The 66,338-nt window shown below is 31.2% G+C and overlaps 5 protein-coding genes across 7 annotated transcripts; all 5 read left to right on the top strand.

Moving 5' to 3' along the window:
- The first annotated feature begins 18,578 nt into the window (after window positions 1–18,578).
- Window positions 18,579–24,715, top strand: LOC114193401 (glycine dehydrogenase (decarboxylating), mitochondrial). Its single transcript, XM_028083178.1, has 15 exons — window positions 18,579–20,054; window positions 20,372–20,617; window positions 20,699–20,776; window positions 20,859–20,959; window positions 21,038–21,233; window positions 21,362–21,487; window positions 21,764–21,949; window positions 22,024–22,137; window positions 22,379–22,531; window positions 22,757–22,945; window positions 23,019–23,096; window positions 23,182–23,307; window positions 23,388–23,486; window positions 23,710–23,827; window positions 24,280–24,715. Exons 1-15 carry the CDS (start codon window positions 18,768–18,770, stop codon window positions 24,372–24,374), a joined length of 3,192 nt encoding a protein of 1,063 aa, XP_027938979.1. The 5' UTR covers window positions 18,579–18,767; the 3' UTR covers window positions 24,375–24,715.
- Window positions 24,716–26,779: 2,064 nt separating this feature from the next.
- LOC114193093 (general transcriptional corepressor trfA-like) lies at window positions 26,780–28,742 on the top strand. 2 transcript variants are annotated; one of them, XM_028082791.1, is made up of 2 exons: window positions 26,780–26,918; window positions 27,394–28,742. In XM_028082791.1, exon 2 carries the CDS (start codon window positions 27,424–27,426, stop codon window positions 28,387–28,389), a length of 966 nt encoding a protein of 321 aa, XP_027938592.1. In that variant the 5' UTR covers window positions 26,780–26,918; window positions 27,394–27,423; the 3' UTR covers window positions 28,390–28,742. The 2 variants fall into 2 exon arrangements, with proteins under 2 accessions (XP_027938592.1, XP_027938593.1); XM_028082792.1 differs by lacking the exon at window positions 26,780–26,918 and adding an exon at window positions 26,948–27,073.
- Window positions 28,743–36,654: 7,912 nt separating this feature from the next.
- On the top strand, window positions 36,655–41,687 carry LOC114193816 (protein CHUP1, chloroplastic-like). Its single transcript, XM_028083759.1, has 7 exons — window positions 36,655–37,610; window positions 39,361–40,284; window positions 40,365–40,496; window positions 40,608–40,789; window positions 40,878–40,989; window positions 41,126–41,269; window positions 41,402–41,687. The coding sequence occupies exons 1-7, from the start codon at window positions 36,858–36,860 to the stop codon at window positions 41,480–41,482; spliced, it is 2,328 nt and encodes a 775-aa protein (XP_027939560.1). The 5' UTR covers window positions 36,655–36,857; the 3' UTR covers window positions 41,483–41,687.
- Window positions 41,688–43,051: 1,364 nt separating this feature from the next.
- Window positions 43,052–58,817, top strand: LOC114192980 (probable serine/threonine-protein kinase SIS8). Its single transcript, XM_028082665.1, has 13 exons — window positions 43,052–43,622; window positions 43,926–44,366; window positions 44,824–44,927; window positions 45,522–46,615; window positions 47,127–47,167; window positions 47,946–48,014; window positions 48,095–48,195; window positions 48,483–48,561; window positions 48,902–49,000; window positions 57,236–57,304; window positions 57,425–57,474; window positions 57,557–57,733; window positions 58,294–58,817. The coding sequence occupies exons 1-13, from the start codon at window positions 43,242–43,244 to the stop codon at window positions 58,385–58,387; spliced, it is 2,799 nt and encodes a 932-aa protein (XP_027938466.1). The 5' UTR covers window positions 43,052–43,241; the 3' UTR covers window positions 58,388–58,817.
- A 990-nt stretch (window positions 58,818–59,807) lies between these two features.
- LOC114193676 (uncharacterized protein ycf36) lies at window positions 59,808–63,647 on the top strand. Of its 2 annotated transcripts, none has more exons than XM_028083563.1 (4): window positions 59,808–60,345; window positions 61,808–61,836; window positions 62,699–62,755; window positions 63,021–63,647. In XM_028083563.1, exons 1-4 carry the CDS (start codon window positions 59,865–59,867, stop codon window positions 63,222–63,224), a joined length of 771 nt encoding a protein of 256 aa, XP_027939364.1. In that variant the 5' UTR covers window positions 59,808–59,864; the 3' UTR covers window positions 63,225–63,647. The 2 variants fall into 2 exon arrangements, with proteins under 2 accessions (XP_027939364.1, XP_027939363.1); XM_028083562.1 differs by having other exon boundaries at window positions 63,015–63,647.
- Window positions 63,648–66,338: the final 2,691 nt, after the last annotated feature.

Genomic DNA, 66,338 nt, shown 5'->3' with positions numbered 1-66,338 from the left:
ATTTTTAGTAAAATTATGTGATTCTTGTTTATGTAAATTATATATATACAATGGGTCATATATATGAACAAGTTTTTTATAACATTTAAAAAAATTAAAATAATCTATAAGATAATATTAGTTTATGCACAGAATAAAAATAACTATTTAAGGAATTGTATGAAACAAAGATTACAAACTGGTTTATGTATAATTTAATTATTCTTCTAAAATTACCAATGGAAAAGTGATGGCTAAATTGGTGTATTATTTTCTGGGTTAGCTATAATTTGATGGTTTAAGCAACAGTGAGGAAAAGGAAGATATTTGCGACTTATGCTTCATTTCGTTTGAGTAAATATGGTGGGAGTAGTATACGGACTATAATATATCGTTGAGAAATGATAGAATGACATATTTTTGTTACCACTTCTCTTACCACCTGAGTGGCGTTAAATATTTAGTTTTAAATTTTTTTTCTAAATCTAACTGAAAAATGAAATGACAATGCAGAAGGTTTGGTTATGCACTTGCGCGTTTTGGACACTTGTCATTCATCATAGAACCCTCCTCTCTTTTCATTTTGATTTTTCAAAAACGGTCTCTCCTCTACTCCAACTCTTCTGCAAACCTCCCCAGAAAATCCTCCCCGCACACACCTCTCTGCCACCGTGAAAACCCTCCCCGTCCTTTGAATGTTGAAACCCATGCTCTTCGAAAAACCCTATCCCATTTTAATCTTCAAACTCTTCCCCCTATCCCAAATCCCTCTGAAGCAACTGTTCCCCATACCTCTGAACCAACCGTTCCCGAAACCTCCCCAGAAAACCCTTCCCGGAGCCACCGAAGAAAAATACTAACCTGCAACATTTTTAAATTTATCTTGCAACCCAAGCGCAATTATGATGTAACCCATCAAGGAGATTTTGCATAAAACAAATTGACAGATATTGGAAGTGCATAACAACACACAAATCTCTCCCCTACTAAAAGAGTGGACTTCAACTGTGCACACAAATACCAGACCCCAACCCACTTATTATAAACCAAGTGTAAGTTCCTTTGGGAAAAAATAGTCTGCAACATTCTTAAATTTATCTACAACCCTTAAGCAATTAAGGTGTAACCCACGAAGGAGTTTTTGCACAGGAAAAAATTGACAGATTTTGGAAGTGCATGACAACACACAATTTTCTCCCTTCCTAAAAGGGTGGACACCAGCTGTGCACACCAATACAAGACTCCATCCTACTTTCTCTAAACCATGTGTAAGTTCATTTAGGGAATAACTAGCCTGCAACATATTTAAACTTATGTTGCAACCCAACAATAATTAAGGTGTAACCGACGAAGAAGTTTTTGCACAAAATAAAATTGACAGATTTTGAAAGTGCATTACAACACACAATTTGTTTCTCTTAGTAAAAGGGTGGACCCCAAGTGTGCATACCAATACTAGAGCCCATTCCACTTCTTCTAAACCAAGTGTAAGTTCATTTAAGGAAAAAGTAGTCTGCAGCATTTTTGAACTTATCTTGCAACCCAAGACCAATTAAGGTATAACCCACAAAGGAGTTTTTGCACAAAGTAAAATTGACAAATTTTGGAAGTGCATAAGAACACACAATTTTCTCCCTTACTAAATCTGTCAATTTTACTTTGTGCAAAAACTCCTTTGTGGGTTACACCTTAATTGCTTTAGGGTTGTAGATAAATTTAAGAATGTTGCAGACTATTTTTTTTCCCAAAGGAACTTACACTTGGTTTATAATAAGTGGGTTGGGGTCTGGTATTTGTGTGCACAGTTGAAGTCCACTCTTTTAGTAGGGGAGAGATTTGTGTGTTGTTATGCACTTCCAATATCTGTCAACTTGTTTTATACAAAATCTCCTTAATGGGTTACATCATAATTGTGCTTGGGTTGCAAGATAAATTTAAAAATGTTGCAAGTTAGTATTTTTCTTCGGTGGCTCCGGAAAGGGTTTTCTGGGGAGGTTTCGGGAACGGTTGGTTCAGAGGTATGGGGAACAGTTGCTTCAGAGGGATTTGGGATAGGGAGAAGAGTTTGAAGATTAAAATGGGATAGGGTTTTTCGAAGAGCATGGGTTTCAACATTCAAAGGACGGGGAGGGTTTTCATGGTGGCGGAGAGGTGTGTGCGGGGAGGGTTTTTTGGGGAGGTTTGGGGAAGAGTTGGAGTAGAGGACGGGGAGGGTTTTCTAGGGAGGTTTGCAGAAGAGTTGGAGCATAGGAGAGACCGTTTTTGAAAGATCAAAATGAAAAGAAATGAGGGTTCTGTGATGAATGGCAAGTGCCCAACACGAGTGCATAATCAAACATTCTGCATTGTCATTTCATTTTTCAGTTAAATTAAAAAAAAATTAAAATTAAATATATGACTCCACATCAGGTGGTAAGAGAATTGGTAAGAAAAATATATCATTGTATCATTTCTCTATATCGTTTAAGTTTGTATAAAAATTTCAAAATTTTATAGATTTTAATTTGCAAAAATATGAATTTTTATCGCAAGAAATCAATATTCTATATCAGTTTTTTTTAATATCAGATTAATTTGAACCAACCAATAAACACCTAAATAAAAGGAAGAACTTAAATTCAATCAATTTAAAGGAAAATATTTTATAGTTTATACAATTTAAAAGTGACGTACAATTTTTTTTATTATAACCTAATTTTTTAAAATTTGTATAAATTACAAGATTGGAGTGAGATAAGATGAAGCATTGTGATCTCATAAAATAGTTATAAGAATTAATATATTTTCACTCCCATATTATTGTTCAGAAGATGGATAGTTTGTATAAATTTGTTTTGGAAGATGGATTTGGAGGAATGCATTTAAAGAGAAAATTGAGTTATTTGGATTAAAAAAAATTATAATTAATAAAAAATGTTGTATATTATTATTAGTATAATATATATATATATATATATATATATATATATATATATATATATATGTATATATGTATATATGTATATATGTATGTATGTGTGTGTGAAGTAAATTGATATAAATATATATAATTTGTAAGTATTCTTACCAAATTTTTTGTGAAAATTATTTTACATAAAATATTTTGCAAAAAAATTGATAATAATTTTTTGTAAATTTTTTTTACAACAAAATTTGTAAGTATTTTTTATGAAAATAAAATAAAATAAAATAGATAAAAAAATATAAGTTTTTAGTAGTATATTAAAATTCAATTAATATATAATTTTGTGTATAAAATAATAATTACTATTAACTTTTTGCACAAATATTCTTATATATAAAGAGAAAATTTGAGATAGAAAAAACTTTTTTTTAATTGGTATTAAGTAGGTTGTTTTTCAAACTTTCCTCGTATATTTTCTATGTTTGACTCGTCCGCTGATCCAAACAAAGCAATAACTTTTATCTATAATTTAAAATATATATATATAATTTTTTAAAATTTAAAAAACTCTTGTATTTTGATTGCACTTTCAAGTATAAAATAACTATAATTCTTCAATTTTAGAGTTCTTTAATTTGATGATTTAGTATATTTAATATTCTCTAATATTTTTATCAATCACTTTTAATTTGAACAAAATGGGCCTTTAACGTCACCATTTTAACGTCAGTCCACTAAACAACCAACGTAAAAAATATCGATGGCATTTTCGTAAATAAAATGTCAAAAATGACATCGACCCCACTGAACCCAAACGTTAATTGTCAAAATGACATCGGCTCAATAATCTCGACGTTATTTGACGTCGGCCCACCTAGAACCCCGACGCCAATTAACGTCTGTGATGTTACCTCCGACGTTATTTAATGTCTGATAAGTTAAGCCCCGACTTCAAAATGTGGTTAACCTAATAGCACGAGACCCATTTCAATACATTGTTATTTCGCACTCCTCTTCCCCACCACTGTAGTGACGGCGACAAACCTTGTACGGTGAGTTTAGAATCGTTCAAACTCAAATGTTTCTTGATTTCTTGTTTTCCCACCATCGTTTTTGCATTTTGAATCGATTATTTTAAAGATTTTCATATTGTTTTAGCCTCCAACGCTCCCTTTGTAGCAGTGGCGACGACGAACCTTGCGAGCTTCGACGATGAACTTTGAGAGCACCGGCGACGACGACGAGAAACTAAGGTTAATTGGGTTTTATTGAACTCAAATGCATGGCTTGTGGACATTTTTGAAGGAAAATTTTGTGTTTTAAAGGCTAATTTCGAGCAACGCGAGACATCTCCCGTGGGCACCTCTTCAGCGGTAGTGACAAGGTTTTCAAGTCACCTCCAACTTCGTTCAAAAAATTGAGATATTTGGATATAAGATTAGTTTTTGTTTCCATACACTTTAATTGCACAATTGTGTCTTCATTGTATTATTTAGTTGCTAATTTTTTTATTATATTACACAAATCTTTTAGTAATTTGAGGAACTTTTTTTGAAAAAAGTTTCTTATAGATTAATCAAATTATTATTATCAAAATTAGTTTATGAAATTTTTTGGAAATTAGAACTGTTATGTAAATTTTCCATTTTTTAGGTGTAGGAAAATTATAAAATAACAAAATTTAAAAGAAAAATAGCAGCTTTTAACGTCTGTTGTTGCACTGTCAGACGTTAAAAGACGTCGAACTGGACAACAACAGACGTTAAAAGACGTCAGGTTTGCACTCCAACATCAATTTTGACATCACTTGATATGACGTCGGAGTTTGCATAGATGTTAAAAGCTGAAAATAACAGACGTCAAAAGCCTTTTTTGTGTTAGGAATTAGGAATGTACCACAATTGGACATAAAAAAAACTCACCATCACATAAATTTCTTAAAACACAATATGGATTTTGAAAATATCTTACAAGGAATTATTATAAGAAGGTTAGACAAATATAACTTAAAAGTAATTGAAATCCAAACATTAAAAATTAAGCAAATTTTATTTGAAAAATGGTATTTCTATTCAATGTATTTTTTTTCATAAAGAAAATGGTAATAGTCTTACAATTCATGTTAACATCATAATTAATATATTTTATCCACTCTTTAATTTTTTGAAATTCTATAATGTTACGAAAGAAATAACATTCATGGTGCCTCGGACTTGGCATCCATGATTGATTTAAAGATTTAAATTGTTTTATAAAAGCTTTGGAGGAGATTTTGAGTCATGCTTAATTAATTGGAATATTAACTCCTCAAAGATTAATAATTAACTATTTGAGAATACAAACATTTCGATTATTGTTTACATTACTATAAATTCTCATTTCGATCATTGTTTGCATTACTATAAATTCTCATATTACATTAAATTTCCTTGTAAATTTGTTAAAAGAATTTGCAAGAAAAAAATATTTCTACCATTTTTTCTAAAAATCTTAATTTGCAGGTAATTCTTTTTTGGGTAATTATCTCTTACAAAATTATAAAATTTGTAAGTATTTCCTATAAAATTTGTTGTGAAAAATGTTTTATATAAAATATTTTGTAAAAAAAATGGTAGCAATTTCTTGTAAAAAGTTTTTTACAATAAAATTTATAAGAATTTTTTATGAAAAAAATTCAAAACAAAATTGACAAGAAATATGAGTTATTTTAGTAGTGAATGTTGTCTCTTTATTCAACCATTAACAAAAAAAGTAAATGAAAGACAACAAGAATAGATTTTTCCAAAGAAATACAAACATTATTTTTAGTTATTACAAGTTTTGACAATCTTTCAAATAAAAATAAGATTAATGGTAGGCTAAAAAAATTGAAAAGTTCAATCAAAGTAAACATTAACCCCAACAATGGAAAAGCCCTTTTCTTTTCAAGACTCTAATAATAGGGTTTGAATCTTCAAAAAAATTTCTTTACAAATTTAATATGTAACATAACCATGTATTACAATTTTCAAACAAAGTCATAATTTTTATACATGTGAAATCCTATTTCAAAATAAAAAATAAATAATTATATTTAGCACAATACAAAGTGAGAGATAGAAGAAAAAAAAAACTTAGTTAGGTATAGAAAGTAAACATGAAGATTAATTATCCTAAAAAAGTGGTGCTTTGCATAGTATTTGATAGAATTTCAACACTTCATCATAAAACAAGACATATTTTTCATTATCACTTTATCAAATTTTCAAGGATGACGTACTAACATTAAAAAAGATTTAAGAAAAGAACATAAGAATTTAGTAGGAATGATGACAAAGATACTAAGAAAGATCTAACAAAACAATTAAAGTTATGTTAAACTTCAATTGGCCTACAAAATATCAAATGAAAGAAAATTGTTAAATTGATAAAGGTATACAGAGAAATTAAAATAAATCTTCTAATGATAGATTTTAAAGTGATCAACATCCTTACATTATTTTAGTAAAAAAAATAGACATAAACAATAGAAAGAAAACAATTAGCAAAAAAACAAGTATACAAAAAACAAATTTAACATTTTCATATAAATATTACTAATTTTACCAAGTAAATGAATCAATTTCAAAATATATATATATATATATATATATATATATATATATATATATATATATATATATATATATATATATTGTTTATATTTTATGAACGTTATTGGATTTTCAATAACGTTCGTTTTCAATAATAGATATGACAGTATAAAAATGTAATTTCTAATCAATTTTGTCCATAAATAATTCGTTTATTTAAAAGAATAATTAAATCACAATCCAATTTAGGTATCAAAATAATTAATTATTATATTAACCAAAGTTAAATATTATTTTATAAACTAAAAAACTATTAGTATCTAAATTTTTATTACAAAATTATAATTAATTTATAAATTAGGATATAAATTAATTTCTGATATTAGTCACCAAAATTTGAAATACTTATATTATTATTAATTTTAAATTAGTCTTTAATTTTAAATAAAAGCTTAATTTATACACTAATTTTTTGATAATTAAATTAGTCAATATAATAATATAGTTACCAATCATTTTAATTTATAAAATAGTATTTAAATTAAACAATATAATAATTAATAATTTTTTATTTTTTGAAATTAGTTTCTGTTTAATAATTTTCTTCTAGTAATTTTTCATAAATTTGATTATATTTACGTACTTTACTAACACATTATTCTTCTAAACACGTCACTCCCTCTACTTTTCCTTTTCTATATATATATATATAAATTCACATTTTGAATATAGATTATGTATACTAGCGTATATACAGACGATTTTGTGCCTATGTGATGCATTTTTTTACATATACATGATGTTATATTAGTAGGTGATGATGCAATAATAATGTAATGTTATTAAATTAATATATAAAATAAAATTATATTTATTAAAAATAAAATGAAATATATCAAAAAATATGAGGGAATAACTTTTGATGAATAGAGTAAGAGAGAACAGCAGAGATAAATAATTTTATAAAAAAAAATTGTAGAAGTAACAGTCAATTTTAAAAAGTTTAATAAATAATTATATTTTAAAGGGTAAAATTGGTATTTTAAAATGTGGACACAAAGGAGAAAATTTGTTTATATATTGTTATTGATTGTTATGTTCAATTACTAGACGTTAAAATACTCCGTTGGTCCTCGTTTTTATAGCAAAATCTCAATTTGGTCCTCGTAGTTAGAGATGGCAAATAAACCCGTCCCCGTGGGTATTGCCCGAACCCGTCCCCGTTTTGACGGGAAATCCCCGCATTGACTGGGTATGGGTATGGGTATGGAGAATCCCCGACTTTTTCAGTTGTATGGGGATGGGTATGGGGATGTACATATACCCGCCATAATACCCGTCCCCGCCATATCTCCATTCTTGTTTAAATTATTAAAATATTCACAATTAATCAAGTAACTCATATATATATATATATATATATATATATATATATATATATATATATTTTTTTTTTCTTTTAATTATTTCATTTGTCATGAAACTCATTCTCATCTCCAATATATTTTTTATCTTATCATAACCTTTATGTAATTATGTTAAAATGATGTATGTTAATAAAAAAAAATATTATGCCTCACATTTGAATATTTATATTATTTTTAATATTTTTATTTATTATAAATTTTCCTTTCACATGAGAATGTTTATACTCTCAATTTAAGGTAATATAAAAAAAATTCTTTACTTATTATTATTATTATTAATTTTTGTTTAATTTGAAGAACTCTTTTGTTTCATTAAAATAATTTTCGTTATTTTTCAACCATTAAGTATATATGTTGATATTTGAAAATTTTTCTTAGTTTTCTAAGATATTTTTCGTCTTATCATACCTTAGTTATACATTTGATTTCCTTTGTGTGATTTTTTTCGATGGTCTCTCAAATTATTTCTAAAACACACATTTTTTAGTTTTTTAATATTTTTATTTATTGTTTTTATTTTTATCATGTAGAATAATATTTCGATATATTCTATCTAATTATTTTTTATTTTATAACTCATTATTAATCATAATGTAATTTTTTCACTTTAAATTCTGTTTGAAGTGGTTAAAATTATATATATATATATATATATATATATATATATATATAATGATATTTAGGAATAATATATGATAATTCACTACAAGAAAAACATGAAATGGTGACTGATTTAGTCAGTAACCCATATCAGTCACTATTTTCTGTCATTGGTGGTAGTAGTTGATTTATTGTCTGAATCAATGACTAAATTAGTGACTAATTCAATGATCGAATCGATACTTGATTTAATGACCAATTTAATTACTAATTTATTTGTAATTTAATGACAAATTTTTTTGTCACTAATGATATTTCTATTTAATTTTAACCACTTCAAACGTAATTTAATAATTAGTTCTCTAAGGTATTTTTCATTTTATCATACCTTAATTATACATTTGATTTCCTTTGTGCGATTTCTTTCGATAGTCTCTCAAATTATTTCTAAAACACACATTTGTTAGTTTTTTAATATTTTTATTTATTGTTTATTTTCATCATGTAGAATAATATTTCGATATATTCTATCTAATTATTTGTTATTTTATAACTCACTATTAATCATATTGTAATTTTTTTCACTTTAATTGTACAAATAACTTTTATTTACTACAATATAAAAATTTAATGTAATTGCTATGAATATTTTGTTGTCACTATCCAACATATATTGAAGTTCAAAAGATACAAAATCTATGTCAAAATTTTATTATTATGTTTATTATTTGTTCTTTGTGTCATTTTGATCAAGTGATGTATTATAACTTTTATTAGTGTATAAAAAAGAGATTTATTATAATTTAAAAAATTGAAGTAAACAAACATTTAAAATATATTTTAATTTGAATATTTGTTTTCCTTTTATTATTATGTTTATTATTTGTTCTTTGTGTCATTTTGATCAAGTGATATATTATAACTTTTATTAGTGTATAAAAAAGAGATTCATTAGAATTTAAAAAATTGAAGTAAACAAACATTTAAAATATATTTTAATTTGAATATTTGTTTTCCTTTTATATTTTTTTGAAATATTTTTTAATTTTATCAACTAAGTTCATCAATGTTGTAGTTTGCAAATTTAATAAATGTTTTGGTTCACATGAAATTTTATTTGGTATTCTAATATAAAATGTAAACAATTATAATTTATTTTAAGGTATTTGGTATCGAAGAAAATCCTCCTAATATTGTATATTTTATAATATTATGTTTTCTTTACCATAATTTTTTTTCTTTTAATAAAATTAATATTGAAGTAGTTAGAACACGGGTACGGGTATGGGTACGAGATTATATCCGTTACCCGGTGGGGATGGAGATGGGAAAAAAGTTTGATACTCGTTGGGTTTGGGTATGGGGATGGGGATGAATTTTTTATGCGGAGATGGGTATGGGATAGCGAAACCCGTCCCCGCCCCGCCCCGTTGCCATCCCTACTCGTAGTTTTATTAGTCTTAATTAGGTCTTCAATTTTGTAAATTAGTATCAATTAGGTCATTTCCGTTAATGTAGAACTAACACAGTTAAATATGTGTCACGTGTCAGCTCCTCATTTTTTTGAATTTTTTTATTTTATTTTTAATTTTTTTTAAAAATATTTATGCCACATGTCACGTTTGTAGTGTGTCACGTGTCAATCTAATATGGTGACACGTGTCAAATTGTTGTATAAATCTCAATTTGGTTCTCATATTTGTTAATTTGATTTGATTTCAGTCTCAAAATTTTTAAAAAATTTTTAATTTCATGTGCTCCAAATTTAGAAAAAATTTAATTTTTATATAAATGTAATGATAATACTTTTATTACAAGTGATATTTCTATTACATATTTTTAACAATATTTAATTTATTTAAATTTATATTTTACATTAAACTTTATTTAAATTTTATTTTAAAATTATAAATATATAGATTAATAAATTTATATTCAAAATATTTGTATAACATTCTATATCAACAATATTTTAGAGTTGGCTTAAAAATAAAAATTTTATAAATTCAAATGTAAAAATTTAAAACAATTTTATAACAAATTAAAATGAATATATTTCAAATTTTAATATTAAATACAATTAATATTATTAAAATATTTAATAAAAATATCAATTTTAATAAAAATAATCATAACATTATATAAAATTAAAATTTGGATTAAATTTGGAACACTTAAAATTGAAAATTTAAAAAAAAAAATTGGGAGTGAAATCAAATCAAATTAACAAATATGATGACCAAATTGAGATTCTTTGACACGTGGCACCATATAAGATTGACACGTGGCACACTACAAATGTAACACGTGACATAAATATTTTTAAAAAAAATTAAAAAAAATTAAAAATTAAAAAAAAATCAAAAAAAGAGGAGCTGACACGTGGTACACTTAACGGTGTTAGTTCTACACTAACAGATTACCTAATTGATACTAATTTACAAAATTGAGAACCTAATTGAAACTAATAAAAATGCGAGGACCAAATTGAGATTTTGGTACAAAAATGAAGACCAACAGAGTATTTTAACCTTACTAGAAAAATCAGTTTTGTTTGAATAAATTTGTTAAGAATGATTTAGGATAACTAATTTTTTGTGGAAAGGAATAATCGACTTTTATATAAATTATACATATATAATTACAAATTGTTTTACTCAAAATGTACTTACTTTTCTCTCTTTTTTAAATGAAAGAACATTACAACTATTATCTCAAAGCTAGCATAAAAGTACAAACAGTTTTCTTTAGTCCAAAACAACTTAAATTGTAAAATTCTATCTTAAATAAATACTTGGTTCTAAGATGAAAAGGGCCTGCAGAGTTTTTGCTTTTTTCTAAAGACCCTTACCAACAGCTTAACATGCTTCTGTTTTATTCTCATGAATGAGATGGATCAATATTATTATTGAGCATAAAACTTGTTACAAAATCCTTTTCTTAACAAAATCCTTTCTAGAAAATCATAAAAAATGTTTCGAAATCAAAATTTATTTTTAAAAAGTAAAGTGTTTTTTAAATCCATACAAACATTATACAAGGCTGCTCCTAATTTTTCTACCTTTTGTTATTTTTATTTAATTATTTTGTTTCTGCCACATACCAAATAATCTTGTCTCATGATATTTAAAAGTCGAAGTCTGAGATAGGTTAAATATTTCTTATTTCTTTGATGTCTTTTAAAGACAAAACTGTAACAAAACACATGTTCTAAAATAGACAATGTTAGGTTTTATAGAGGGGGTTTATTGGGGAGATACAACACCAATAAGACTCCTTTTTTGTCCTTTTTTATACCGTTGTTCTTTTCTTTTACGAGACACGCTTACCTGACCCACACTGTCAAGAAGACTTTCGATACTAGGACCATACTGGTATTGCACTCGTCTGAGCCGGTATTAACCATCGGCTCTGATACCACTTGTTAGGTTTATAAGGAGGGGGTATCACTGGGGAGAACAACATCAATGAGATCTGATCCTAACCACATAAGACACTGACACCACTCTCAACCCAAAACCTTAAGGCGATGGGTTTATGGGTCTTTATTCTTATATAGTGCTCTACTTTCTCATTTCTGGTCAATGTGTGACTTAGACTCACACTTGGATTCCTAACAAACAATACTTCAAATGTATAGTGATTAACTATGATTTTATCATCGAATTTGAGATCAGAACCATTGGAGCTCGTCGTGGAATCAATAAGAGAACTATCGATCTCGTGGGACTAATAACGGAACCATTAGTCCCTTAAGTTTCTATTAGGGATGATCTGCTCATTCCTCTTACACTTCGACCGGGGACTTATATTCCTACCACAAACTTAACAGTCTCACATCGCTTAGAAGTTGAATCCTAAGGTGGTTTAAATACTATTTTCTCGTTCTACCATCTGAGATGCATTTTAATGACAAAACCGTGATGGAGCACATGCTTCAAAGCAAAAACTTGAGATTGAAACATATTTAATTATTTAATTTGAAAGTCAAATAATATAGTATACTTTGTTTCCTTAAATTTGTATATTTAACTTTTGTTCAATTTCTTAATTTGTCTCCTTTTAATGTCTTATTCAAAAAAATAATTTAAAAGTATATTTTTGTTCAAATTTACTCATTTTTTCTCTTTATATATTTTATTCTACTTTCTATTCCTTATCAATTGTTAGGACTTCACTGCGTATTTATTCTTTTCTTCCGATAATTGTATTAATTAAGAATCATTTTTTTTCCTTAATAAGGGCAGCAACGGTACAAGGAAAAAATATTTTAATCAGTATTTACTTTTTTTTTTAATTATAGTAACCCTTAAATATTTGGTTATTCCGTTCTTATTTCAAAATTGTATTCTTTGTTCCTTTTCACTTTCCAAGCTATTTCTACAATCTTAATTTCACATATTATGTAAAATTATCAAGTGTTTTATCTATTATTATTATGTATAGATTATTTTCAAAAAAATAAATTTGTTATAATGTTGATACTTACTTTACCTTAATAATTTTTATATCAAAAATATTTATACAGATATATAAATGTGTTTTTAGTTTTATATTTTCTTTGTACTTTTATAATCTGGATTCAATTTATAGTATTTAGTTAAAAATATTATACCTTTTAATTTAATTTTACCACTCGGTAAAAAGTAGCATTAGCAATCTCAATAACAGAGTATGTGTTTATTAGTGTGTCTGAGATCGTTTCAAGAATTTGAACTAAACTCTTGCATTTATCGTTCTCACTTGGAGATTAGTTATGATGTTGATAAAGTTTTTTATTAAAATAGTAAAACACAAGATTAGACAATTTTAATAGCCACTTTTCTCCTAAAAAGTCTCATTTTGGAAAAAACTTTTGCTTAGTGAGATGTCTTTTTTATTGTTAGAATAATGAAAGTGTCCTTCTATATTGACCAAGAATTATATTCTATTGTATAAATAATAATAAAAAATATAATTGAAGTCAAAATTAAAGAGTCACTTTATTATTTTGTTATGAACCTTGTTAGAATCAAATTACGAAACTTTCACCAATATTCCATGAATAAAAAATTCTCCGTACTTTTTTTTGCTTTAAATATTACATTTCTTTTTCTCTATATATAGATTTTATTTAAAGTAGATCTTAGTTTTTCAAACTTTTTCCTAGTTGTAAGTAGTTGGAAGTACATGTTTGATGAGATTATTGAGTGATTAATAATGTTTACTTAGTTAGGATTTTGTTTGAGTTCTAAATCATCTTTGGTTTTCATTATAATACTGATTATATGCGTTTCAAATGATGTAATTATGAATAAATATAAAGAGCTAGTACAAATATTATATTTTATATATGGTTCTGTATTTTGTGTTTTCCTTATTTGGTATAATTTGTAGTTATGGTAAACAATTTTTTCATTGTTGTTTATTAAATGTATGCAAAACAAAATGTTTAAGCCTTTGTATTATACACAGTCATTAGGATATGTGTTTGCAAGTATGATAATTGTTTGGGTTAGGAATAGATACATGTTTTGTCTTAAAAAAATTGTCCGTTTATTTGTTGGATATAAAAAAAAAAGTGATATATCCATAAATATTTTATTATATATATATATATATATTAAATTTTAAATAAATTTATCTAAAAATAAATCTTTAAAATGTAAATTTAGATATAAAAATAATTTATAAGTAAAATTTAAATAAAATTACTCGATAAAACATTAATAGAAATATGTTTGGTCTTTTCAAGAAATAAATTTAAATAAATTATGTCAAAATATAAATTTTAAAAAATAAATGTTTTATAAAATAACTACAATATCACAAATTAAAAAAAAAATATACGAAGTCGGATTTTAAATAATTATTTCATGACATTGATATTTCTTTCATAAATAATTTTATTTTGTTCACTTGAATTTTAAAAAAATAGTTAAAAGAATTATTAATAATTATTAGAGTATCATTAATGGTATTTATTTAGTATTTGTTGCATATTTTATTTGTTGATATTTTGGGGAATCGAATTTTTTGGTCATTCTTATGTATATATCTTTTTGTACTCCAAACTCATTAAATATATCTTCTTTGTCTCATATTGGTGATTAGGTAATGGGTTATGTTATGGATACATCTTCTTGGACAACTCCCACCATACTTTGAGATTTTTATTTGTCCATCTATTTCTTGCATTTAAAATAATAATCATGTAAATTTGTGACATTCTAATAATACAATTATTACTCCAAATTTAGACTTTAAGGAATCATACAAATAAGTTATTTCAACAGTTTTTCACTAACATCGTGTATCATAAGGGTGGTAATGTGAGTTTGGTCCGACGGGCCGACCTACAAGCCTACCAAAAAAACGCGGGGCATGCTAAGATATTAAGCCTACTGGCTTGTAAAAGTCTATCACACATAACACGCAGTCCGCGTGAGTTGGCCCGCAGCCTGCATGAAAAAAAAACTTATACTTATGTATATTGGTTAATTTCCTTCTGAACTTTTACATGAACATTCCAAATTCTTGTATGAGTAGAAAAGACAAGTGTTATGTATTTTGAATGTGCTAAAATTTGAATAATACATCGTGTATGTCAAAGTACGAATATGAATATGATGAAAATGTTGAATTATCAATTTATCTTCAAACTTTTTTGCCTGCAATTTCAACTAAAGGCAGGCCACCTCGACCAGCATTGCTACCCCTAATATATCATGGTCTAAATGATTGACCATCACTTTTTTAAAAAAGTTTATTGTTGACATAGTATGAATGTCTAATATTTTTTCATATTAAATCCATATTTTATAAGTCTTCATTATATCAAAGATGAACAAGTAATCACATATTTTTGCCAAATCTTATGTTTCTAATTCGAACAATAAACGCAAGGACATTAATATGTCCTATTAATGGTTTTTTTTTCGCAAGCAAATTGTAATAACTCATCAACCTCTTTTCATATTTTTCACTATATGTCACACGCATTCATCAAACGTCGATCCATAACAACATAGGTTACAAACTCGATCATCATGAACTATATATGCAATATGTGATTCTTTCTTTTGTAAGCATCTATGCATTCTCAATGTATTTGCATAGCACCATAGTCAAGTATACATATGATGATGAATAATATAATTTTTTTCAACTTAAATTTCGCCAAATTTAAGTGTAGACTCACAATTTCTATGCATTAACAAATTGTAAAAAATAATTATTTCAAAATGTCCAACTAGACAATTCAATATTTATTACAAATGGTTAATTTTTAACTATTCACACTAAATTGCAAACGAGAATTAAGGTTCACTCAACATAGGGATGAGCAACGGTCGGGTTGAATCGGGTTCGGGTCTAACCTGTCCAATCCAACATAATCCATATTTTATTTTTTTAAATTCATTATGACTTGTTAGTAGTCCGGTTAACTACGCATACAGGTTAATTCTTAATTCTTAATACATTTTAATTCTTAATTTTGTTCATGTTGTAAATTAATGAGGCCGACATGATCTCGCTTATCATAGGAAGACATGTACATGTGCATTACTGGTTGAGATGGTCCAGGATACGCACAAGTTGACATGGTTTAGCTATGATAATATGTTGAGGCAAAGATGATCACAAAATGCTTGGACAAGATGATCTCGGATGTACATAGTAAAATAGCCTCTCTGGTTTGACATGATTCAAATGAAAACCTAAAAATGTCAACATGTTGCTTGAAAATGCAAAGAAAATTTCGTGTTTTTTGGTCACTTTTGTCTTATAAGTATAGTTCCTATAAGATCATAATACATAGAGAATAATTCTAACGTAACTAAATTTACAAAAATTTGATTAAGATGATTAAATACATGCATTTCTTTGGAGGATTAAATTAGTCTAAAGTTTCGAAAATGAACTATTTTCAATTTTCACTGAAAATGAAGAGAGCAAAAACATATTTAACCATAACTATTTGTAGCTTTTTTATAAGATCATAAAACACTGAGAACAATCCTAATGTAAAGATATTTTTAGTGTTTTCTCAAAATAATTCATATATAATTATATATTTTTAATTTCAGAATATTTTAATGCAAATATAGTTTTAGAGTTTTGTCTCTTTATAACTAAATAAAAATATTAACTTACTATATCTTTAATAAAGTTTATTTGACTAACTAATTAAGTTAATAAGTTATAAACTTGTCGTTCTAAATTAAAATCTAAATACAAATAATAATATTCAACTCGTTATGTTTTGAATTTTAAGTCCACCAAACCCGTCCCTCCATGGGTAGATGATTATAATTTAAAAATGCAGTAAAAGTTATTCGGAGTATAATTAAAGGAAATTTAATGTTGAGATCTCAAGAATTGATACAAAATTTATAATTTTTTAAATCTTATTATTATGATAAGTTTTGAAAATAAAATAGATTCCCCCTTCGTCAAGTCCTTAAACAATAGATTTTCTCACTCTATTATTCCATTCATATGATCCCCACGCTGATTTCTAATCACACTGACTATTATTTATTAATTTTAAAACAACTACGAATTTTCCTTTTAAAATATAAATGCAATAACTAAAATATATTTTATCAATTATATTCTCCTCAAATTAAATTAGTTAAATGTTTAATACATAATATTTAGACATTGACAGTAAAAACAAAAAAAAAAAAAGACGTGCTTTGAAATAAAAGTTGTTTTTATGTTGAACTTGAACTTGGTTATTCAATCTTTTAGAATTTATTCTACATCGATCTTTTTGTTTGCATTAGAAAAATTAGGATAGAAAAAAAAAACTTACTAATTAAACCCTGAACCAATTAAACCCTTAACTATTGCCATATGGTTGGTGGGTCTGGTACAATACACCGATAAATACTACAAACCAAACCATTGATTATGCTTTAATAATGTGCTTACTCATAAAGCATGCATCTTTTTTCCCTCACCAACCACCCTTTTGCTGAATATTCCCAATAATTTCTTTGTGCCCAATTGGCATTTTTTCCTTTTCTTTTAAATTCAATATTTGAATTTTGTGAATAAAAAAATAGTTATATCAACATTTTTTTTTTTATAAAAATTAGTTCTTCATAAAACTACAATGTAAACTTATTGTGTAGTATTTGTTGTACCAACATTCTGCACAACAATGCATGCTTTTACTGTCAAGATTTTCTGAATTTTCAGAAAAACTGCAAAGATTGTTTCATTCATTGCAACAACCTTAGATTAATTGGACTAATGAATCCTGAAAAATTGTTCCTTAAATTGCCTCAACAACCCCATTTATCAAATTCTTTGAGTGTCAAACCTAAATTAAAGGAAGTGAGTACCTGAATCAAAAATCTCACTTCAGATTGTGATTGTTCCTTTAAGCATCAAAAGGTGTCATCTTTTCACACCATTCACAACATCTATCTCAAGCTCCAAAATTTCAAAACCCCAAATTACCCTTTTCATTCTTTTGCTTTGTCAGGGACAAAGGATAAGCCTGCTGGTTCTGTGAAGGATCTGCCACAAACTACTCATCAGAATCTTACAATTTTCAAACCTCACAAAAATAAAAAAAGGAAAACAAAAACATGTTTTTTCCTTCTCCAAGTAAAACAACCTTTAATGTCTTCCATTGAAACTCAATCTTCCCAGCTTCAATGCCTTCCATCCATTCCTCCCTTCCACAGTTTGTGGTGTTTTCTTCTGAGACAGTGATAACCTTCAATCTGTCATTTTCCTTCATAGGTGGACTCTCACTCACCAACCACCTACCATTTCCACCAGATCTCAAAAACCATATTTTATCACCCCCACAAAAAAATCATCCATTTTTACCCATTCATTTCGCCAAAATCAAAGCTTTTTCCTATCATAATGTTCAAACCATTTTCAATTACAAGTCAAAATCCAATTTTTTTATGATAAAACACATATTTAAAGGACCCAATTTTCTTAATCATTCTTTTTCATGCACACAGACCCATAATGAATTCAAAATCAGATATTTAAGAGACAATTATATATCAATTATGTTATCATCGTTTTACAATTTATAATTTATTTATATATATATACAAGTAGAGCATACGTTCATATTTTATATAATTATATAGCCTTCAAACGATTCTATTATCATCAGCAACACTTTACACCCCATCCTCACTCACAAACTCCGATGGAATCATAACAAGGAAAACAAAACCACCTCAGAACTCCGAAACCTCAAATTTCAACAAAAAACACTGTTCCCTCTGTTTTCTCTCTCTCTCTCTCTCTGTAGCAGCACTCATGGAACGTGCTCGGAGGCTTGCGAACCGCGCCATTCTGAAGCGTCTGGTTTCAGAGGCAAAGCAGCACCAGAAGAATGAATCCGTACTGCACTCTTCCACCACCCCCATGTTGCTGTACTCTTCCTCCAGGTGCATGTCCTCTGTTTCATCCGCTGCGGTGAGAAACAGAGGATCCAGAACAGAGACCCTTCTGGGAAGGAGCATGAACATCGCCACCGTGTCACGCGGCGGCGTTGTTGGTGGCTTCCTTGGTGTCGGTTCAACCCGATCCATCTCGGTGGAAGCGCTTCAACGGAGTGACACTTTCCCCAGGCGCCATAACTCTGCCACCCCAGAGGAACAGAGCAAGATGGCAGAGTCATGTGGGTTTGAGAGTCTGGATTCTCTGGTGGATGCCACTGTGCCTAAGTCGATCCGGTTGAAGGAGATGAAGTTCGGGAAATTCGACGGAGGGTTGACAGAGAGCGAGATGATTGAGCACATGAAGGAGTTGGCCTCAAAGAACAAGGTTTTCAAGTCCTACATTGGGATGGGGTACTACAACACTCATGTTCCACCAGTGATCTTGAGGAACATAATGGAGAACCCTGCTTGGTACACTCAGTACACTCCTTACCAGGCTGAGATATCTCAGGGGAGGCTTGAGTCACTGCTGAATTACCAGACCATGATAACTGACCTCACTGGCTTGCCCATGTCCAATGCTTCATTGCTTGATGAGGGCACAGCTGCAGCTGAGGCAATGTCCATGTGCAATCACATCCAAAAGGGGAAGAAGAAGACCTTCATCATTGCAAGCAACTGCCACCCTCAGACCATTGATATTTGCAAGACAAGGGCTGCTGGATTTGATCTGAAGGTTGTGACAGCAGATCTTAAGGATATTGATTACAAATCTGGGGATGTGTGTGGTGTGCTTGTGCAGTACCCTGGGACTGAGGGTGAGGTGTTGGACTATGGGGAGTTCATCAAGAAGGCTCATGCTCATGAGGTGAAGGTTGTTATGGCTAGTGATCTGTTGGCACTCACTGTGTTGAAGCCTCCTGGGGAGTTGGGTGCAGATATTGTTGTGGGATCAGCTCAGAGGTTTGGAGTTCCAATGGGCTATGGAGGTCCTCATGCAGCTTTCTTGGCCACATCACAAGAGTACAAGAGGATGATGCCAGGGAGAATCATTGGAGTCAGTGTTGATTCTACCGGCAAGACTGCTTTGAGGATGGCAATGCAAACTAGGGAGCAGCATATCAGGAGGGACAAGGCTACCAGCAACATTTGCACTGCCCAGGTAACTTGCTAATTTAGATTCTCTGCTGGATTTTTCTTTAGTGTATCTCTCTGCTGTATCTTCAAAATATATTGATAACTGATAATGGCTGATTTTGAAGTTTTAAAATATATTAAAGAAATTTTAAAGTATCAATATAGTGTATTTTTAATACTCAGCAGAGTACAGCACTAAAAAAACTCAATAGAGTTTATTTGGTAGGGAACTTTCTGTTATGGATTATCATGAAGCCTTGTGTTAGTGTATTTCTAGAGCTATGTTGTGATTTCGTTTGAGTTGGTTGAGGATTTTATTAAGTACTGGTTGGATTTGTTTAGGCACTTCTTGCAAACATGGCTGCTATGTATGCTGTGTATCATGGACCTGAAGGCCTTAAGAACATTGCACACCGTGTTCACGGTCTTGCTGGGGCACTTGCTCTTGGATTAAAGAAACTTGGAACTGTGGAAGTTCAAGACCTTCCCTTCTTTGACACTGTGAAGGTTAAGACTTCCAATGCACATGCGATTGCTGATGCAGCTATCAAAAGTCAAATAAATTTGCGAGTTGTAGACGGAAACACTGTGAGTGTTGCTTCTTGTTGCACTAAAACTGGTTAATTGTGTTTGCATGCCTTTGGATAATGGAGCTTTGTGGCTTTTCAGATCACTGTTGCTTTTGATGAAACAACCACATTAGAGGATGTTGATAAGCTTTTCAAAGTCTTTGCTGGTGGAAAGCCAGTAAGTATGATTACACATTATATCCATTTCAAAATTAACATTTGTGTCATCACTCATGATTTTGGTGTTAATTTATATACAGGTCCCCTTCACGGCTGCATCTATTGCACCAGAAGTTCAAAGTGCAATTCCTTCTGGATTAACTAGGAATAGCCCTTATCTGACACACCCTATCTTTAACACGTATGTCCCTTTTCATGAACTTTGAATTCATGCAATTATATTATGGAAGCTTACATCAATTTTATTTTCTCTTCACAGGTACCAAACTGAGCATGAGTTGCTTAGGTACATGTATAGGCTACAATCAAAAGATCTCTCACTATGTCACAGTATGATTCCATTGGGATCCTGTACAATGAAGCTGAATGCAACCACAGAAATGATGCCTGTGACATGGCCCAGCTTTTCTGATATTCACCCTTTTGCACCAGTTGACCAGGCTGAAGGTTATCAGGTAATTCCATGTTTAAATAATCTTACAAGCAATAACCTCTTCAAGAAATTCATATGCATACTTTTTCATTCCTGAAAATATTAGATCGATATTGTTTTTTATGTCTGAACAAGCAATTTTTATATCAGGAAATGTTCAACAATTTGGGTGACTTGTTGTGTACCATCACCGGGTTTGACTCCTTCTCCTTGCAACCAAATGCTGGTGCTGCTGGAGAATATGCTGGACTTATGGTTATCCGTGCATATCATCTGGTATGAACCATACTTGGATTATTATGATGAGTTATTAGGAAATTTATGGTTCTTCTGATTTAGTCTTAGGATATATAGGTATTTCTGTGATGTGATAACTATTGAATGTAACATTGTATTTTCATTTCAGACAAATTGCACACAGTCTTAGTTGTGTCATTTTCTATTGCCAAGTATCTACAAGAGATGCAATGATTTTCCTACATTATCATATCCAATAAATGTTGTTAAATAACTGTGATGGTTCTTACTTCTTTTGGCCATTGGAAACTGTAGGCAAGAGGTGACCATCACCGCGATGTTTGCATTATACCTGTCTCAGCACATGGTACAAATCCTGCTAGTGCTGCAATGTGTGGAATGAAAATTGTCTCAGTTGGAACTGATGCCAAGGGAAACATTAATATAGAAGAGTTGAGGAAGGCTGCTGAAAAACACAAGGACAACTTATCTGCACTTATGGTAAAACTTACGTCCTTTACAATGTTACTCAATACTTACTTTATACCGGCTAATTGATTTTGATTTAATTGCAGGTAACATATCCTTCAACCCACGGTGTTTATGAGGAAGGTATTGATGAGATTTGCAAGATTATTCATGATAATGGTGGTCAAGTATACATGGATGGTGCCAACATGAATGCACAGGTTTGTTTTTATATATGTATCTTTACATTCAGAATGATATTCACTAAGAGTTCAAGAAACTAATTTCTCTCCATGTGAATGGATCCAAAATCCTTAAGTAAGGTCTTTTAAAACTCTTTACAACAAATTGTTCTGTTGTTGCTAGATTCTTCATATCATACTGATCCAAATTTATCAATTTGAGCTTAATTTTTCAAAGATATGTGTTCAATTATCAAATTATATTTGGTCATGTTTACAGGTGGGACTCACAAGCCCAGGTTGGATAGGAGCAGATGTTTGTCATCTCAATCTCCACAAGACATTCTGCATTCCTCATGGAGGAGGTGGCCCTGGCATGGGTCCTATTGGTGTAAAGAAACACTTGGCACCATTTTTACCTTCCCACCCTGTGGTAAGCACTTCTTTCATAGTTGTTGATATATTTGGTCATGTTTTTTATTACATCCATTACAAAGTGCATTGCTTTCAGAGAAAAAAACAACTAGTCTTTAGTTTAATTTTCTACATTGGATGGCATTGTTCCTTTTTATTTAATAGGTAGAACTTAAACTCCTGTGGAGATAAATCATTTGTGTGACTTTGTTCTTGTTGTTTATTATCTGTTTTCAAAATGAAGATATCAACTGGTGGAATTCCTGCCCCTGAAAACCCTCAACCACTTGGTACCATCTCTGCTGCACCATGGGGATCAGCACTCATATTGCCAATCTCTTACACTTACATAGCTATGATGGGTTCTCAAGGACTCACTGATGCATCAAAGATAGCCATTTTGAATGCAAACTACATGGCCAAACGATTGGAGGTTTGTCCCTTTCTTTCCTTGTTCTAGTTAGTTTCATATTGATGTGGTTTTACTTACACTTTGATTCCTACAGAACTATTACCCAGTTCTTTTCCGTGGAGTCAATGGAACAGTTGCTCATGAGTTCATTATTGACTTGAGAGGCTTCAAGGTAAGTCCATTCCATGATTGCACATGTTTTTCAATCATTTAGAATTATTCTTTCTCTCATTACTTGTAAGTTTTTTCCCTTGTAGAATACTGCTGGAATTGAGCCTGAAGATGTTGCAAAACGGCTCATGGACTATGGTTTTCATGCACCAACAATGTCATGGCCTGTGCCTGGCACTCTCATGATTGAGCCTACAGAGAGTGAAAGCAAGGTATCACCTTGGAAAATTAGACCTTTTTGAACCCTTTTTTTCAGTAATTTCTTCTCTAATTCCACTAATCATCATTGCAGGCCGAGTTGGACAGGTTCTGTGATACTCTTATTTCAATCAGACAGGAAATTGCTGATATAGAGAAAGGAAAGGCTGACATCAACAACAATGTGCTTAAGGTAAAACATTTGTTCTTCATTGATATGATGTTACAGAAAAAGAAGAATACTTGTTTCAGTTTTGATTACTTACAGTACACAGGAAATTTCAATGCTTCCTTAAGTTGTGACTTACTCTTTTCAACTCTATTATTGTTCAAAACTTGTTGAAAACACAATTTCTAGAGTCACTTATTTAAGCTTACTTCATGCACTTTGACTGATTATCTAAAATGTTCTGCAGGGAGCTCCTCATCCACCATCACTGCTCATGGCTGATGCATGGACAAAACCATACTCAAGGGAATATGCAGCCTTCCCAGCTCCATGGCTCCGTGCTTCAAAGTTCTGGCCTACCACAGGTAATCATGCAGCTGTTTGTTTATATAAAACTATGTGTTCTGATTGAAATCTCACTTCAATTAGTGATAAGACAATTTACAGTATATAAGTAAGTGCAAATCTCACCTTACAAATCAGTTTTATAGGACTAATTTAGACTTAAAGTCCACTTCTAAGATAGTATCAGAGTCATCTTAAAAAAACCTATCATAGCAAGGTTTGTTGTATATTGAATCTATCGTGTGCTATGTTGTTGGAGCATCCATAAATATCTAGTCACACGTTTAAGATGTATACACCTCGACGTGAGGAGGACTGATTTTGTAAGGTTGAGTTAGGTTTAAAGTCTAATTCTCAATACATTCTTATAACATCCTTCTCATAATTTTGTGCTATGCTGTATGTAATATCTGCATAATTTGGTTTGACAGAAAGTAAATGCTTAGACTAACAAATGTAACATGTGTATCAGGACGTGTTGATAATGTGTATGGAGACCGCAACCTCATTTGCACCCTTCTCCCAGCATCACAGGCTGTTGAAGAAGAAGCTGCAGCCACAGCATAGTGTGCTCCATTGACAACTATTTCCATTTCATGTTGTACATAAAACTCTTCCTATTCATACAGTGCTTGCACCTCTTGAATATTGCTTCATCATATGTGATAATGATGATAATCCTCTCTTCTTAAGTTTCATCCAATCACAAGAAACAAAGCTGCTCCCAAGAAAAAAAAAAAAGAAATCATTCACATAATTGCTGCTTCTATTATTAGGTTTAGATATGTATTTTAGGCCTATGTATCACAGTAATGTGAAAAATAAATTTCATTCATATAACATAAGTGTAAAAAAAGAAAAAAAAAATCAGTATTAGTTCCTTTCAATAAACAATGCATTTGCCATAATCAGTTCATAGAAATTTTATACTGTTGTGTTGTTCCAGTTGTCTCTCATCACCAACTGTGACTTACTGTGTTATAGTAAACAAACACTATATTTGGATAAAATTTCAGAGTATAGTATTGAATTTTTCAATGTATATATGCAAATCTCAAGACAGTGAAAAACAAAGAATTTTGCTACTTTGAGAGTAAATATACTTCAAATGAGCTGACATGGATACATGCTCTAACATGCTACGGTGTCTTTTATTTAATAGATTGTATCTTCTATAATAAAATAGTTATCCTTTTAACATTTTTTTATTTTAAATTATCAAAGTATATTTATTAAATTTTCTAGTTTTATCTTTTCTTCGAGAGTTTATTTTAAGTATAATATACTGGTGATCTTAAAAGTAATTTATTTTCATTTTGAAGAAATAAATATTAAGAATTTCTAATCCAAATTAACGAAAATAATACTAAATCAGTTTTAATTTTAGGAGAATTATTGATTATTAATCTATATGTACATCGTTTAAAAATGATAATTATTTTAAATAGATGAAAATTTTCATTTAACAATATTATTGATGTAGATATAAATATAAATTATTTAATATTTTAGACTTAAAAGTTCAATATGTTGATGTGATAAATAGGAATTGGTAATCTCAATCTTCCTTTGGTTAATTTCTAATTCATTATATTATTGGATATTGATTGAGTACCAATTTAAATTTTCAATTTATACTATTTTTCACTCTGAGTATCTTCATAAATAAGAAGAAAAAGAAAAACAGAGAAAAAAATGTTAATTCTCATTTGACATGGTCAGATAAAGAAAATGATAAAATTTTCATATAATAAAAATTATATCCTTCTTCTACTCATACCAAGTAAGGTTTCATTTATTTAATTTCCCTTAGTTCTTTTTATTTGACTTGTATAATATACAATTATATATTTGAACTACTATCTTAGTTAGAATTGGAAAAGATTTAAATAAGTCTTGTATTTAGCCGGTGAATTGTTTTTTTTTTCTTTTTCTGTTGAATAAGCTATATAAGAATTAGCATTCTATAGTTTATAAAATAGAAAAATAAAATAAAAATTAATATTTCTTCCTAGTTTGAGAGCATTTGGCCATAATTATTATAATAAAATATAATAATATTTTATACATATAAAAAAGTAATGCATCTAGGATAAATACGAATATATACAATGATGTCACGTAACATCTATCCACTTTGCAAAACTTTTTATGATAGATTAAATTACTCTGTAATAACATTTTTTAATTAAAAAAGACGAAGACAATTTATTTCGCTAAAATTGATAATGTACTTTTGCTCTCTCCAGAATTTTTAATATATTTTTATTTTTACAAAAATAATGCATCGAAATTAATTTTGATTCAACACCTACGTGCAAATATTTAAAATAAATATGTAGGAAATATTTTAACTTTGCAGAGAAAAAAAAAGAACATTTTTCAAGAAATTAAAAGTAAATTATCAAAATTTTAATTTTAGAGGATCAAATCATATTTTATCTAATTTAAAATTAACAATTTAATTTTATATAGGATGATATAAAACAAATTACCTAAAGTATGTTTTTTTTTCTATTCTATTTATCTAAAGTGCAATTATTTTTATGTCCCAGTCTGCGAAGATAATATGATATTCTCATAGTTTCTTTGTGTATTTTCTAATTTTTAAAATCATCATTTTACTTTTTGTAAAAGTACTTCTGAATTACTTATAATAAAAATTTTCTAAATCTTCTGAAATTTTTGGGATGGGAGTTTTTAAATAAGATTTCTCGATTGAGATTTAAAAAAAATTCGTTTTCAAAAAAAATCTAGAATAAGTTCTTTTATTTATTTTTGCATAGTATTATATTTTTCTCTTCTTTCTCTGCAGAGATCTCTCTGTCTTCTCTTTTCACTGCGGCGGAGGCAGCAGGAGTGTTGTGCACTAAGAAAGGATATTTTAGCCTTTTTGATATTAATATGGTGTGCACTTAACAGTGATGGGGTACAAGAAGCACAAACCATGTGCGAATTCTGAAGTGGACGCATTGTGTTTGGGCAAGCCCAATCAAACCCAATTTCATTGTTAACAAAAACCTAGTTTCACTGAGACAAGTAGTGGCGGCAAACTCCATTATTATCGTTGTCACTTTCATCCAAATTCCAAAACCCAGACAAGGCTTAAAGGTATTAGGGTTTTCTTTCTTCTATTTCTTCTTTCTCAATCTACTTGCATAGTATAATTATAATTATTGAAGTGACTCAATTTGCCTCCTTTCAATTGGGAAATTTAATTACAGTTGCAGATTTTTCGCTTTAGATTGATGTCTAATACGATTAGAGTGAGTTTTGTTTCTTTCTAAGCATAGGGTTTGTAGCTTCCCCAAATCCACGCATCTTTTAATGCTATCTAGTTGTTTGATCTCGGGCCATTACAGTGAGCTTTCGATTTCAGATTATTCAGTTTTACGTGGTTTTTTTAGTAAATGCGTGGTGGGGATTAGAACTGTCATTTTGTGCTTCCTTTTAATTGTGCTGTGAATGAGTTGATTTTGTCTGTTAGGTTTTTCCAAATGCTGTCAGTGAATTTGGAAGTTGAGATTTTGAGTGTTTTTTCGAAATGTGCCCCTCTAATCCCCGTTGTATTCCTTTTGAAATTTAGGTATATGCGTAAAGGCTAGAGGGGAGGAAGATGAAGACAATTTCTGGGCATTGTGCTTCGGTGAAAGACGTATCACTATCCAAAGCGGCAAAAATTCTGTCAAAGTTTGTCTCTGCTGAGAATGGTGCTTCACATATCATCAGTGCATATCTCCATCGGGCCTCTGCTTCTTTCAGCGAGCTCAACCAGATCCACAAGGAGCTTGATCCCTCACACTCTCATAAGAAGCACAAAAAGCACAGAACTGAGACTGGTACTGACAGTGGGAGGGTAGTGGAAAATTCAGTTCGGAGTGTTAATATTAACCAGGAGCTAAGCCTTGAACATGTAAAATCTATTGAATCGAGAAGACAGCAGACTGGCAATGAGAATGCTGATTTAGATGATGACAAATCAAATCAGACAATTGTTAAAAGTAATCAAGAACTTAATGGTTCTGTTGGGTATGAGACAGAAAATGTGGGTGGCAGTGAGATGCTTAAGAAGAAGAAAAAGAAGAAGAAGCTGGAAGTTGAATCCCTGCAAAACGGAGATAGCACTGTTAAATTTGGAGAGGGGATAGACGATAGCAAGCTGCCTAATGGGACACAAATTGAAATCGAGTCAGGTAGAGAACAGGGCAATGAAGGTGATTTTAAACCAGAGATGGAAGAGGGAAGGAAACAGAAAAGTGCAAAGAAGAAGCACAAGGCAAGTTATGAGGATGAGGTTGAGAATGAAAAAGGAATAGAGCAACAGAAAGAGATAGAAAAAAAACTATCCAACGGTATAGATGGTGAAAATGGAGGGCTCGGTGGCTCCCAGGACTCACAAATCAAGAAAAAAAAGAAATATGAGAAGGGAAAGGTGAATACATTATATGCTGAAGAGGAGGGAAATTTGGAACAGAGCAAGAATGGGAAAAGTGATGATGTGGAAGAGAAACCAGAACATCCAAGTGGGGGTTTGACTAAGAAGAAAATGAAAAGGAAACACAGTGGTGATATTACAACTTAGGTGTTTTACAAACTTTATAGTTTGTTAATCCTTTTTCAAATTGTTGAGGGGATTTGCACTTGTACGATTGATTACATTGTTTGTAGTATCAGTTTTTGAGCTACAATACTTCTATTTAGTCTTACAAATGTTGCTGCATTCAAAACATTGATTACAATTATCAGCTGTTGGTGATACTAAATTCATTGTAGGCTGTGTAGATCAATCACCACTCACCGGGGATCATCGGCTCTTGTAGTTTACACATTCTCAAGGTTACTATTTTTTATTTATTGGAGAGGAAATAGTTATTGTGTCATTTGAAATCCAGATATGAAGCAATTCACTGGCTGCTGCAGAATTTTTGCTAGGTACATCAGAGAAGCCATTCTGAAACTTACTGAGCTACAATGCACTAATACAACCAATTTTCAATTCGTGTCATGAATCTATAGTTCTAATTTATAAAATATTTATACTTTTTGATAATAATAATTTATAATATTTTATTTTGATAATGTTTAATACATGTGTTTAGCTTGTATTTATACAATTAGAATTATATGTTTATCATACTTTTAAGAATTTGTATGTATATTTTAGTATGTATATTATATATTGTAACCGTATCCTATATGCATCATATCTGATTGATGCAATGTATCCATGCATCATAGCTATCGAGTAAGAATGGTATTTGCATGTTTTGTTTATTCTGGTCATTGTTGCAAATGTGACTAATTGTTCACCAGTCTTAATTGCACCGCGTAGAAAATGTCTGAATCTGGAGTTCTTGGTTTAGAGATGTTTTCTGTATGGTGGATGTCAATTTCTTCCTTCATGGGTTGAAGTTATACAACTCCTGTGTTTGTCCATTAGATTACGACCTTCAAAATGTTAGAAACTTGTCATACCCTAAAGGTTTGGAATTTGTTCAATAAATTATTAGAGAGCTCCCTTATTGAATTCTTGTATGAACATGATGGAGCTTGTATTGTCATTTGGTGTAGTGTGTACAGATATTCTAATGTTTGTGTATGTCACAGCTACACTAAATACTATTATGTTTGTTAATTACTTTTACGCACTTCAATAAGTTTATGACATTATTTACCACAATAATAAGCATACACAAATATATTAATTTATTCTTGATTATTTGTGAAAAAAAAATTAATAATATATATTTATATATAACCAAGTGTGATTAGTAATATCATAATATTGTTAATTTCAATTGTATTATAAAATAAATTTACCCATGTATATAGGTTTTGCTGTAAAAAAAAAAAAACTATACATACACTAATACTTAACCATTATTTTGATAGTCATTTTTTTATAAAAATTATTCCTCCATAAAATCATTGACCAAGGATAGAAAATGAGATTTGATGGAGAAAGACTGTAATGACGAGTTTAAATGAGATAATTTAATAGACTAATTTATTTATTTGAAATTCTTTCAATTCACTTAAAGAGGGAATGAAATTGAAAATTTTGAAATTATGGAATTGTTGATTTGTAAAAGTCTACAAGTTTAACAGAAGATCGAGTCTAGTAGAATCAATTTAAATTAAAAGTCAAATTAAGTCAAACAAAATCAAATATTGAATTAATACAAAATTAAAAGTTAACTATAAATTGTGAATCAATGCAAAATGAAATGAATAAAAATCAAATGCATAGCCCCAAAATCTGAAATCAATTAAAATAATCTTGTATTCTGTTATTCTCCTCTTAACAAATAATTTTATAGCTGGATAGTTTTCATTGTTGAATATATTTAGTGAAGAGTTTCCTAATATAATCAAGTTTTTTCCATCTTATCTTGTTTAAGGAGATTATGAGTTTGATGTCGCACCAAGACATCTTGGTATTATTATTTTTTTAATTAGTAAATGAAATAACATTTGTAATGATATTAATATTAAAATTGCTGTCAAACAACATTCCTGGTTTTGGGCCCATTTAAACAAATTAGGTCACTTTCCAACTCAACTTTTGTCCCTTTCTTCTTCTTTTGCACTACTTTTCTCGGTATAAGATGAGAGAAGACAAAACATATTTTTCACTGCTATGTTGGACAGATTTAACAAAATGAAAATAAGTATAAAATAATAATAATAATAATAATAATAGATTATCATATAAAATAAAATATATGTCTATGATTATTGTTTTCTTGATGCACTTTAGAAATAAATAATAAGGGGTAGTAGAATTTGGAAAACAAAAATTATGAAGATCAAAATTCAAAACGTTTAATAGATTTTTTAAATCAATTATATTGAACAATCAATAAAAGAATTGTTTTCTAGATCAAATCTTGATACAAAGATGATAATTATAAATGGGTTTTGAACCAACAAAGTGGCAACTCTGGTAGAATTCCAATAATTAACGGAAAAATTTATTTGATTAAATTATACTTTTAGTCTCCATTTTTGTAGTAAAATTTGAATTTGGTCCCTCAATTAATTTTTATCTCAATCTGGTTCCTATTTTGGAAAATTTGACCCAATCAAGTCCTTTCCGTTAGTGGTGGAGTAACGGTGTTAAATGGGATGCCACGTGTCAGCTTCTGGATTTTTTGAATTTTTTGATTTTTTTTTGAATTTTTATTAATTTTTTTAATTTTTATTTTAAAATTTGTCAAGCTGACATCGTGTCACGTGGCAGTGACAGTGCGACGTGTCACTATTTGGGAGGTGTCATTTTCTCATTCTCAATTTGGTCCCTCTATTTTATTTTTTGTCTCAATTTAGTTCCAATTTTTGTAAAAATTATGCAATTTCGTCCCCTTCCAAATTGAAACAAAAATTATAAAATGTTATACAAATATTTTTATTAAATGATTTTTTTATTTAAATTTATATTTTATTATATATTTTCAATAAAACCAAGTTTCTTTAAATTTTTTCACATTAAATTTTACTTAAAATTGTTTTCAAATTTTAAATTTATTTGTTTTTTATTGTTACATAAACTAGTTAATTTTTATTAAATTATATAATTGTTATTTTTATACTAACTAAAATATTTGTATAGAAATTATTGAATTTTACACATTTTAAAAATATACAATTATTTAAAATATAAATTCAAATAAAAAACAATATTAAAGTACAATATAATAAAATATCAATATAATTTATGAATTTTTTATTAACATTATTTTCTATTAACAACTTTAAAACAATTTTAAATAAAGTTTAACGTAAAATATAAATTAAAATAAATTTAATCTTGTTAAAAATATTTACTTAAAATATCAATTTTGATAGAAATATTTGTGCCTATTTATATAGAAATTAAATTTGGTTTCAATTTGGAGGAGGACGAAATTGCATAATTTTTACAAAAATTGAGACTAAATTGAGACAAAAAATAAAATAGAGGGACCAAATTGAGAATGAGAAAATGACAACTCCCAAATAGTGATACGTGGCACTGTCACTGCCACGTGGCACTATGTCCACTTGACACGTGGCAAAATTTTAATTTTTAAAAAAATTTTAAAAAAATTAATAAAAAATAAAAAAAATTCAAAAATAAAAAAATAAAAATAAAAAATAAAAAAAATTCAAAAAATCCAGAAGCTGACACGTGGCACCCCATTTAACACCGTTACTTCACTCCTAACGGAAATGACTTGATTGGGTCAAATTTCCCAAAATAGGGACCAGATTGAGATAAAAGTTAATTAAGGGACCAAATTCAAATTTTGCTACGAAAATGGGGACTAAAAGTATAATTTAACCAATTTATTTTAGATAAATTTTAATTTGGTCTTTTAATTTTTATAAAAAGTTTAATTAATTTTTTATTTTTATTTGATTTAATTTAATCATATAATTTTTAAAATGATTAATTAAGTTCTTTTCGAGTAATGTTACTTTTGTTTTATAATTTATACATCAAATTATTTCATCTACAAAATAAAATTAATTTAAATATTTAAACTTTTTTAGATGAAGTGATTTAATATATTAATTTTAATAAAAATCTCAAAAATCTAACATCAATATATTGAATTATTTTATAAAATCAAAAGATTAAATTGAACCAAATAAAAGTTAAAAATTTAATCAAATATTTTATAAAAGTTAGTCTTGTAATTCTTTCAAATGATTAATTAGATTCTTTTTTCTTAAATTAATGTTGTAATTTATTTATAATTTATATATCAAATCATTTTACCTACAACATTAAATTAATTTAAATGTTTAGATTTTTTAAATTCAGTTATTTGATATATTAATTTTAATAAAAATCTCAAAAATCTAACATCAGTTTAATTGAATCATTTTATGAAATCAGAATATTAAACTGAACTAAATCAAAATTAAAGATTTAATCAAATATTTTATAAAAATTAGAGGACTAAAAAAAGTATTTTAATATTTTTTTAAAATTACTATACAACTCACATATGCATAAGTAGGAAATTATAAAGTTCCTGTTACAATTTATCTTCAGTATTTTTTTAGATGCGTATCAAATTTATTTTACTATTTATGTTTTTAAGAACTTCAGTATTTTTTCCTTAGATGCGTATCAAGTTTATTTCACTATTTATGTTTTTAAGAAATGTTAAGTCTGTTTTCATTAACTTTTAACAAATGTAAGAGTATTTTTAACAAAGGTAACAAGTAAAATTAAATTTGTTACCTGTTACACATTATACAATACAATGAGTATAATAAAATTTAATTTTACTTATTACCTTTAACCTTTGTTAAATGTTAATAATACTTTTCTTTACTGTTTGTCTACCTCTTTCTGTTATTTAAAAGTTACTTTTGTGAGATCCAGGAAATTTATGAAAATTAATAATTAATAGAATATAAGAAATAAGGGGTTGAGACTATCTTAGAAGAATTCTTTGATAAATCCTAGACAATAACAATGTGAATCTAAGCGGTTTAAAGCATTTAATTATGTTGAAGGGACTTGGGTTTAAGTCCTGAGCATATCATTAGTAGATTTATTTAATTTTGTTTTATTTTGTAATTATATTGTGAATGTGACAGCATGATTTAGGTTCATACGAATGGGTAAATTGACATGAATAATGTGATGGTTTGTTGGTGTGCATATGTTTAATAGGTTGAAAGGTTGTGGATTCAAGTCTTGGGGACACAAGGAAGAATTCATTTGAAATTGCTAATGATTATTCATCTCTGTGATTATTGATTTGCGTGATGATACTTCCATCTTAGCGTCACATATGCGTGATTATATATATAAATTATTGGATGGTAAAAGTGCAAGGTATATAATGTATATGCAGCGGTGGAAACTTAAAGTATTTAAATACTATTATGTGGACTACATGGCGATGATTGCGACTTTATTTAAAGTATCGAGTATGATATGAGATATGTGTTATGATTAACGGAGATTTGAGATGCGTGATTGATGCGGGCGGGGAGGTCCATATCTGTTGTACTCTTGTGTGGGGATACGAGCGGGGAGGTTCGTATGTTCCGTGCTCACACTTGAGGCTACTATGAGCGGGGAGGTTCATAGTAGGTGTTCACGCATGTTGGGAGTTGGACCACGAGCGGGCAGGTTCGTGGAAGCATGATAATCCCTAAGGACCAAGCCTGTGAATGGATATTTCTCATATAGATTATGAGATTGGGGGTATAATGTTATAAAAAGGTCAATAAACTAAAATTGGCTAAGTTAGATTGGGTGAGGGTCAATTCTTATTATCTTATTGTTTATATTATTTTTCTTTCTCAGCTCACCCTTCTTGTTTGTGTGTTTGTGTTTGGCGATGATCACGTGACTTGTTACGTGGGAGCAGATGTGAATTCAGGTGAGAACGCTGATCCTTAGCGACAAAGCGGGGCTGACGATGAGAGATTTTTCGTTATATTTTATTTTCCTGCATTTTGTAATAAACGTTATCATGCTTTTATCTATTATGAACATGTAATAAAGATGGAGTAGTATGATTGGATTATCGCGAGAAAAGTTTTAAATTTTCCCGCGCTTGGGAACTTTAAATAATGTCTAAATTTTCAAAAAATTTTTTATGAAATATACTTTATCTAGTAATATCCATCTGGGGTGTTACAACTTTTTCTTACTTTATTATTATTTAAAATTAATAAAGTACGTTTTCACAAAAACATTATCATGGGATAGAAGAATCTAATTTCTCAAAGCTATAATAAAAACTAATAAAAAATACATATTATTCTTCTTCTTAAATTATTTAATACGATACTAAATTAAAATGTTTTGTTAAAAATAACATGTTACTCTGTGATTTAAAAATTAAAACTTTTTGTTAGAAATAACATGTTACTCTGTGATTCAAAAATTACATAGATATTTTCAATAATATTTTATTAAACCCTCTATCTCAACTAGACGTGTATAAGAGTTAAAATCCAAGTTGGTTCGTATTTCCATTAATAATCTTATTTTGAATAAATTGATAATTAATTACGAAATATTTTGTTCCTTAGTGAAAAATTGACTTTTTATAAATAAAGAGGGAGGATAGATTGATTATGACAAAAGACAAGTTGAGGATGATAAATATTAAGGTATAATTGATAAAAGGCCTTTCAATAATTTCAACTAAAAAGTAATGGTTATAAATAAATAATATTCAAAATTTATAATTGAGCATGATATATTATATGTAAATTCTTATTTTTCAATAAATCCATGCCTATTCTAACAAAAGAAACCATACATAAGAGAGTCACTTATGTTAGCTTTAAAATCATCTTATATTAATCATAAATATTTTTTATATTTATTAATTTATAGAGAGAAATACGGAACATGATGAGATGATATAAGAATTAATAATAAAAAAATTAAACTACGAAAATTATAAAAATTAAGAGCAGAATAGATCAAAATACAATTACTTAAAAATTTCCAATTTTATTATTAAAAATTATAATTAAAATGATATAAAATAATAAATATTTTAAAATACATTTTAATTTGACTTGTCTATTTGTTCAATCTAAGAAAAAAATAAGATTGAATGAAATAAATGCAATAAAATCAGCATTTATGATATAAAGGCGATAAAAAGTAAAAGTTTAACCGTAGAATGATATATCTTTTATATTATAAATGGTCTTGTTAACCAGTATCCTAACACATTAGTTAAAAGGATAATTAATATGTATTGAATCTTAAAAAGAATATAGTTAAGTATGTTATTAAATAAAATTTTATCTAATAATTATTAATGCAATTTTATGTTATTTAAAAGACAAAAATGTCCATAAATATTATATATGTGTATTTAATATTTTATTTAATGTTTCACCAATAAAAATTAAAAAAATAATTAAATAATAAAATAACTATATTTTGATGTTATTAAAAATTAAGTATAATTAAACATAAGAAGGTTTAAATTAATAGAAAAATAAAAAAATAGTGTTAAATATTTAAAAAAGTTTATAAAAATAAATAGTAAGTATTATTTTTTGTGTTTTTAGTAGAGTCTTTACGAATTACAAATTTTTTATTTTATATTAATGTATACGCAGGCGCTATCACGCTTGTGTGTACATATTTTTTTAAATATGAATGATAATATGTTAGTAGGTGATAATAATGTAATGTTATTAAGTTAATATATAAAATAAATTTATATTTATTAAAAATAAAGTGAAATGAATAGAGAAATTAATTGTTGATAAATAAAAAAAAGAAAAAAAGAAAAACAGTTTTATAGAAAATAGGTAAAAATAATCGTTAATTTTAAAAAATTTAATAAATAATTATATTATAAATGGTAGTATTAGTATTATGAAATGTGGACACAAAAAAAGGAATACTCTTTATATATCTTTATAGATCAGTGAGTTATTATCTAAAATTTTAAAATAATACTTTTGTCTCTTAGGAATATATTACATATATTTATATTATTTTAATTAATATACTTAATATGTTTTTGACTACAATAAATTAATTTCAATCAAATTCAAAACTTATCTCCTAAGTATAGTTATAATAATAATTACAGTTAAAACGTATATTTAAATACTCCTATTTTTAATTAAGTGGTAACTTTCTTTTAAAAGAAAGTCAACTTTAATTGCACGTACAAAATGTTAAGCGTACACAGGCAAAAGGCCAAACAAAGTGGGACCCAAAGAAGCCAAAAATCGACCGTTACATTTCCCTGTTCCTAGGCTCCGTCCTCGTAGTTCTCACACACTCCAATGTTGTACTCTCTCTCTTACATATTTCAAAATTCAAACATTCAAAATCACAGAACAAAATTTCACCTTTCTTTATAAACATTATTATTACATCCTTACACCATTGTTATGTTATCATGTTATCCCTTCCTACACTATGCAAATGCATCGCCTTTCACATGCTTCTTAATAAACCAAACCCTCTTCGGTGATATACGTTCTTTCTATTAGCTAAAAAAATTTTCTTTTCTTTTCTTGTTGTTGTTGGTTGTGTACTTTGTAGAAATCATGAGGGAAGAAAAAGAAAACCCTTCGGAGAACAGGTCCAAAGCTTCAAAATTTTCCGACCAAAACCAACCCCCAAAGCCTCAAACCACCAAGGGAACCAACCCCAACAACAACGGCTCCAGAACCAGGTTGTGGGGTGCTCACATTGTGAAGGGTTTCTCCGCTGACAAAAAAGCAAAGCCCTTTGCCACCAAAAAACAAACAGTAACATCTTCAACAGCAACCTCGGATAATGTCGTTGTTGCAACCCAGAAGAGCAATGGCAGCAACCCTTTTGTGCCTTCTCATTCCAGAGTGAAGAGGTCTCTCATAGGTGACTTGTCATGTTCAATCAACCCTGCTCAGGTTCACCCACATGCATTCCCAACTCATCGGAGACAGTCTTCCACTGATTTGTTCACTGAGTTGGACCACATGAGAGGGTTGTTGCAAGAGTCTAAGGAGAGGGAGTGCAAGCTGAATGCTGAGCTGGCAGAGTGTAGGAAGAGGGTGAGTGAGGTGGATGAGATTGTGAAGAGGGTTGGGTTGTTGGAACAGGAGAAGGCCACTCTCACTGAGCAATTGGGTGCACTCAGTTGTGAGGAAGTGAAAGGGGAAGTAGAGCAGCACAAGGAAGTGAAAGTGCAGAATCTTGAGCTTGAAGTTGTGGAGTTGAGGAGGCTCAATAAGGAGCTGCAGATGCAGAAACGGAACCTCACTTGCAGGCTTTCTTCTCTTGAGGCTCAGTCTGGAGAACCTAACAAATCTTCTGAGGTTGATTTCTCAATTTCATCTTATATGTTTTATGTTTCATTTGGTGAATTGTTGGGTAGGAACTGTTTGAAGACGTGGTGCTTCATTACTTGTGATAGTGTGTGTGGTCATTGTTAGGATGAATTTTCACTTGTGATGAGAAGAAGCTAAAATGAATTAACATTCTCCAAACATTGATTAATAGAACTCCAGTTTTGAAGTTAAATGAGAGAGTTTCAATTAAAATAAAGTACTTAATTTGATTTCAATTTGTGAGGAAATCTTAATTTATCTTACCCCTTATGAGTTCCTGGAGTCATATGTCTTTTTTTTTTTTCTGAAATTTTTTATTGAAATTATAAGACCTTTAGTCTGCAATGATTAATTTAAATTTAAATTATACAAGCAATGCTTCATTAGCCAATTCACTCATATTCACTACCAAAGAAATTTTGAAGTATTTCAGAAATCAAATTTCACTAGCTCATTGATTTGTTTTGCATATTTTTCTCCACTTAGAATACGAGCTTCTAAGATGTAGTATATATTTTGCTAGTGTCTTGCATCTAACTCACTACTAGAAAACGAATTTATAAATTGATCTTTGGATCTATTTATATATTGTAAATTTGTTTTATCTCAAGTTGAGATATATACTTCTCAAGCCTGGGACTAGATGTACAACAAATTTATAGCATACACCACTAGTGTAAGTTTTGTACAGTTGAGTACAATTAAAAGTTCACTTCTTAGATGATATCAGTGCTAGTAATAGTGAGATAAATAAGTTCCCCAACAAGTTTTATATCTCTCTAGTTCCGGATAAGAGAGGTTCATCTAGATAGATCAACCATTAATTTTTTTATTTGGATCCATATGCTATCTATTGTTCTATGCCTCTTTCTTTCAAGATATCAAAAGCATATTTCCTTTGAGAAAACACAACACATTCCTTTCATTGAGCCACTTAAATGCCTAGAAAGTATTGAGACTTCCAAGATCTTTGGTTTAGAAGTGATTACATAAGTGTAGCTAAGAGAATCTAGTAGCATCTTTAGAGAGTATTGCTATGTTTTGCAACCGTTTTGGCTCAAGTACATTAAAAACCCGCAAACTTAGTCAATTAACATGTTAGCACCCTATCAACCACGTAACTTTAGCTTCAAAAATCTATCGCAAAACCTGGACTAAACTTACAATAGCTTAATACAGCGAGTCACTGTTACCAAAGCATTATCATAGACATGAATGGTGACCACAACAACATAAGATCACATGCTAGGATACAACATCAAACTTTAGCTAAGTTAAAGCTATAGATGTAATCTTACCCCAAAAAAAATAACCTAAATAAAAGAAAAAAGAAAATCTAACGGTTGATTTATAAAAGACAATATTTATTTACTGTTTGGCGACTTACGAGTAGAGGGCTTTTCCAGTAGAAGCATTGGTAGTTTTCTTAACAAACAAAGCTAGATTAACATGCAACACTCCAACAATGCATGTTTATGTATTGTTATGTTTTGCAACCATTTTGGTTCAAATACATTCAAAAACCACAAGCAACTTCCAAAATCTATATATCATCTGAAATGACAAAACCTAAACCAACATTACAATAACTTAATTAAGCTAGGCACTTTTAACAAAACAAAATCTCAAATGCATTCTTGTTATTGTCACGTGCCTAGGAATATGAAGCTCATGTTTTGATAGTTGGTAGGTTAACTTGCTTGAGTTTTGCTGATTGCCCTTTTCTTTTTGTAATCAGAGTGACATTGTTGCGAAAATTAAAGCCGAGGCATCATTGCTGAGGGTGACGAATGAAGACCTATGCAAACAAGTGGAAGGTTTGCAGATAAGCAGATTGAATGAGGTTGAAGAGCTTGCCTACTTGAGGTGGGTGAATTCATGTTTGAGAAATGAGTTGAAGAACACATGCTCAGCATTGGATTCTGATAAGCCATCTAGCCCTCACACGGTTGTGAGCAGTAGTGGAGATTGTGTAAGTTCTTTCTCTGATCAAGCCAATAGGTACTTAAATTGTGGCAGTGCAAATAGGTTCAACATGATGAAGAAGCCAAAAAAGTGGCCCATAACATCACAAGAAGAGTTTCAAGGCAGTCTCATTGAGAAAACTTGTATTGAATCAGATGTTGCAGGGGGAAGCCCCAGAAGAAGGCACTCTATCAGTGGATCAAACTACTCAGAGGAAGAGGTTGTTTTGAGTAAGAGAAGACAGAGTGATTGTTTTGTGTGTTCAAAGGAAATGGAAAAGGAATCAGTGTCATTGTCTTTTCAACAATCTGGCGTGGAAATTTCCAATGGAAATTGCCAAGAAGCTAACAAGCTTTTGGTTTCTTCAGATGTTGAGAAAAGGGCCCTACGCATTCCTAATCCTCCTCCAAGGCCTTCATCTTCCATTTCCAACAAAATAAAACAAGAAAGTTCTGCTCAAGTTCTTCTACCTCCACCACCTCCACCTCCTCCCCCACCTCCTATGAATTTTGCATCAAAAAGTAACACAGCAACTGTGAAAAGAGCCCCACAAGTGGTGGAATTGTACCATTCCCTTATGAAGAGAGACTCTAGGAAGGATTCTTCAAATGGAGGACTCTCTGATGCTCCGGATGTTGCTGATGTTCGTAGCAGCATGATAGGAGAAATTGAAAACCGTTCATCACACTTGCTTGCTGTGAGTAGCTTTCCACTTTATGCACATAAGAAATTCTTTTATGATAATTAATTCAATGGTTTCCCTTGATATGCATGCAGATAAAGGCAGATATTGAGACTCAGGGAGAGTTTGTGAATTCATTGATTAGAGAGGTGAACAATGCAGTTTATCAGAACATAGAAGATGTAGTGGCATTTGTGAAGTGGCTAGATGATGAACTGTGTTTCCTTGTAAGTTTCTTTTTTCTTGTAAACATGTTCAAATTGTCCATGACAGAATTGAAATTTTGTGATTGTTATTGTTCATCTGATAGAAGTATGATTGTGTGTGTGGTTTCAAAGGTGGATGAGAGGGCAGTCCTTAAGCATTTTGATTGGCCAGAGAAGAAAGCTGACACATTAAGAGAAGCAGCATTTGGGTATCAAGATTTGAAGAAATTAGAATCCGAAGTTTACTCCTACAAGGATGATCCTCGTCTACCTTGTGATATTGCTCTAAAGAAAATGGTTGCATTGTCTGAAAAGTAAGCTACTTAAATATCAAAAAAGCATTCTGCATCATGGATTTAGTTGTCTTTGCAAGACATTTACACATTTGTGTTACATTGTCAGAATGGAGCGCACAGTTCATAACCTTCTTCGCACAAGAGACTCACTAATGCGTCACTGCAAGGAGTTTCAAATTCCCATAGAATGGATGCTTGACAATGGAACTATTGGCAAGGTACATATAACATATAAGAGCTCAAGATAGTAGTGTGAGAGAGCATAACATATAATCTGATATTGCTTCTTTCTTTTAGAGCATTTTTTTTTATACAAGTCCACATAACATTTGATTCAACTATCAACTTTTGCAGATAAAGCTAAGCTCAGTTAAATTAGCTAAAAAGTATATGAAAAGGGTAGCCATGGAACTTCAAGTAAAGTCAGCATTAGAAAAAGATCCTGCAATGGATTACATGCTTCTCCAAGGAGTGAGATTTGCTTTTAGAATCCATCAGGTTTGTAATCTAATCTATTCTCTTGAAGTTGTTTATATATATATATATATATATTAAAACAACTCTTTCTAGAATCATTATTCTCTTGAAGTTGTTCATGTAGTAACATGTTAGTATATTTTGTGAATGCAGTTTGCTGGAGGATTTGATGCAGAAACAATGCATGCATTTGAGGAGCTTCGCAATCTGGCTTCTCTTCTTAACAAAACCTAAGATGGAGTCAATGATGATGATGATGATGGGGTTTAGCTTACCATCTCAGTAAGCCATATACTAACATGTTCATAGCTGCAATCAGATTTGTTTGATCTGAGATTGCATCACATTTTGGTAGTGAAAAAATAGGAAACATTTTCTTATATGTACACAAACAAGGTCTCTTTTTGAAACAACATCACTTGGCAACATCAAAATCAAATTATGCTGTGTAATTCAATTATATAACTGAGAGCTGGTTGGAAGAAACTATTCCATAATTATAAGCTAAGACAATAATTAACTTACGGAAATCTCTCTAACCAGACTTTTAATTACTTATACAAGAAGATAATTTTCACTTTTGAAGCTTCTCAAAGCCTAATATCCACTATAGTTTATGTTATAATTATAGAGATCCTGACCTTACAAAATAATTAAATAATCATATTAACCACTGCACCCTGGTAAACTGCAAATTCCCCTGGTGCATTGTATTGAGACATGGACTTTCTACAATGCAGTGAGAAAAAGAATAAAAAATGACTCATTCCTTGGTCATATCAAACATCTTTTAGCAAATAAAGAAGCTTTTCTCGCATGGTCAAAACATATATTTAATTACCAGAGAGACACCTTTGACGAGATGCTAAGAATAACAGGGAAAGAATATGCTCTTTTACGAGATAAATGAAAAAAAAAGAACATAAAGAGATAAATGAATAATATAAAAAATGTTTTATAATAGATTTTTCTAATCATCAAAGGACAATTTACTAGCTTCTCACCTCATCAACATTTGGATAAATTGCACTTCATTTTTTTCTATAGCTTGACACCTTCTTACCTTGCTAATATGAAATGATATTAAATTAAAATATAATGAATTAAATGTGTTTTAAATGTTTTATTTATTTTTTTGTAAATATTTTTGATTCTCAAGAAACTAAAATTTTCTTTTATGTCAAACATTCCTTAAGATAATCATTATAGAGTTAATAAACTTTGACTTTTAATTTAATGATTGTAGAGCTAAACAACTTACCATAATAATTTTTAACTAACTCGTAGTATAAAAGTATTTTGTATTGTTAATGCATGATCATTAATTAAACTCATGAATAGTGTTAAATTAAATATTTTCTTATAATTTTTACGAAGAAAACAATAAATAAAATTAAAATACTTAATGTTAAATTAAATACTTCTATATTCGCGTAATTTCACGCGATCTCACAAGGAAATGGATAAGACAATTGAATCGAAGTCTCAAAATTTCAATCCGAATACTCATTTCGTGGCTATAATTTCTGCCGGTGATCACACGCTTTGACTTTTCCTTCTCTAGCAACCGTACGATGTAAAACTTGTTCTCGGTCAATGAATCCAACGGCCGAAAGCTATCACAGCCATCACACTTCCAACGCAGAAGCAACTACAACTGTAATTATAAAAACCATCAGAGGGTGGTGGGATTTGCAAGGCCAGAATTTATTTTGGATTTAAACAATTACCAATTATTAATTATTAATAATAACTTATAATTAATTTCGAAATTAAAAAAAAGAGAGAAAAATAAAACAGAGAGAAGAGGAAGAGAAAGTAAAGAGAAAGTGGAGGGAATGAAACCCTGAAGAAGGAACGGTTTAAGGGTAAAACGCAAAACGCAAACGCAAACGCAAACGCGAAAGCGTGGATAGAAGCGATTAAAGGAATCTCAATCTGCATCGTCATCGTTTTCTTCATCGTCGTTATCTGTTGTTACGGTCGATGATCCATGCCAAAGATGAAGCACCTTCTCAGAAAGCTTCACATCGGTGGTGGCGCTGCCACCATCAATCACAATCACAACGCATTGTCCTCGCACGCGCATCACGCTCCCTCTACTTCCTCGCTCTCTTCGCCCACCGTAGTTTCGGATCCGACGCCGATTCCGAGCCCAGTCGTGGAGGCGCAGAACGACGTTGTCGAGTTCAACTTGTTGCAGGAGGAGGAGTTTCAGATGCAACTAGCGCTTGCAATCAGTGCTTCCGATTCCGATCGCCGTGACACCGCGGAATCAGCGCAGATCGACGCCGCAAAACAGATCAGCCTCGGTTACTCTGCTTCGTTCACTGACACTCATGCCCTAGTTCAGTTCCAATCGCTTCGTTATTGGGTATGGTGATTATAGTTATTGTAGTAACGCTTCTATTCAAGGCATTTTCTCATTTTCTATTTCTCGTAACTGGAATTAGCCAATTAGGTGCCTGTAAATGTTAGTTTGTTTTTTATTTTTTAATTATTAGTTTATTTATATGTTTTGGATAATTGGAGTAAGTTTGTTTTGTTGTTGCTATTTATAGATAGACATTTGAAGTTATTGATAAGTGTTAAAGGAAAATAAAATGAAACTGTTTGAATGAAATTGTTTTGGAAGTGTGGTTTCTGAGAGTTTGTTGTGGTGTTGTTACTGTGGCAGAACTACAATGTGATTGGTTATGATGAGAAAGTGATGGATGGGTTTTATGATGTGTTTGGGGTTACCTCGAATTTGGTTGATCGAGGTAAGATGCCATTGTTGGTGGATCTGCAGACGGCTCCTGTCTCGGGAGATGTTGATTGTGAGGTGATTTTGGTGAACCATGTGGTAGATCTTGAGCTTAATCAGCTTGAGAGGAAGGCGTGTAGTTTGGTCGAGGAGTGTTGTGTTTCTGAACTGGGGCTGATTTTGAGTGGCTTGCTTCAGAGGCTCGCAGATGTTGTTGTTAATAGAATGGGTGGACCTGTTATTAATGCTGAGAAACTTACTAAGAGTTGGGCTATGAGGAGTCGTGAATTACGGGATTCTATGCAAACCATTGTTCTTCCCCTTGGCTGTCTTGATGTTGGACTTTCACGTCACCGAGCCCTACTTTTTAAGGTGAGAATTTTCTCCATTTATTGATTGAAGAGATCTGTGTGAGACATTCAAATTTGAACAATTTAGATTTTATTTAACTAAATGCTTTCGAGCAACTTTTATTCATCATCCAACAGTATGCGGAAAGGTTTTTTTTTTTTTTTTTTTTTTTTTTTTTTTTTTTTTTTTTTCTCTATTGTGTAGTTATATGGCTCTTGTTATTTGTTCTGTTTGACATGTATAATGTGTTGTCGTTAAAATCAATCATGCATATGGTATGCTCACTTTATTTTATTTTATAGTCTGTTTAACAGAAAAGTTACATATATTTAACAAGTCATATCTGCAAAATTAAAGCGAGTTTCTTTTGACTCTCTTTAGTGGAAATATTTAGGTATATTTCTTTCAATTTTAAAGTCAGGAAAGCTCATCAATTTATTTGATTTCAACTAAAGCTAACTTGACTGCTGGTGGTTAGGTACTTGCTGATAGGATTAACATTCCCTGCATGCTGGTAAAAGGGAGCTATTATACAGGAACTGATGATGGGGCTGTGAATTTGATTAAAGCTGATGATGGAAGGTATTTACCTTACGGTAGAAAGTTGTTTCCCTTTTTGTTATATTGCTTTTAAGGTAGTTTAATTCCAAGACCATTTAGCTCTCATCTGATATAAATGATGACCGTTGTATGTTCTATTGAGTTAGAAACTCTATATTGCATGTTTACACTTTCTTAGGGCAGTCCAGACACGAGGCTGGTTTCCAAAAGCAATTTTATTTCACTCTTTCTGTTATGTACTTCTGATGCTTTGTAAAACTCTACCTCCCTTATGTAATGAGGAAGCGGCACCACCTGTGTAATTAATTAGTATATAACATTGTTAACTGAAGCATAGAATATTGCAGTGACCGCGTTTGAGTTTGTAAGAAAATGGTTTTTTAATTTGTTGCAGACTACTAGATCATTGAAGTACAGTAACTGCAGTTTATTGTTACTTTTGTGATTTAGTTACTTCAACTTACTGTGTTTGAATTTACATTTTTCAAGGAATTGGACCACAAAGTATTATTCTCCTCATATATGGCAATGAACTTTTAACAACACAAACAGTACTGATCTTACTTTATGTCAAAACAATTTCAAGTACTGTTATTAATTTTTGTACTGATGCAGTGAATATATCATTGATATGATGGGTGCCCCTGGAACTCTTATTCCTGCCGAGGTACCCAGCAGCCAGCTGGAAAGCAACAGTTTTTCTGTTAGGGGTTGTGCAGAGATTGTTGGACTACCAGACAAGACAGGTTCAATAGTAGATGGTCGAACTGGTGTGCCAGGAGTCTTTTCTGATTGTGGTAGAATTTCAACAGTGGGGAGGGTCCAGACAGAAGAATTGTTAGTTATGGGCAGTCAAACAAAGCCTGATGAAATTAATCACGTTAAAGCTAATGAGACAAGGAGATTTGAACATATGGAAGCATATGAATGCTCATCACATACAGAACCATCACCTGCAGAGAATATGCATGTAAAAAATGTCTCTAAGTATGTTCTCAGTGCAGCAAAGGACCCTGAATTTGCCCAAAAACTACATAATGTTCTACTAGAGAGTGGTGCCTTACCTCCTCCTGATCTTTTTTCAAATATAAATTCCCAAGATAGGGGTGTAGATAAAGTTAATGAAAAAAATGTTGATTCTGTTCAAGATGACACAAATAATTTGTTATTAAGGTATGAAAAGTCTCACATACCCTCAGATGGGTTGGGCTCAGCCAGTGATACTAGGTTATGCCAATCAGCTGACTGCATAGCTGAACAACAAGAAGAATTGCACACAGATGTTGAATTTTGCAATTCTTCACAGAGAGATAATACAAGGAACGGGTTTTTACATGCTTCTGATAGAAATATTGATGTAGAGAAATCTAACGCAATGAATGTTGTTTTGGCTTCTATACACTCACGTAATAAGATATGTAAAGAAAAGTGTACTGGATCTTCCTTGCCCAAGGCAGCTCTTTCCTGTAAAATGCATAATGGCATTGGCTGTTTCTGTGAAGATGATGAAAATGGCTATAGAAAGAATTTAGGAGCTTCTTTTAATAACAGAGGGTTGGGCAAAGATTCAGCTGTTCAAAGAAATGAGATGGAGGTTAATGGAGAATGTTATGATGGTAGAAACAAGGAAGTTAACCCGGTGCTTGGTGAAGGCTCAGAATGGGAAATTCAATGGGAGGATCTTGATATTGGTGAGCGTATTGGTATTGGTAAGTGTATTTCCTTGCTTCAAATGTTATATTTTAGATATAATTGTTATTTAAAGACATAACAGTTTACATGTATAATTATATCTTTTATGGGCTCTTTTTTCACCTTTTTTTTTTGAAATAAAAGATCACTTTTGGCATGTTTTGATTGATAAAGTGCTATCTTTTAACTGCTCATAATAATTATTTAAATTTTTTTCATAAAAAAGATAATGCCTCTTAAAAAGTTGTTTTACTTGCTAAAACTATTATTTTTGGGAAAATAGGTCTGAAACAAATTGCATCGTAAAACACTTTTTTTTAAGCTTAAACAAAAGATCCATTAGTAAGATAATTGACAATTTATAATAGCTTAATTGTTAATTCACACAGAATTGGAATTTTAGATATCGCTATATATTATTTAATATGATAGATTTCATTAATGGAGACCTAGTACAAGCTGATTGGAAATATGCTCATCTTAGATGTATTCTTGTGTACCTAAGCTTGTTCACGCATGCCCTTGTAGGTTCGTATGGTGAAGTTTATCGTGCCGACTGCAATGGCACTGTAAGTCAGCTCACATTTTTGTTTCCTTCTGTACATGAACAGAGTTCTTTATAATGTTTTTGTTTCTATTAGTTCTTAAAATTACATAATCTGAAAATGTTCATTTAACTCCTTGATAGCTTCATTGTTCTGGTTTGTGCTAATTTTTAAAATGCTCATTAATATTTGTGTGCCCATGTCTAGTTTCATGTCACATTTGGATTATGGTTATAATTTAACTTGCAAAGTTTTCACTTGGTGTTCCATGCTCTTGACCTAGGTCTACTACATCCTCATAAAAGCATTTAAAAAATATACAAATGCAATAGTATTTTATAAAGTCAAATTGCTTGTCTCAGGCACTGCCAAGTTACCAATTCTTTTCTGTTAACTATTTTTGAAATCAATATCTATCAATATTAAGATTCCAAGAGGGATCAGGGTGAGATGGGGTGTAGCACTAATCTTATCTTTAGATAAGTTGACGTTGATGCAGGTCTTAGAACTTTCAGTTTGTTTCTACATGGTTGTCAAGATGTTTACTAAATTGCTTTTATTAGCATATGAAATATGGATACGAATATGCACACTTTTTTTCCTTGTGCAAATGGACATATGTGGCCATTATATCACTTCCCAGTTGGTTTATGTCATCTTGATTTTGTTTGAAACTTTTGTTACTTGTATCCATTGAAAGACGAAGATCTCATTATACATAGTTGCTTTGACTACTTGAAAGTACTTGATAGTAATTTTGTGCACTGATTTTGGTAATTTGCATGAATGGTTGGCATGACAGGAAGTTGCCGTAAAGAAGTTTCTAGACCAAGATTTCTCTGGTGATGCACTAGCTCAGTTCAAATCTGAAGTAAGCCATTGCCTCTATATGGATATGTATAATGCAGTCATACGCACATAATATTCATGCCCTTTTATATCTTATTGCAGGTTGAGATCATGCTACGGCTGCGACATCCTAATGTTGTGCTCTTCATGGGAGCAATTACTCGGCCCCCACATTTCTCTATCTTGACCGAATTTCTTCCAAGGTTAGCTTTGTCTTATGCATTAAGTTAAATATTATCAGTAGGGCTATTGAATCAGGAATGCAAATGATAGGACTTCATTTTGTGAGTTTCTTGAATGGTCTCTTTGGTTATGTTTACATGAAATGTTTTCTTTTATTGATTTTGTACATTTATTTTTTTTCATTTATTAATGTTTTGTTCTGGCATTTAGTCAACTTGCAACTTTGCCTCCCATAAAAACAATTAGTTAATTTATTTTTCTATATTATTGTTTGCTTGTTAATGTATATTTGTCTTTCGGTATACAGAGGCAGTTTATATAGGCTACTGCATCGTCCCAATATTCGGCTTGATGAGAAGAAAAGGTTGCGCATGGCTCTAGATGTGGTAAGAGTTGAAAATAATTTCCCTTTCTTTTTTGTTGTAGAGCCAAGGAATTTATTAGAAACAACTAAGATATAGAAAATGAACTGGCCATGGGCTGAACACTGGAGTCCATGAATATAATTCTATCGCAAAGCAAGTGTAATGGCTCTGAGATTTTCTTATAAATGTAATTTGAGCATCTCTCTGTATCCAATATTTGTATAAACAGCGTACTTATTGACACATCTTAGCTTTATTCTTGTCAAAGCTTTTATATTGAACCATAGGAGTGCTCCAATATCGGCAGTCATCTCATTCTCTGTTTCCTTTACTTAATGTGAATTTATCGTGCACTTACCAGGCTAAGGGAATGAATTACTTGCACACGAGCCATCCTCCCATTGTACACCGAGATTTGAAGTCTCCAAATCTTCTTGTTGACCGGCATTGGATTGTTAAGGTATTTTTACATGAATTCTGTCTTGGGAGTTTACTTCACAATGCTGAAAAAAAAAAGAAATATCAATAGATTACTTCACTTATATTCATATTCTTGGTGAAAAGTTACACTTATGCTTGCTTGGTAGAGAGTAATGGATGTTTTTTGTTCTGCGTCATTAACAAGTTTATTCTGCTAAAATGTGCAAATTGAAGAAATTTGATAGGCCCTTGGGTATTATAAGTATCTGTGTCCTGCATCAAATAATATAATTGCTCAATAAAATATTTCCATGTGTGCTCCACCCCCCCTCCCCTCCTAACAACTAGCTGTTAAGGGTCCTTTCCCCTAGTGATTAGGCACATATCAAAGTATCAATTTATTTTATGTCCAATTAATTGGTCATAAAATGTCATTGATACAGTTGTATTATTTTATTGATTTATTTTTATGCTTAATACATACTTTAGATTACTACTACATTATTTGTACCATTATATAAAGGATATGCAACTTTCGTTAACTATTTTTATTGTCGTTTTTTAATTAGAAAATGTTATCTTTTAACAAATAAAAATAACTTTGTATTTATTAAAATATTTAATTACACAACCTCTGAACTCAAAGTAACTACATAACTTTTCCACTTAAAAGTAATCCCGACATACAAAAATGTGGAGTGCATGTGTTTTTGTTGGTATTATTAACATTAATCTATCATGTCTATATTAATTTTAAACAAATTAATTTATTATGTCATTATTTTTACCATTTATTTTGATATTATTTTTAATTAACTTTATATTTACATTGCATCTTAAACTTAGATATATACTATAATTTTATATATTTATTTTTATGAATATTATGAAGTTATAAAAACACTAGAGATGGGTAAGAAACATTGAGTAAAGCGCAATCATAAGCTTTTGAAAAATTTTACAAAGATATCGGGACAAAGAATAAAGAACGTAAAATATGTAAGCTTTCTAAAAGTAGAGAAAGGAAAACCACATATTTGGATCAAGTACATGTATTATGGATGAAGGGAAAGTTTGATCACAGTGCAAGATATAGGGTGACTCACTTTTTCCAAGGAGAATAGCTACATTTAAACTTGAGCTTTGGACATAGATTATGTAAACAAAAAGGGTTTTGACTTAAGTAGGAGTAAGAGCGTATACGCATTGCTATTTTTTATTTTAGCAAGAGACGAGGAATATGACTTAAAAATTAAATTTTGGAGATGACATGCCACACATTTCTAGTTTAAATTTGTAAGATCAATATTACCAAATGAGAATAAAATTAATGAGGATGTGTCATACGCAAGATAGAAGCAGGATGGCTAAGAAAGCAGAAAAAAATTGGGGGTTATTTGTAATCACGGTATCTACCTAACTCAAAGGCTATCATATTAATCTTACGTCTGACTATACTTTATCGTAGTGAATACTGGACTTTGAAAGGGCCATGCGAGTAAAAGGCGAGAATGGGAAAATTGAGAATGTTAAAATAAAGGTCTGGTTACACAAGGAATTTTAAGATGCAAAATTGTTTTTATACTAGATGTTAGCATGTCACCTGTAGAGGAAAAGATGTACAATAGTTGAAGTTGTTTTGGACTTGTACAAAGAAGGCCACTGGAGGCATATAAGAAGAGTAGATTGTTTGTTTTTAGTCCAATGAAAATAGGGAGGTGGAGTCTAAGAAGGACATTGGAGGAAGTTGTTGTTAAGAGAGATTTCATGGTGAATAAAAAATCTCTGAACTTTTGGTCTTTATTGTATGACAAAGTCGAGTCCTGTTGTGTGATGAATGTGGTCGAGCTAACATAGTGGGATAATGCTCCCACATGCAAAACTAATCTATGAAAAAACAGTATATTAAAGAATTCTAAACAGTTCTAGTAATTGTTAAATGATTTCATCACATATAATTGCGTTATTGATAATTAATCAGAATGATTTTTGAGTTAATCTTGTGAAATTCTTTAATTTATGTTCCCATAACATGATGTATATGTATATCATAGTTATATAGCTGACCCTAGTGAAATTTTATATGTTCCCACAACAAGATGCATCATACTTATCAATATTGGATAATAGTTCAAAGCAGTCAACCCCAAAAATGCTATTGTATAATAGTGCACGGTGAGAGGACCACTATTCTAAATTTTTGTATTCTAATTAAATAATTTATACTTGTAAATGCTAAATAATGGCCCATTCCATGACATCTATAATTAACAATAAAGCTCGTTGGTTTAAGCAAAATATGCCAGCATATAAGAATAAAAGTCAAGGAATCAAACAAAATACAAAAGACATAATTGTATCACTGGAAATTGAAGGTTTAGAGTTTAGAACAGAGAAGAGTGAAGGGATGGTGTCACCGGAGATGAGTTGGTGTTGGTTGTAAAAAAATTGAAAGGAAGGTGACTGGGTGTTAGGTTAGTCAATCTTGATGTTACGTAGGAGTGGCAAGCAACAACCAATTAGCGAATTTTTAAATTCTACTACTTGAGACTGAGACTTTAAAATATATGAGTAGTGGACAACAGTACCACTCTCCTTCTCTTCTATTTATAATGAAGCAAGTACATATGAAAAGACTGCTCTAAGATACTAGGCATGATTAGATGCAGCAGTAGATACGACAGTAGATAGTTTCCCACACTAAACACCCTATACATAGGGTTAATGATACAATAGGTAATAATTCTAACACTCCCCCTCAAGCTGGAGCATACAAATTGTATGAACCAAGCTTGGAACAAATGAACTCAATCCGAGGTCCCCTTAATGACTTGGTCAACACATCTGCAAGTTGGTCATTTGATCCAACGAACTCAGTACAAATTTCCTTGGTCATCAATTTTTCTCGAACAAAGTGGCAGTCATTTTCTATGTGTTTAGTTCTCTCATGAAACACTGGATTCGATGCAATGTGGAGAGCAGCCTGGTTGTCACAGTACATCTTCATGGTCTGAATTTCACAGAAGTTAAGCTCTTGAAGAAATTGCTTTACCCATACGAGTTCACACGTGAGAGACGCCATTGCCCGATATTTAGCTTCAGCGGTGGATCGAGCCACTACATTTTGCTTCTTACTTTTCCGAGAGATAACATTTCTTCCAAGGAGGACACAATATCCCGTAGTAGAGCGTCTGTCAATAGGAGAGTCTGCCCAATCAGCATCACAGTACCCAGAGATTTGAACATTTCCTTTATCTTCGTATAGCAAACCTTGTCCTGGAGCCTTCTTGAGGTATCTTAAAATACGGATGATGGCATTCCAATGTCCAAGACATGGAGTCTGCATAAACTGGCTAACAATTCCAACTGCGAAAGATAGATCAGGCCTCGTAATAGTGAGATAAATTAACTTTCCAACGAGCCTCCTATATCTCTCTGGATCGGAGAATAATTCGCCTTCTTCTGTTGTTAACTTCTGATTTGGGTCCATAGGACTCTCTACTGGTCTGCAGTCAATCATACCTGTTTCTTGTAATATATCAAGAGCATATTTCCTTTGAGAGATTACAACTCCATCTTTTGACTGAGCTACTTAAATGCCCAAGAAGTATTTGAGGCTTCCGAGATCCTTGGTTTGAAAATGTTTACACAAGTGCTCCTTCAGTTGAGATATTCCAGTAGTATCATTTCCTGTAATAACAATATCATCAACATATACTATTAGGTAGGCACATTTCCCAGGAGAGGTATGTTTGTAAAAGACTGAGTGATCTGCCTCACTGTGTCTTAACCCAAATTTCTGAACAATGGAGCTGAATTTTCCAAACCAAGCTCGTGGTGATTGTTTGAGGCCATATAAAGATCGATGCAATTTGCATACCATACTAGACTCCCCCTGAGCAACAAACCCAGGAGGTTGCTCCATGTAAACTTCCTCCTCAAGATCACCATGAAGGAAGGCATTTTTGATATCCAATTGATGAAGCGGCCAATGACGAATTGTTGCCATTGCAAAGGAGAGGCGAATAATAGTCATCTTGGCCACAGGAGAGAAGGTGTCACAATAGTCAAGGCCATAAACTTGAGTGTACCCTTTTGCAACCAATCGGGCTTTGAGTCGACCAACCTGACCATCAGGGCCAACTTTAATTGCATACACCCATCGACAACCAACAACCTTCTTGCCCGAAGGGAGGGGCACGAGCTCCCAAGTATGATTGCTTTCAAGAGCCTGCATCTCTGCAATCATGGCTTGTCGCCATCCAGGATGATCAAGTGCTTCATTCATATTTTTGGGAATAACAACAGAAGACACTGAGGATAAAAGTGAACAATAGGAAGACGATAATCGGTGATAGCTAAGAAAATTATAAATGGGATGTGGATTTCGAGAGGAACGAGTACCTTTTCTGAGAGCAATGGGCCAACCTGAATCACCTTCACCAGGAGTCGTGGGATCAAGAGACGAGGGAGAAGAATCTGAAGTAGGGGATTCATCATGTTCTTGAACAACTGGACTATTTGTTGGCGTCCTGTGTTGGAGAGAATCAATAGGTGGAGATGATGGCTCAAGAGGATTTTGGTCGAGACTTGGAGTGACAGGGACATTGGAAATATTGTACTCAACCACGGGAATAGGAAGGACTTGCTGTATGACATGGACATCTTGAATAGATGGAGAGAAGTAAGGGGTCTGTTCAAAAAATGTAACATTGGCAGACATGTAATATTTCTTGGTTTCAGGAGAGTAACATCGATACCCTTTTTGAAGTCGTGAATAGCCCAAGAAAACACATTTGAGAGAGCGAGCAGAAAGCTTGTCTAACCCGGGAGACATGTCATGAACAAAACATACACAACCAAAAACTCTAGGAGAAGTGTGAAAGAGAGGATTTTCTGGAAACAGAATGGAGAAAGGGACCTTATGATTGAGAGAGGAAGATGGCATCTGATTAATAAGAAAACCTGCAGTTAAGATGGCATCTCCCCAGTGATGGACAGGAACGTTGACACTAAGCAAAAGGGTACGAGCAGTTTCAACTAAATGTCTATTTTTTCTTTCTGCTATACCATTTTGTTGTGGCGTATGAGGATAAGTAGACTGGTGCAGGATACCATGGGAACTCAAAACATTAGAAAGAGCAGACGAAAAGTACTCTTTGGCATTGTCACTTCTTAAGATTTTAATTACTTGACCAAATTGATTCTTGATTTTATTCAAAAAGGATGTGAAGAGGGATAATAATTCAGAACGATCTTTCATAAGATAAACCCAAGTACATCTCGAATATTCATCAATGAAAGTAACAAAATACCTAAAGCCAAAAGATGAGACACGACTAGGTCCCCAGATATCGGAATGGATGACAGAAAAACTAGAAGTACACTTTGATTGAGACCTTTTAGGAAAGGTAGATCTAACATGTTTTCCTAGTTGACATGACTCACATTCTAAAGTCTGGAGACTACTAAGTTCAGGAAACATTTTCTTTAACTTGGACAGGTGAGGGTGACCAAGCTGATCATGTAACATTTTAGGATTGGGAGCTGCAACACATGACACCCGTGGACGAGATCCAAAATGGTATAATCCGCCCGCTTCATATCCTTCTCCAATCTGTCTCCCTGAGCCACACTCCTGTATAACAAAAGATTTGTTATCGAAGGTTACAGAGCAATTCAATGTTTTGGTTAATTGAGTTAAGGAAATTGAATTGAAAGGAGAATTAGGAACAAAAAGGACAAATTTTAGATTTAAGGACGGAGATAAGATTGCTTGACCGACTCCCTTTGAGGATGTTTTAGAACCATTCGCAAGGGTTATAAAATGAGATTTTTCTTGGAATGAAATGGTTGAGAACAAGGAGGTATTACCAGAAATGTGATCAGAAGCACCAGAGTCAATTACCCATGAATTGTGACCTTCCATGGATTGAGAGATGCAAACAGTTGATGTACTTGGAGCTTGAGATGACTGTGCCAAACTGTTGGATTTGAGGCGTAGTTACTCTTGATACTCGTCCTCAGTGAACTTGGAGTCAGTAGTCTTTGCCTGGGAGACATTGGCTGTTTTGGCAGGAAATCCATGTAAAGTGTAGCAGTTTTCTTGGGTATGACCCATCCTTTTACAATATGTACACTGAGGACGCCCACGACCTCCACGTCCACCTCCTCTAGTTCCACGACCTCCTCTTCCTCGGGTGGCGACCATGACAGATGGTTCCATTACAGCAAGAGTTTTTGGAGTTTGAAGAGTTGGAACACGTATCATGCGGGAGATCAAAGTTTCCATGGAAGGAACCTCATGAGAGGTCAAAAGCTGATCTCGGATATGATTAAAGTCTAGGTGTATAGCGCGGAGGATCATTACCATATAGTACTTGTCAAGCTTTTTCTTCATTTCATCTAGAGAGTCGACTTCCAAGAACATTCGAAGTTCTTCCACAGCAGCTTGAGCGTCATTCATGAATGAAATCATATCATGGTTAGTCATTTTCATAGATGCCAACTTGTTCGCCGAATCATAGAGGCGCTGAATATCATTTGCATAGATATTCTAAGTTCACTTCCAAAACGAGTGGCAAGTTTTGAAGGCCCGTAGGGACATCAAAAGTCGTGGTTCCACCGACTGCCACAGTAGAGCACATAGTTGGAAATCTGCTTGTTTCCACTGTTTAGCTTTTTCAGAAGGTACGTGGCTGCCATCTTTCTCAAGGTGGTCGTGATGTCCTTGACCGAGAAACCACATCTCGACGGCAGCGGACCAAGATAAGTAATTTTGGCCATTTAGTTTCTCGGAAGTAATGCAAGGGCTTCCGGAGAATGAAATAGCACTCCCAGTACCTCCAGTGGCCATGATATGATCAAGAGAATAAACAAAAACAGAGAGGATCTCGGAAAACAGTGAAACAGTGACGATTCTCGAATTCGAAAGTGACGATTTCCACAAGGGGTGCTACTGGACTTCACCAGAACAGAGGTTTGAGGGTCAAAACGGGTAGAGGAGGCTTTGGCGACGGAGGTGGCGCGACGACGAACCGGCGACTAGACGGCGGCGTGTGGGCGGCACGCGCCTGACTGCAGCGAACAGAGATGACGCGCGTGGAGGCGCGTGGCGACGGCGCTGCCTGCGACACCGGTGGGGTTGGCTGTCGCGCGGAGAGGCGGTCCAGATCCAGTGGTTTCCGGACGGAACTGCGTCGGTGGACGGCGACGAAGGACTGCAGACAGTGGCGAACAGTGTTGAAATGTTGTTTGACAGTGTTGGGTAGTTCAGAAACGAGGTTAAACGAACTTGGACAGCCGCGGTGACTAACGGCGATAAACTGCGGACAACGGTGATGGACTTGATGAGACAGAAACCAGAGCGGGATCGACCCGCTCTGATACCAACTTGAGACTGAGACTTTAAAATATATAAGTATTGGACAACAATACCACTCTCCTTCTCTTCTATTTATAATGAAGCAAGTACATATGAAAAGACTGCTCTAAGATACTAGGCATGATTAGATGCATCAGTAGATACAGTAGATAGTTTCCCACACTGAATACCCTATACATAGGGTTAATGATACAATAGGTAATAATTCTAACACTACACTATGAAAATCTCAACTCCCCACCTCAGCCCTCTTTTCAGGGAAAGAGTGGATTTTAAAAAAATGTCCTCTAGGGCACTGCTGTTTGGGCTGCGATTGAAGCCATTGCAGCTACTATTCCAAAGTGAAGCAATATCCAAACCTTGTTGCTGCCAATTGCTGCCCCCGCACTCACAGTATTTGCATTCGATATAAGCATATATAAGTACTAACTAATCTTTATGCACTTTGAATTAACTATTATCCAGGGAATTATGGGTATGTGATCATGAGACAATTTTCTGAGCTATGTCTGGCATATTTTAAAACGTTTTCAAAATGTGCTTAATTGATATGGCTTTAGACCGGCATCCAACATTGTGTCTGACAGAAAGTATCTCACTAGATTTGATACTAAACTATTCTTGGGCTTGGTGTATAAAAGTCGTTAAAGAACATTAAGTAAATAATTTATTTTCACTTTTTAACTCCAGAAGTGGATAGACATAGAACTGTTGTACGAAAATTAACTACGCTCATACTAATTCTAATTAAAGCTTGATGAAAGACAATATTTTCTCGTCTTTGAATTGTCATGCTTTCACATTTGTGACAATTTAAACCCTTTTTCCTGACCTTTTTTTAACATCTATTAAAATTATATATTATTATTTTGTTTCTTTGTCTTTTCTCAGGTTTGTGATTTTGGTCTGTCAAGAATGAAGCACCATACATTTTTGTCATCAAAGTCTTGTGCTGGAACGGTAATTTGTTATTTCTCGCTATTCGTAATTGATATAAATTATCAGTTTATCACCGTAGTTGGTTTCATTATGGGATATATAATATTTATCAAAAAAACTAAATATATCTTTTACCTGCAGCCTGAGTGGATGGCACCAGAAGTCTTGAGAAATGAGCCAGCCAATGAGAAGTCAGTTTAATCCACATTTCTGTATGCTCCACTCAAATATGATGTCTAAGTTCCCAATGTGATAGTTAAAGTTTGCATGCAGGTGTGATGTGTATAGTTTTGGCGTGATCTTGTGGGAGTTGATTACTACAAGAATTCCCTGGAAAGGTTTGAACCCAATGCAGGTTGTTGGAGCTGTTGGATTCCAAAACAAACGGCTTGAAATTCCAGAAGATGTCAATCCGGTAGTAGCACAGATTATACGTGATTGCTGGCAAACGTAAGTTCCATTTCTCTACTTACCTTTTGTGATTGTTACGATGTGGATTATGAGAGTCTCTGTTCTCGGAAAGCTGTGTATTTGTGGGCTTATTGCCAGTGTTGTTATTGTCAAAGTTTTGCCAAGTTCATGTTCTTTTACAATTATGATTTTTACTATAATATAATGATATGTTAATATGCTTAGGTAAACTTTAGATTTTAGTTATATGTTAATGGTCTAAATAAAACTTGGGTTCCCCTATTTTCGTCTTATATTGATGCTCGGGAGAACAAAAACGAGAATAAGTTGATTTGTACTAAGATGGACCACATCTCTTCATTGAAAAACAATCATTATTCATCAAAACCCAAATAAGTAGAAAATAATAATGTACAAAGAAAACCTGAACGAGAAAACCTAAGTATTGATGCTCTTAAAATTAGAAAAATATAAGAACAAGGATCATCCCCTCCCTCACCATAGAAAAACAAAAGTAAAAAAAAAATTGATTTCAAGTTACACTGAGTCTACTGGTTTGTTCTATCTGTTTGATTTTATTTGGGTTGGTTTTGATGCAGGGAGCCACACTTGCGGCCATCTTTCTCACAGCTGATGTCTCGTCTTTACCGTCTTCAACATATGGTTGCCCCAAAAACGGGTTCAACACATTAAACGAAGTTGTCTATAACATAGGTACTGTAATAATACCTAAAGTTGTTCGTTGGTTCAAAGAACCAGAACAGCTAGTTTTTTTCTTTTCGTCCATCTTGACATCAAAAGATTTCCTGAGAAATGTCAGGTACATTGAAAGTTGTCACTGGACACAACCCCTTCAGAAAAAGAGCAGGGTCCTCCCCAATATCTGCATAAGTGCAGTGGAGGTTTAGTTGGAGTAGGTACAAATGAAGAATCCCGAGAGGGAAGAAAAACAAGAAACTGAAATGAAAAAAAAAAAGTACAAAATTATTCTTTGTCTGTAGAGGTCTTATTTGGAATTGTAAACATGCGATCTCTCAGGTACTCATGCAAATGTAAACAGAAGAAAAAGAACAGAAAAAGAAAAAAAAAAAAACATTACTCAGTTTGAGTTTGTCTTCAGCAAGTATACCTCTGTTATGATCATTATCTCTTAGTTTGATATTTGCCACGGACTACAACATCCAAATTGCTAAACTTTTCTATGGGAATCTTCAGTAATGTTTTCACATTTTCGTTTTCAAAATGGTGTTCCTGTGATGTTAACATATATAGTTCAAACGGGGATTTCCTATTCCAATTCCATGTTAGGAAAATACTTCTTAAGAATTGAGAGCTTCCTTGAAGATGGTATTCCTTAAGGAAAGATTAAAACGACTTCAAGTTTCTACTTTTTGCTTCACTAAGAGAGAGATAATTAGTCAAATTTTTATGTCATCTATGATTTGGTACAACATTAGTTACGATCGAATGGCGAGCGTTTCAAACCATACAATTCGATAAAAGAAAACAAATATTATGAGGTTAATTGATGATCTAACTTGACTCATTTTTAAAAAATTATCATACAAGAAAAAGTGTGAACCTATGAAAGCATAACTTTCAATATATTGAGAGCTTTATATATTTTGTAACTACTTAAGTGGTGCCACGTCGTGATCATTTTTAAAGCACTATTACTTTTAGTAGTATTTGTTATGCAGAATTTTGTATTCATTGAATATGGTGTATTTTTTAAATACTCTCTTTTAAAACTTTTCTTAAAAGATTCGTTCTTGGAGGATTTTTTTTTTTAAATAAAACATTTACAACAGTAATACATGTATACTGTTTGTGAATAGGAGATTAAAAAATGAAAAACAAAAACATAGTAAATATTTAGAAACAAGACCAAATTTGGAAACACGAGTTATATACATTTTTTTCATTTCCGTACCTTTCCTTTAAATTTAAAAATTAATTAATTAGTACTCAAACGTTAAATATATATGTAAGGATAAAAAATATTAAATACAGATATAAAGAATGACTAATATTATTATATTCTTAATTTTATAACGATAAAAAATGATTAAATTTTAGATTTAGGCATTTAAAATTAAAATAAGTAATTTGAATGGATAATGGATAGAAGAAGCAAAGAAAAAGAAGGAGTGAAGCAGAGGAAAGGGCAATGGCAATGGCAGCAACAGCATGGAGCATATCACCATTACCATCAAGAAGAAACAGACTCACAATTTCCCCAATCCCACTGTTTGGTATTCACACCACAACCCTAACCACTTCCCTCATATCCTTCTCTTCCACCACCACCAGCAACAGCAACAACAACGCTCCTCAAACAGATTGCCCCGTTCCTATGGAGCAGCAACCCATCAACGAGTACCACTCTCTCTCCACCTCCTTCCCCTTTTCCTGGGCCGCCCTCGACGCCGTCGAGTACGCCTCCCGCCTCTTCGTCACGGGGACCTCCTTCGCTCTCCTCGTCGGCCTCCCCGTCGCCTGGTTCGGCTCCGCCGGCGCCCAGGCCGAGCCCCTCAAGCGCCTCCTCTGCGCCGCCTCCAGTGGCCTCTTCGCGGTCACGCTCGCCGTCGTTAGGATGTATTTAGGCTGGGCTTACGTTGGCAATAGATTGCTCAGCGCCACCGTTGAATGTATGTATCCTCCCTCACTCTACTGTCATACCTTTGAAATTTTTTTAGCTCATGTTTTGTTCAAACTTCAAAACAAACAAACCAAAATTAAGAGACATAATTCATTTAGGAAACATATTTTTAGTCTCTTTGCATGGTGTGCAACTCTGTGATCCCATCCCAAACCATCACAACATTGATTTTAAGTTTTAAGTTTGCCATTGCTGTAACAAAACTGTAATACAAACACTCTCAATGTTGGGTCTTATTTAAGAAAAAAAAAGAAGAGAACAGAATACATTTTTTTAATCCACTAAAATTCGTTTATTCTCGTAGAAGTTGTTTTATATTAATTTTTCTAACATCAAATATAAGTTGATTTTATCTTATAAAAGAATTAGTAGTTCTCTTCTCTGGTAATTTATGACATAATTTTGTCCTCACAGACTTTGATTATTATATGTTAGTGTAACCAAATAAGTTTCAATATCAAGAGAATTTAAAATGTTTTATAAAGAAAATATTTTTTTAGATAATTTATACTCCTAGCATTTGTTTTCTCTAATTAAGTGTTGAAGCATATGATATGTAATATTCTTACTGACATAAATTATCTAATGTTGTTTAACAAGTTTTTATCATTAAAGCATATACTTTGAAGTATACTGCCTAAGGGAGTTGCTTGTTTAAATAAGCAGCATTGTTTAAAGGTTTTATACCAATGAAAATACATCACAAAATTTATGCAGCTTAAGTCAAACATTCAATATAACAACTTTAGTGTGTTGGTGATTTGTTTTTTTTTCTTACAAATTTAAAATAAAAAATATACTTTACAATGTAAATATTTTTAATGGAACAAACTTTACATTACAACCAATAAAAAGTTGTTATAAATATAATTTTTAAAATGATTGTGTTCCCACAAATCTTCATACACAATAAGTTCATTGTTTTTTTATAATACATACTATGGTTTCTTCTGGTCTGGATAATAAGTTTTACACTGATATTCCAAAAAAGTTAAACTGTGTGTATTATTAAATTTAATTAAAACATCATAACAATACGAAATTATTATATGGTAACCTAATCACGCAGTTACTTATAATAAATTAATTAAATTTTATAATAGTTATTTATTAGTTAATAATATAAAAATGTTTATAATTACTGAATTTTACACTCACAAGACTTAATTCATCCTACAACATCTGTGTAGTAACGATATTAACTCATTTTCTTACTGAAATGTATTGGAACACATGAAATTATGTGAATTTTTTATTTTATTTTAATTACTTCACATTACGCATACTTTTCAAGGATTCAATATTTAAAAATAAATAAAGTGGAGTATAAAAATTACAAGAAAATTGAATTTCATAAAATTAGGAAATTTCCTTTAAATTTAAGATTCAACAATTAGTGTTGAAAACTTTGCGAATGGATGCATAATCGTATTTTTCTCCTAATATTACAGATGAGGAAACAGGGTGGTATGATGGTCAGGTATGTTCTTTTCGGTTCTTCCCCTCTTTTTTCTCTGAATGTTTTAGCTTCATTCATGCAAAATCTTGGTGCAGTATAATTTGTTGTATTTGCCTATTCCACGAATTATCATGGCTAGTTTGAATGTTTTAATGTGTCGACTTTGTTGGTCTTTGTTATTTGGGTCCTGAATGGCTTTTTCTTTGGTGGTTTGTTTCTCTCCCCAGTGAAGAACTCCAACAATAAAATGTATTATTTCTCCAAACAATTATGTAGAGTACACTACTGTGTGTATTGGTGCTACCCACCGCTACTACAAAGGAAACTAACATATAGCAGTGACATGAAGCAAATGATGTTTGCGTGAAAAATACATGGTTGAAAAAGTTTTTGCCTCTGATTTGTGCCTATTCATTTGGTCCAGTAAGTTATCCACGCTAAATACTAAGAGTATGATCAATAGATCTTTTAGGGTGTTCTTTGTTGAGCTCCTTCTGAAATCCTTACAAATTTGTTGAGCTACTTTGAGTGGACCTGTTTAACATTTTTTGTAGATCATAAATTCAAAACTTGGACCCAAGTATACGTGGTCACCTGCACAATATATACACATCTATTTGATAATCTTTATTTTTTTCTTTCTATATATCTCTTTGTCACATATTTTCACTTACTATATCTACACTTGTCTTTCTTTGTCTCCCTATCCTTGCTTCAGTTTCCTTTAAACTTTATTCTAAAACTGCACTTACTGCAAGGCCATACTCGTTCTTGATGATGGGTGCAATGTCTCATGCAAGGATTTCCTTTGTTTTTGTTTTGGGTGGTATGAACAAATATTGTATTCTACCACTTAAGAAGGCTTCTTCATGTTTCTCAACAGATATGGGTGAAGACTGCTGAAGTTTTGGCCCGTGATAGACTCCTGGGATCATTTTCTGTAAGCATTCTATTAAACCATTGTCACTTTTACACATAACTTCAGTGTTGTTGCTAGAGTCATAATATTATGTACATTATTGCTCTTCTTTTGGACCTACTACAATTGTTGCTACACTTATGCTGTTCCTTTGTATAAATCACTTTAGAAAATAGGAAGAACTTTTATGCCTTCTGCAAATGATAACATTTAACTTTGATTGAAACTCAAGTAATCTTCCTAATGAATTAACTTAACCAAGAACTTTTTTTTGTTTAAGGTGAAGCCTGTGCTGAGCAGATTGAAAATTACTCTTGTAAGTTTGGCAACTTCTTTACTTGTATGTGCTATTATCCTCATCAACATTGATGGGAACCAAAATCTGACATCAAAAGAACCTAGAGTTCGAGTTGTACCTGGAGTTTACAATGATGATTCTGCAAGATTATTTGAACCAGATGCTTTTCGTGATGAATCTGAACTTCAATAATACATTACAATTTATAGTAAGAGTGTTTGGTTGTATAATTTTTTCCTTAAACACTTATCAGAAAGATAAAAAGTAAAAATGAAATAAATCTTTTCAAAAAAACCATAATTAATTTATGCAGAAGTCAGTTTATAAGGATGTTCTCAAAATCAGATTTTAAACTCATGCATAAATTAATTTGGTTTGAAAAAGTTTATTTCAATTTTTTTACTTATTTTTGCTTATATAAGGTTTTATGGAAAAGTGTATCCAACCTTACATGAATTGTAGATATTTGGCAGGAATAAGTTCTCCATATATTTAGTATCAGATTCTATGTTAGGTGAACATATCTTATGTTGCCTTTTACACACCATGTGTATACTGTAAATCTGGAAACAAATGAACATATATACAATGTAATCATTTTTATATTTTTTTTTTCCTTTTGAGCAATGTAATTTCACTGTGAGGTGGTTGTTGGAACAGAGGAACAACCTAAAAATAAATAATGTTAATTTTTCATTGTATGCTTTACCAAAAAAATAAAAATAAGTATAACTTGCAACAACTTTCAATTATTAGAGAAAGAAATTCACAATAGAGAAAGTCCTAACCACATGTTGCATGTTCCTTGAAATTAGTACATAAACCAAAGAAAAAATGACTTGGAGTAAGAAGAAAAATTCAAATTTTCCCCAGCAATCTAATCTTTCTGGTATTGGCAGCCATTCATCACCTCCAAAGCTGCACAAGAAAGTTAGAACATCACCAAATATGTTGTCTCCCATACTCATAATAAAACTAATATTGCTCATATTTTTTTAAATAATTATATATTTTCAATATTCTCATGTCTCTTAGATCTATTCATTTCTTAATTTATCTTGTGTTTTTCTTTAAATCTCTATTGCATTTCTCACATTTCTCATCCCTTCACATCTCTCTATTCAAAGAATGTATACACCTCAAAAGGCATCATGAAATAATATTTTTCTTGGTTGTATTAGATAAATCTACAAAATTTCTTAAATGTGTTAAGATTAGATTCATAAGAGATAAATTCTTCTTAGTCAGTATTTCATGCAAGTAATTGTAAATCGAATATATAATTAAACTAAATTAAACTTTTAAATTTACTTTATTAGACCATATACAACCCAATGAAATTTAGTATATAGTGAGTCTAATATATTACACCAAATGCTACATTATTTTACTACAAATGAGCTTCCCATTCTCATTTCATTTCAGTCAAATGGGTTGTAAAGCAATTATATATTGATAAATACATATTTACACCTAAAATTTGTAACAAAATATTTAACACTGTACTATATATTTCTCTTTCTTTTGACCTCTCCCTTTTATTCATTATCTCTCTATCATTTCATAGCATTATTGATATAGTTATTTCGTGGAGCAATTAATGATTTAACTAAATAAAAAAATTGTTGGTCAAAGATTCAGGAAGAACAACCATATCAAGAAATATCTTATTTTTTTCAATTAAATATTCATGATGGCTCTACACAAAAGTATGAACAAATTTTTGATACATATTCAATTCTTACATGATCTTTATCATATATCTAAATAATAAAATATATAATAATAATAATTAGGGTTAAATATGTTTTTATTTCTCAAGTTTCAGTAAATTTTAGAATTAGTCCCTCTTTAAAATTTTTGACCAATTTAGTCCTTCATCTTCAAAAATACGTGAATATAGTTCTTTTAACCAAATTTTGTTAAGTTTATCTGACGTTTCAAGCATATTTCATGATAGTATTTGAATTTTTTATACCGTTTGACACATTTTTACTTTAATGTTAACTCAAATATTATCATAAAATACGTTTAAAATATCAAATAAACTTAACAAAATTTGGTAAGAAGGACTAAATCCATGCATTTCTAAAGATGAAGGACTAAATTGGTATAAAGTTTCGAGGAGGGACTAATTCCAAAATTTACTGAAACTTGAGGGACAAAAACATATTTAATCCAATTATTATTATTATTATTATTATTATTATTATTATTATTATTATTATTATAATGACACAAGATATGACCTTTTGGTCAAACTTAGTTGTAGATTGTATTTGGATCCAATATGGATTATTGAACGTTGAACTTCAACATCACTTTCCACTCTACCATTCATCTCTCACCAAATCACATTAATTTCATTTTTCTTTCAATAAAATAATTATGACACATAACTAGTTCAATAAATAACAAAAATTAAGTTCTCAAAGAATTATCATATTTAAGATTTGATTTAGTAAACAATAAAATTAGGAAGAAAACCATTTTTATGAAATATCAAAAGAAAGTGCTGAAAATATAAGTTGGGTGAAGGAGAAAATAAGTGATTGTGGTATATTCACACCGACCACAGTTCCACGTTTTGGAATAAGCCATAGCCAGCGATGAACGTTTGCATGACGTGTCAAATTTAAAACATAATATATAAATTAAAAGTTCTTTTCACAATAAATTACAATAAAGTATCTTGTAGATATTATCTTCAATGAAAATAACAGTTTATTTCAATGATCATTATCAGCTTATACCATAAAATAAAGATTGAATTTTGACATGAATTAAATAATAATACTAACGATATCTCTAATATTACATACTTATGTTTCCTAAAAACTAAGATATTTTTAGTTTTATAAATAAAAGTATTTCCCATAAACTTTAACATTTGTAAAATATTTATTTCAGGATTCATGTTTACCATGTTATACATAATTAGGATCATAGTAGTTTAGATAAATATATATGCTCGTATGGTATCTGTTATGTATTATATAATTTTTTAATATTCACAGATATCTACGGATACCAGCGAATATTTATAAAAAAATAAAAAAAATATTTAATAATGTTGAATGACAGTTTACAAAATAACTCATAAATTTTAAATACATAATATTCATAAATTTTAAACAAAATTTAAATAACTCATTTAAATAATGTTGAATGACAGTTTATAAATAAATGAATTTTTTTAAAACTAATTCATAGAAAAAATAACTCATTCAAAATCAATATATTAATATTTTAATCATATTTTTTTAATTTAAATTAAAGTATAGCGGGTACGAATATCTACGGGTA

Source organism: Vigna unguiculata, chromosome 8 (assembly GCF_004118075.2).
Source record: "Vigna unguiculata cultivar IT97K-499-35 chromosome 8, ASM411807v1, whole genome shotgun sequence".
NCBI classification, from domain to species: domain Eukaryota; kingdom Viridiplantae; phylum Streptophyta; class Magnoliopsida; order Fabales; family Fabaceae; genus Vigna; species Vigna unguiculata.
The sequence above is the reverse complement of the archived record's forward strand: the minus strand, read 5'-3'. Positions and strand labels throughout refer to the sequence as shown.

Bases quoted from the DNA above. Each gene is read 5' to 3' on its own strand.
- LOC114192980 (XM_028082665.1), top strand. From the start codon at position 43,242: ATGCCAAAGATGAAGCACCTTCTCAGAAAGCTTCACATCGGTGGTGGC. The intron at 47,168-47,945 runs GTAAGTCAGCTC...TTGGCATGACAG, and splicing joins GTGCCGACTGCAATGGCACT to GAAGTTGCCGTAAAGAAGTT. The intron at 57,305-57,424 runs GTAATTTGTTAT...TTTTACCTGCAG, and splicing joins CAAAGTCTTGTGCTGGAACG to CCTGAGTGGATGGCACCAGA.
- LOC114193093 (XM_028082791.1), top strand. From the start codon at position 27,424: ATGAAGACAATTTCTGGGCATTGTGCTTCGGTGAAAGACGTATCACTA.
- LOC114193401 (XM_028083178.1), top strand. From the start codon at position 18,768: ATGGAACGTGCTCGGAGGCTTGCGAACCGCGCCATTCTGAAGCGTCTG. The intron at 20,777-20,858 runs GTAAGTATGATT...ATTTATATACAG, and splicing joins TCTTTGCTGGTGGAAAGCCA to GTCCCCTTCACGGCTGCATC. The intron at 21,950-22,023 runs GTAAAACTTACG...ATTTAATTGCAG, and splicing joins ACAACTTATCTGCACTTATG to GTAACATATCCTTCAACCCA.
- LOC114193816 (XM_028083759.1), top strand. From the start codon at position 36,858: ATGAGGGAAGAAAAAGAAAACCCTTCGGAGAACAGGTCCAAAGCTTCA. The intron at 40,790-40,877 runs GTAAGCTACTTA...TTACATTGTCAG, and splicing joins ATGGTTGCATTGTCTGAAAA to AATGGAGCGCACAGTTCATA. The intron at 41,270-41,401 runs GTTTGTAATCTA...TTGTGAATGCAG, and splicing joins TTGCTTTTAGAATCCATCAG to TTTGCTGGAGGATTTGATGC.
- LOC114193676 (XM_028083562.1), top strand. From the start codon at position 59,865: ATGGCAATGGCAGCAACAGCATGGAGCATATCACCATTACCATCAAGA. The intron at 60,346-61,807 runs GTATGTATCCTC...CTAATATTACAG, and splicing joins GCTCAGCGCCACCGTTGAAT to ATGAGGAAACAGGGTGGTAT. The intron at 61,837-62,698 runs GTATGTTCTTTT...GTTTCTCAACAG, and splicing joins CAGGGTGGTATGATGGTCAG to ATATGGGTGAAGACTGCTGA.